The 72089-nt window shown below is 46.2% G+C and overlaps 1 protein-coding gene and 1 long non-coding RNA gene across 3 annotated transcripts; one reads left to right on the top strand and one right to left on the bottom strand.

Moving 5' to 3' along the window:
- Window positions 1-37945: 37945 nt before the first annotated feature.
- LOC149356513 (uncharacterized) lies at window positions 37946-57691 on the top strand. Of its 2 annotated transcripts, none has more exons than XR_016291647.1 (3): window positions 37946-38504; window positions 38587-38887; window positions 51531-57691. It is a non-coding gene; the product is annotated as an uncharacterized LOC149356513 (long non-coding RNA). The 2 variants fall into 2 exon arrangements; XR_016291648.1 differs by adding an exon at window positions 40275-40383 and having other exon boundaries at window positions 37946-38887.
- Window positions 57692-58019: 328 nt separating this feature from the next.
- LOC149356512 (uncharacterized) lies at window positions 58020-63962 on the bottom strand. The gene is made up of 3 exons (XM_089576362.1): window positions 63828-63962; window positions 59492-59680; window positions 58020-58409 (listed from the first exon to the last, which is right to left on the bottom strand). Exons 1-3 carry the CDS (start codon window positions 63960-63962, stop codon window positions 58020-58022), a joined length of 714 nt encoding a protein of 237 aa, XP_089432488.1.
- Window positions 63963-72089: the final 8127 nt, after the last annotated feature.

The raw sequence follows: 72089 nt of genomic DNA, 5'->3' as shown, positions 1-72089 counted from the left end.
ATACCTAAAACGACTGGACCCCGTGCATAACCTCGGTTTACGTCTCTCAACTGGCGCTTACAGAACATCCCCCATAAACAGTCTCTATGTCGAAACAAATGAACCCTCCCTTACAAATAGAAGAGCCATACTGACATCTGCATATGTACTAAAAACACGTTCATTGCCAAAGCATCTCTGCTACCCCATAGTTACAAAATGCCAATCCAGACAACTCTTTAACAACAAACCACAAGCAATCAGGCCACTACTCCTCCGTTTTGAAGAAATATGTGAAGAATTAGGTGTACTGGACACACTGCCCAATATTGCCCCGAGACCCCGCCCACTGCCACCTTGGTTCATCTTTCCCTCAGTATGTGATCTTACGTTGACCCTGTGGGTTTCTAAGTGGACACAGGCCACCACCCACCGCGGGTTCGAGCTTCGCGCGAGCCAAGGGCCCCGATCAGCCGTCACCACACACCACTGGGACACCGATGCGGCGCACTCAACCTCCGCTGGGAGGAGAGAGATTCGCCGCAAAGAAATAGGCCTCCAAGTTCACAAAGGAGACGTTTATTCACGTCGTCCTTCAGCAGGTACACACGCACTCAATAGTCACCCCGTCCCGGGGGCGCGCGAGGAGCAAGGCTCCGCTGCGCGCACGAAGCGACTCGAGTAAAGCACGCCGCTAGCACGCCGCTGCAGGAGAATGTCCCCGCGGCAGTGCTGTGATCTCTCTCTCGTGTCGACCGTTGGGCCGGTTGCGAGAGAGAGTGGGCATTCAATGCAAGGTACGCCTGTCAGAGGTCGCTGGACCCCGCTGGACAGGCTCGAGCCGCTGCAGGTCAGAGGACACGTGCGGGCGAGCTCGAGTAAGCACTGGTCCGAACGGCAAAGGCCGGCACGGACAAACAGTAGCGTACGCACCTTACGATGTCTCGGAGGGATCCCTCTCTCTGGGCCCCGCTCGGACGGTCGCGCGGTGCGCGGCCGCCCAGAGCGGGTCCCGGATTCCCGCCAAAGGGCGCCAATGGCAAAGGCCCTTGGGGAGCCGGGGCGGAGCTGTGGCCAAATGACAGTGATTAGTCACCCAGCCGCCTCTCCACCGCCTGAGGCGGGAGCAAGGGAAAGAGGAGAAACAACGCAGGAAGCCGGCACAGCCGCGCAAAGGCAACGGCGGAAAGCCAGGATTCCCACAACCCACATCCACAAAAATCGAACTCCACAAGAATATATATTGCAGGAGTTCTTGGCATTAAAAGAAAAGTACGACAATTTCATAGATTTTTACACAGATGGCTCTAAAACCACACACTATGTTGGGAGTGCAGTAATACATGAAAAAGAAGAAAAAATAGTTAGGCTACCTGAGTGCGCATCAGTTTTCACAGCAGAAAGTTAAGCCATTGCTCTTGCAGTTAATGAAATAATCACGAAAAATATCCCAAACAGCGTCATCTACACCGACTCCCTCAGTGTAATTACAGCACTAAACTCCAGAAATGCAGTTCAGCCTATAATAGGAGACATAATACATAAAATAATTAAAGCAGACACACAAAGACTTATAATAAAGTTTTGCTGGGTCCCTAGTCACGTGGGAATCAGGGGGAATGAGAGGGCTCATGCATGTGCCGCACGTGCTAGTAATGTACAAATAAAACAAGTAGATATACCTTATAACGACTGCATGAAATTAGTAAAAAATAAACTTAGAGGAAAATGGCAGGCCTCTTGGGAGAACGAACTTAACAACAAGCTACATTTAGTAAAGCCTGTCCTTGGTGAATGGAAGACCTGCGGGCACCAGGAGCGTTTTATCGAAGTGATTTTATGCCGTCTGCGCATCGGACACACACACATTACACACAGCTTCCTGCTTGCAAAACAAGAAAAACCAGTGTGAGAAAAATGTGGAGACGAACTTACAATTAATCACATTTTATTCTCATGTGTGAAATCTGAAAAAATAAGAAAAAAGTGCTTCACTCAATTTTACAATGAACGCATTCCTTTTCACCCTGCACTGATCTTAAGCGACAATGCAATTGTTAACGTATCGTGTGTTTTTAGCTTTTTAAGAGAAGCAGGTTTTCTCGACAGACTTTAAATTCTAACTCAGAGCTTTGCTCCACTTTTTATACACCTCAGTCGTCTTTTCATTCCCGAGAAGAATGCTGAGGTTTTTACTTGAATGGTTGGGAGCCTCGGGATCCTTGCCCAGCCAAGGAATGCCACTGAGGTTACTCCACCTTCTTTTAAAGGTTTTAATTCTCACATTTCCAAAATTTTTATTCCAGCAATACAGTGTAGAAGCAAATCAATTTTTAGGCTCCTTACACCATCGATTTTTTTCGCTTTTTAGTAAAATGCTACAGAAATCAATCTTAGCTTGGCGCATGATAGCATTAGATGCTTATGCGCCACTAAACCCAACACAACACAACACAACTCTAAAGCTGCGTTACTACTACCGCCGTTGCCCCCGTGTTTCCGTGCTCTGCTACTGTGCCGTGATTTTATTTGCTAGTTCTGAGCGCTAGCGAATGGTTGTGGACGAGTATTTTCACTTGTAGGACTGCTGGTTGTGGCTGCCACGTCAGTCCTAAAATAAGCCGCTACCAGACGACGGGCGTGTCTTGAAGTGCAGCGAATTCGTGGGTACCACTGCTGTTGCCTTCATCTTTAGCGCTGGTACCTTTTGTACTTCGCCTAAGATGTCAGAGAGTAATAGCTGCCTTGTCTGTAAAGCCGCCTTTTGGTGGCCAAGGCAGGAGTGGGGATACAATTGCACAGTGCTTTGTCAACAGCAGACAACGACAAAAAAAAAGGCCTGCAGGTAGGCAACAAAATCTCTGCCGAAAAAAATAATAGACGAGTAACAAACACTTTACTTTCAAACACAAAACAACACGCGACAAGGGCAACACTCCAGAATCGAACCAAACACCCTAACTTGGCCGGCTGGGGTTGATTGCAGATAAAAATATTTCGGCTGACGATAAGGTGACCAGTTCGCGAGGTAATGCATTCCAATCAGCTATCGTTCTCGGAAAGAACGTCAGCTTGTATGCAGTGGTTCTGCATTTGGGAACTACAATTGATTTATCGTGTTTGTGCCGAGTTTGTCGTGTTCTGTTATACTGCATATAAGTGTGAAAGCCTATTCTGGTGTGATTAAGTGCTATAGTGAGTCAAAACAACGTATCGGCGTTTGTATTAGTTTTCCCGTGCCTCAGGTCACCTTATGTTGAACTCACGTCACAGCCATCATTCGGTTGATGGAATCGAAACAGCATGGGAGAAAAAATTATTTTCTAAATTATTTAGTGGCAGTAGGTGAATACCATACGGTGTTCGATGTATTCTAATATCTATGGCGTCATTTGAAAGGAGAAAAAACGCAATAAAACTGGGTGTCTATAGTCATTTTAGCACCGATTGAGAATGCCTTCCTTTCTTTTGCGTCGTTTCCCACAAATGTATGAAATATTAGCCCGAGGACCCAAAAACGTTGCGGTGGTGGTATTTGAGGAAAGGAAATGGCGCAGTAACTGTCTCACTTCTCGGTGGACACCTGAACAGCGCCGTAATTAAGAGAGGGAGGAAGGTGGGAATGAAAGAAAAAGAGAAACAGGCGCAGTAGGGGAGGCTCCGGAATAATTTCTATCAGCTGGGGATCCTTAAAGGGCAACTGCATAAGTTTCAGAAATAGACGAACTTAAAAGGCTCGAATGTGTGAAATTTCCAGGTAAAGTATGCGAAGTCCTTTTGGCTTAGCATTTAAAACGGTGACATAATCACCAATTAAAATTGCGACGGCCTTCAAGCTTCTCCGCAGCGCACAACGCTAAGTGGGGGACGCATGATGACGTCATCGAAGGTATTGGTACATTTTCAACGCATAAGCGCCTGCTTTGAAGGAAAGAAACCGACGCCACCGAAGGCAAAGCCCGACCAACGTTGTTTGGCAGCGTCCAACGAGGCACGGCAGGGATTGGCTGACGGAAACAGTAATTTGAAATTATACCTTCCGTGACGTCACACTGAACTTCCCCGCAATCCTCCGTTGCTTTGAGGAGAAGTTCAAAATTAATCATTGATTACGTCGCTATTTTGAATGGTAGTGCAAAAAACTTACATGCTTTACCTACAGCCTATATAGATTTCAATCCTTGAGTATCGCGAAATTCTCAAAAGTGGCGCAGTTGCCCTTTAACGTGCAATGACATCGCGCAGCACATGGTGCCTTTTGCGTTTCGCCTCCATCGAAACGTGGCCACCGAGGGGCCGAGTTCGAACCCAGGTACACCGAATAAGTAACCGAGAGCCCTAACCACTGAGCCACCGCAGTGGGTAGTGCAACATTTACTTTTGTAGGCGCTCATTGTCTCAGACAGCAGGCTCTAAATAAAACCCCTCACGATGGGTCTGTAGGGCAATAACGAAAAAAAAAAATGGCTCAATGGCTCTGGAGCTCGGCTGCTGATTCCAAAAATACAAAAACCAGGGTGCTCTGTCGCACGTCGAAAATTCCCAGCTGGCCTCCGTTAATCTGGAGCCCTCCACTACACCGTCTATCCTATAGCCCCAATGCCGTTCAACCCGAGAGATTACCTCTAGTATTACCAAGAGAAGGATGTATAAATTGGTGCAGGTTCTTTTTTTTTAGAATCTGCATATTATTGTTTGCGCGCGATGGAAATAAGCAACGAAAGGCCGGTTCTTGGCAACGGTGGAGATGTACTAATAACAAAAAAATTAAATACCGATGACACTAAAGGGAAATGCGGGAATACATGCGCTCGCTTGCATGCGATAGTGATTGCGCCCAGGAAGATGCTGCTGCGATGAAATGTAACTGCGATGAAGTTATTTCGTTATGCCAATTCGCTGAAATCGTTCTGCTTGTAAGAAAAAATTGCTGCCAGTCGCCAGCGCGCGGCTCCATCCGCTGCTTTCGCACTGCTCGATCTTGAATTCTCAGTCTAGCGACTTATATCTACTTCTCGCAGTCACACCTCCGGTTCTTGATGTCTGACATGACAGGCTTATTTTTACAGGTTATTTTTAAGAGGTTATTTTTGAGAAACCAGGCTACACTGCTAACGCAGTAAAAAGAACAACTAAAAGAGTAGGCATACTCTAAACTCTGACTCCAAATGGGATTCGTACCAATAACGGCGTAACAGAAAACTCTGTTTACAGATGCTTTAGACTACTCGGCTATCTTGTAGGCTTCTTTTTATGGTTGTTGCATGGAATATTTGAAACCTCTCTGACCCTCCTCATGCCTTACTTGACCGCGCGTCGAATTCAGCGATCTCGGCACAAGGCCTCATGTCACCATAACTCCATTTCTCCGCCCGGACATGAAAATTCCAGATGGTGCACACGTCAAGAAAGGGGAACCAGTCAGGAGGTTGAACTTGCGCAGCATATTCCTCCTGCATTAAAGGGCACTGTTGACTGAACAGTGACCTCGTTGAACACGGCGGTTCTGCGTGTTCATCCATCATGCGGGTTTTCCGCACGCTAAACAGTCCTATGAACACGAAGAGTTCGCACAGAATTCCGGAGCTTTTCATCGTAGACATAAATGTTATAATGAAATGTGTGATGGCAGTGGTTTTTTTTTAAAGAGAGTGCTAAAGTATGTCCCAAAAGAACACAGCATCACGACAAAAATATCATTTTAATGCTGAAATTGTTTCTCGTTGCTCGCACAGGTAGAAATGCACTGACCACGGCACAAACGTCCCTTTGGCGCGAAGGTAGTCTTTGTCAAAAGCTTAGAGCCCAGGGGGTTCACTTCCAATCTTTATATTGGGATTCCAGGAGCATTCATGGAAGTTCTACCTATTGCAGGAGGCAGTACCAGAAATCTTCTCATGTCCAGGAAATTTGGAGCGCTAGAGATCCATTAAGAATGACACAGTGTGCTCAAAAGAAAACCCCCTGGACTCCAAACTTTTGACAAAGGCTGTACGTCCTAACATGTAAGGTCCATGTCTGGAGGGTGAAAAAGGTTTTTGTGGCTGATTGAAACTACAGTCAAGCTCGCTTATAATAAACCTGATGGTCACGCGGGTGCTGTTCGTTATATCTGGTGTTCGTAGCATGTGGATTCTTCTTAAAACAGCCAAAATTAGTAAGGGCGCTAAAAGTGGCGTTTATTTCTCATAAAAATGCGTCATGCGTACCTATTTGTGCAAAGCAGAGCCTGTCACGGCTCTTTCCAGGCTATCTAGGGCGGTCATTTAATCCTCGTCGAGACCTTGCTGCCAACTATCAAATTCAGGGACGGGGTATAACTAATCATGGATGAAGTGTGCATGGCAACTGGTAGCTAGTCGGCCACATAAATGAGATTCCTGGCAGTAGGGAGAGCTCGCACTTGGTATTCAACGTCTCCGTCAGAGCAGGCGCTTCTGCGATTTTGTGGTCCGCAGGAACGTAGTTATCCGACGAAACATCTGATCGGCTATGGATCAACGAAGAGTTGCCAGAAATCTGCATGCGTCTGGTCACGCGTGTTTTCGAGCTTCTTCTGTCGTTCCTGGGCTCATGCGGCGACGAAGTAGCGCAGCGCTTGTGGCGCAGAGTGCATCCGTTGCACTGTCCGCTGTATGACGCTGCCTGCACATGGTAGCGGATGGAGACGACTGGGCAGGCTATGCATACCACGTGACCGGCATGGCCAGCAAGGATTTCAGAATTATCAAATCGCTGCTGTTGACCAAAGACCACGGTCAGTAGCTTCGCTTTCGACGATGCCCCTTTCTCACGCGCGACGCGCTTCTTCCATTCGGGATGCTTTGCCGAGCCGGCGAACGCGTAGGCAATGATTGCCCTCGTAGGCCATCGACGCGGGTTTGGCCGGCGGTTACTTACTGTTTCAATAGAGAGTTATAGCATATCTTTACCGGCATATCTTTACAGCGCTCGTGTTGTACGTTTATTTCCGCCGTCCTTGTCTTACCTGTGCTGTTTTAGAACGAGAATCTTTACCGTGTTTACTTCTCCGTTTACAGTGTTACCGGACGCCGCCGGACTTTCCAGTTAGCCCTGCGCTCAGCAGGACCGCCTTTTAATTCCCTTTCTGGGTTGACACGTTCTTCCCGAGGTAGTGTCGTCAAGGTTGAGAGGCGTTATTTCATCTGCATGCTTAGCGGAAGAACGACCTACAGTCTCGGGGTAGTTCACCGCGCCACCTCGTTCGCTATAACCGAGCGGTGTGGCCAGAGTTGTTCGCTGTATCTGCGACAAATTTCCGTTGCCGTTATGCATATTTTCACGGTAGCACCACACCCGCTCTTAATAAGCGAGCGTTCGTTATATTGGCGGCCATTAAAGTGGGCTCCACTGTACATCCGCTGACTTCGCTTTAATACACTTGTATCAAGAAAGTCTAGGTAAGGCTCTAGATGTATGGGTAGAGGAAGTAATGACCGATCGCAACATTTGTCATCTGCCTTGTGGAGACGCCGTAGAGGTAAGTAAAAGCGAAGAGTGAGAAAACCGAATGAATCAGCACTCGCGAGCATGTCCAGAAAAGACAGGCAAGCACTTAGTTTCCTATTAAGCATAGCTGCCAGAAAGGGGTTGTTTGTAGCTTTGGAAATAAATGCCTGAAACAAGTTGGTGGACAAATGGCGGACGCCAGATTAACCCCTCTTTATCACTCTATCAAGGGCGTAAAAAATTCTGTTGACGCAAAGGTTGCCTTTGATAGCACCCCAGTAATAGTCACAAACATTCTATCACAAACAAATTTTCTACTTTACTATAGTGAGAAGCCACGATTAGCTGTGTTTTTAAAGATACTGAGCTATAGGGGCTCGGGCTATATAATGTGAGTCACAAAGGCAATGTCGAATAGGTGATTTAAATAAGATATGTTTGGTAAGTTCAGGATGTTAGAGAGAGCCAGTGCTCCCACGAGGCTCTCGTTGGGCAGCGGACGGGCGGTGGACTTGGAGGGATTCTCTCACATTTTCTTACTATGTATTAAAGGAGAGAGGGACTGGCAAGTCGGTTTTGGGGCGACGGAAAGGTGTCTGTCTGTATACAGGTGCCGATACATTACAGTTTCGTTTCTCAGTAGTGCGCGGGAACGTAGAGGGCGCGTGCGGCGGCAATTTTGGGGCGTAAGTACACTGCGTACGAGAAAGTCCCACCTGACTCAAGCTTCAAGGGAGACCTATTACTCTCGCGACACGGTCTCCCAAACTCCTCAAGCAGGAGGGTCTTGTAGATGCAAAATCCACCGGCTTTTCGCCTCACACATCATAAGGTGGATTATAGCGTATACATAGCCGATTTTCTTTAATTTCAAGGTCATTTCACTTTGTGGCTCTTGCCGTAAATTCGCCTTTTTGCTGCGGACAATGAATAAAATTGGTAAAGTGAAAACATCTCGCATGAAACAATTTTTTTCATGCAAGTAACGCAGTAAACACGACAAAAGGAAGACGGGGGACGACACAAGCGTTGACTAACAACTGGTTATTTTATTCTGGGAAAACTATATAAAGGCGCAGGACACAGGGAACGACACCAAAAAACCGAAGAACAAAAAGTTAAACTTAAAAATCATAGAGCGCATGCACATCACAGTCGAGTCATGACGTCTTTTTCAATGGAATTCGAAGAGTATCTTCCATAGTAGACGGCACTCCCCTATCTCCTGGACCTCGCACAATGCCAAGAAAGCCTGACTCCTTATCGACCAAACTGATAGATGGTGAAACAACACACTCATCTGCTTCCTTCCTGATCATATAGGCCTCGCCCAACTCCCTACATATGCAAACAGGGTTATTAAACAGGACACTTGTCTTATCTACTGTGGGAAGCAATCGTTGCACTCGCTGCAATGTAAGGCCAAGTTGTACGACACCGCTCCTTTTTTCACCCATCTGTGATGTTGGAACAAATGCTCATAGCTTCCCCACTTAGAAAGACAAGTCTCCCGTTTAATCACCCTGATCGAATTTGTAGGAAGATGGTGGAGGCCTTTACGATCAAGAAGGAAGCAGATGAGCGTGTTGCTTCACCATTCATCAGTTTTGTAGATAAGGGATCAGGCTTTCTTGGCAACTGTGTGAGGTCGAGTAGATAAGGAAGGGCCGTCTACTATGGATATAGTCTTCGAATTTCGTTGAAAAAGATGTCATGACTCGACTATGATGTGCATGCGCAGTAAGGTTTTGTAGTTTTAAATTTTATTTTTTTTTATTCTTCACTGCGTCCTGCGCCTTCATATACTTTTCCGAGAATGTAATAACCAGTTTTTATTCAGCCTCTGTGTCGTCTGCAGACTTCCTTTTGTCCTGTTGACTGCGCTGCTGAAGCATGACCCCCTGCCAACTAGCCCAGTTTTATGTTCTCGTAAACAAATCTTTGCATTTTTTATTTTGTATAGCGATGTGCAAGAAAAAAAACGCATAGAAAGGTTGACTGAAACCCATCTGCGACCTAAATTTTTTATGTCCTGAACCCGTTTGAACCGGTTCGAGACGGTCCGAACCGGTTCGAACCGGAACGGAAAGACCCTCTGGAGCCGAACCCGGAACTGAACCCGAAAGGCGTGAACCCGAACCCGAAAAAATGCCGGTTCGACACCCTGGCTGAAACCGGTCGTAATATTGCTTTCTCAATAAAATACAAAGGGCCGTACACCGTCCGAGATAGGCTTCCCAACGACCGCTACCGCATCGAGAACGTGCCTCAGACGCGGCAAAAGCGAAGAGCATACAGCGATATTTCACCGGTTGACAAGCTGGAGCTTTGGGACCGGGAATTCAACGAGACAAGTTCTGAAGAATCGGAACGCGAGGGAAATTCCGACCGCGACGGTCGGTGACACAGGATGGCCGAATGCGAACGCCAGCTCTTCCCCGCCGACGCAGATCCTTCGTCAGAGCGCGAGCAACCCGAACTTTGAGTCCGAGCAACCTGGGCCCCTCGCACGAGGTGAGAGCGATGTGAGTAGAGGATGAGGAGGAGAGCGCTCACGCGGCGCGTGAAGACAACAGACTCAGGTGTTGGACACAAAAGAAGCAACACGGCCTCTTGTTAACCAGTCGCCCCTTTGTAACGGAAAGACAAATAAACGTCTCGAAATTGCTCTTTTACCCTAACACCTTGCGCAGCGAAGGAAAGTCACGACCGCTTGGGGCCGCCGAGAAATTCGACCCGCAGGGGGTCACGTCATTACTTCATCAGGACAGTGCACAGCGCTAGTGACTGTCAAGGGTCGTGTGCCTATCCTGCGACCTTCGTTGTGCTATGGCAGTGTTCCCGCGAAGTGATCTTCGGCATTGATTTCCTTAATGAGCATCAGGCGATCACCGACCTGCGATCCAAGCTGAGCAGGCTTTCGACGGACACACCATCCTTTCGCTGCGAACTCTGGAACATCACGTTGCCTTGACTGTCCTCGAGGAACAAGTGAGCGTCCCACCCGGCTCAAGCGTCATCGCAACCGTAGGCGCCACGGAAGGCAATAACACTGAAGCCATCATCGAGGGGAACATGCAGTTGCTTCTAGACCGAGGAATCCGCATCGCAAGTGACATCGCACATTTCCGCAATGGCCAAGCCGGAGTACCGCCGACTACCTTTAGCGGAGAATACCGGCACATTAAGAGAGGAACGACAATTGCTTTCTTCGACGAAATATCTGACGTACAAGACTTCTTTGCCCTCTCCGGCCCATCCGCAGAAGATTCGCCTGAGCAAGGAACTCCCCACTCTGGATATCAACCTAGCCCTACCACCCAGCCCTGCTACAAGACCAGATCCACATTCGGTGTCGAAGCTACAGCGAGTGCTTCTCGTCATAGCCAAAGGTAGGACGAACGCCGATGGCCAAGCATCGCAATATAACCAAACAGCAGGCCCGAGCTCTCCGCCAAAGCCCCTACCGAGCGTCGCCGCGAGAATAAGAGGGAAAATGCAGAAATCAATACGAAAATGTGTATTCAACTGCATCCACAGCGACAACTATTATTCTGCACCTAAAATTAAAGAAGGGTATAGCTTTGATTTGAGAAAGAAGAAAAAGCAGGTAGATAAAAGGAAAATAAAAGAAAAAACTAAAGCCACAGATGATGCGCCGAGTTGAACCACAAAATATCCGAATGTGTCTGGTGGGACATGCCGCGTGGGCCGGGCTTTCAATGAGCAAGGCCGTTCAAAATAGATTTTTGATGTCTTCGTAAGTTCAGTATTCGCATGATTCATGGTGCTAACTGTTGAAATAAACGGGAAAATTTTCTGCGATTTTATAAGCTAATGAACAGTTATACGTTTTCATAATTACGCGTTTATGGTCCTGAAGGAGCAGAGCTTTTTACATGCCTTGATTTTTGCTGCTTCGCCATCTAAAGGACAAACTTCACTCGGCGGGGAAGTTTAGCGAAGCGGTAAACGACTTCCTTCGGTCCCGTTGATGTCAACGTGTCTGTGGGCGTATACAGGGTGTTTCACGTAACTTGAACCAAAGATTTAAAAAAAAAACTGTAAACCGCAGCCTGCTGAAACCAACGATACATTGTTCGCCATCATGTGGCGCTCCTCAGAATATTTTTTTTATGGCGCTTAATTAGTTCTCCTCAGAATATTTTTTTGTTGCGCTTAATTAGTTAACTAAGATAAATTATGCAAATTTTCAAATATTCATTTTAGTGCCAAGGTTGTAGAGAAGGTTTATAAACAACCGATCCCGTTTATTGCAGCATCGCATCTCCTACGGGGTCCTTTTTTCCGGCATCTAAAGAAAGCCCGCGAAACATGAAGAAATGCCGCGTGACTGCGCTCGTGCGCTACAGTGACTTTATGCGCTAGCAGATTGCAGCGCTATCAACGGCGTTTCCAGCAAACAGCAAACGGAGCGTGGAACGGAACGGCCGGCGCTCTTAGAAGCGGCTTGACAGTGCGCCAGCACCAAGCAGCGCGGCGGCCGTTCACTTCGCCAGGGTCAGCGGGCACGCTCCGTTTCCTCGAAACGCCGTTACGAGCGCTGCGATTTCGTCGCGCACGAGCGCAGTCACGTGGCATTTTTTCATGTTTCGCGGGCTTTCTTTAGACGCTGGAAAAAAGGACCCCGAAGGAGATACGATGCTACAATAAACTGGATCGGTTGTTTATAAACCTGCTCCAGAACCTAACGTAACGGTCTTGGCACTAGAATGAATATTTGAAAATTTGCATAATTCATCTTAGTTAATTAACTAATTAAGCGCAATAAAAAAATTTCTCAGGAGCGCCGCATGATGACGAAGAATGTATCATTGGTTTCAGTGGGCTGCGCTTTACCGCTTTTTTAAATCCTTGGTTCAAGTTACGTGAAACAGCCTGTAGAAGCGCCAGCCCAGCCTTACGTTCATCAGAGATTGTAGAGCGCAAGTAGCTCTTCAGTAATCTCATGCTTGAGAGCGTTCTCTCTGCGCTGGCAGTGGTCACTGGAAGCATCTGCAGCAGTTTGTACACATTTGGAAAGGACCTGCAGTCGCAGTGAGATGGGGCGTCTGTTCCTGCGCTGGGCCGCTGCTTTGCTGCTTTGTTCGCCCAATTCGTCCACCATAGTTGCAGTTCTCCCAAAGGAGCCCTCGAATCCACGTCCTGCACAAAAACTCCCCAGGAGGTTTTCTGATCATTACTCTCGGTCTTCTGGCATTTGTGGTGTTGCGGATGGTGCATTTACAGAAGAGTCCTTTAATATTCTCCTCTGCTTTTCGCACCGTTTATGTAACTGTGCTAATACGCGGATGGATTGAACACAGGTGCCCGGAAATATTCCTCAGAATCTTCTGATGCAACGCTCCCACGATCCTGCTGTCGGACACCGACTCGTCGGCTGGTGATTTCTACATCCATTTTTTTTTGCCAATTTCGTTTTGTCAGTTTTTTTTAGCCAGTTTGGGTTATGGGACTCCAGGTGCACGGGCGTTGTCATGGAATCCAGCCCGAGTTCGCAATGTTTGCGCCGTAATGTCTTTTCCGAGAGTGAAAAATAGATTGCATACAAAATCCAGAATGATTTCTGGCGCCGGTGGTTGTTTTGGTCGGCGGTGCATTGACAGTACGAAAAAAAGTCGGGGGGAGGGGGGGGGGGGGGCAGGCTGATGCTTCATATGCCCCCCCTCCTGGCTACGACCCCGCGCGACCGCCGAAACATCACGTCTGTATCCAGTTCTCCGTCGACGCCTCGAGCCAGGCTCCACGGAACAGGTAGGTATTTAATTTTTTTTAAAGACGCGCCTTGGTTGAATGACGGAGTAAACAAAAAACGATGCCGCCGACTTCTACACAGACATAAAAACAATTAATGCGCCTCTGTCAGCGTACTACAGTCGCAGTTTGTTAAGTGTTTCTCAAGGCACAATATAGAAAACAGAAAATGTCTTCTGGGTGGCAAAATTTATACACTGAATCTTCTCGCTATGCATGATATAGATATAAAATCAAAATATATTGATGATATGCGTGTGCGTAGCCCTTTATTATTGTGTATACCTCCCCCTTCCCCAATTTCTATTCGATGGAGTAGAATGTCCTTGTTTGCTGATTTCCGGTTCGTGCATGGATGAGAGAGGAGTCCAGTACGAACAAATATACGCGAAGCAGGCTGATGAGCTTACAAATAGTTAAAGTGAAGCAAATATAATTAAAGAAGCATCCTCCGACGCGCTGGTGGTCGCCGTACAAGGGACACCCAGGCCCGCAAATCCGTTAAGGCAGCGGGTGCTGCAAGAGTGCCCAAAGTACACACGAGGCCCTTAACCGGCCGCGGAAGACACTGGTCCTATCGACGTCAAATTCATAAATAAGCTCTCCGAGGGATCATCCCAGGAAATCAGGTTTTCCTATTGTGTGCAAATCAATAGTGTCTGTACTCCCAATGTGAAATTTTTAAGCTTGTTTAAACTTCAGTGAACAAATTTTGAGGAAAGGAAATGCTCAGTATCTGGCTTCCACATCTCGGTGGACACCTGAGACAGAGGGAAGGCGCATAACTGCCCTCTTGGAATAGTGGACGCCTCAGTCGTGCTTTAAAGGGGCTGCGAAACACTGCTTGGGGGGATACCGGTTATACTTCAGGTGGGTTATTTATGTCACACAGATGCTGACTTAAAAAGAATTGCAGGAATCGATGCACAGGAACGGGAGTTATTCAGTGGAGAAATTTCAAAATACAAGCAAACAAAACGCTGCCCTCAACTCGATTTTGGCGGGGCTTCCCACTCCTATTTCGCTCTCCCAATGACGGCACCTGGCGCAACCAATCAAAACAGCCAGCCAGAGCACGTCGCGGAAGTTTGTACTCCATGGTTGCCCGCTCCCTGTAACTCGTTTTTGCTGAGGCTGGCAGCGTCGTTAGCGTCGTTTCCATGCCAGAGCGCCCCTGGTGGTGTATTTTTATTTTACTTGCTTTGCAGGGCATTTATCTAAGAAAAACAAGTTGTTTTTGTTGATCTAATATAAAACGCAGACAGGTGCAAAATGTGGCTATTTATTCACACAATTTGCAGTATATTTACTGTTTGTCCGATCATCAAGCTCGCGCCAGGTGATGTCATATCCGCTGCTAAAAACCCGCCACTGTGTGGCGACACCATCAGCGCCATGAAGTTGTTTTTGGGAGAACATTAAAATATTAAAAAACGGAATATACGCGGTATTACCGACGCTAATAGCACCATTATAACTCACTGTATGCAATCAACAGGCAAAACAGTTATCTAAGATGTGTTTCTGGGCCCCTTTAAGCTATGTGGCGGTAATGACAGATGTGCGCTGCATGCTTTGGCATTGAGAACTTTGAGCCAGAAACGCTGCCACCTGCCAGATTGGCAGGGTGGGGGGGGGGGGGGGGGACAAACAGGAATTTCTTACCACTTATGTGGGAAAACATCCCGTTCCTTTCGCTCGTAACGCCTCGCCCGGTTGTAACAACCTCGCGAAACACTTGCGCAGACCTTGTCTTTGAGAACCAGGCATGGGTGCAGCAAGCCGAGCATATATCCATCTATTTACTCGACCACAAAGTTTCCTTCGTGACAATCAAGAACTGTTAGTGGAGTGCATTTTGAAGAAGGAATATGTGTGAAAAAGAAGTTTTCTGTAATTCTACATACATGTCTTGTTCGAATTCTTTGCCTCAATCTATCGAAAAGCTGGAACAGCTGATGAGCTGCGCTCAAATTTCGCATTAAGAAGTAACGTAATCGTCGGCAATTTTTTTTCTGGTGCTGGTGTTAGACCGGCTTGTTAAAGGTAATCGTTCACTATGTTTATGCGTGACCAACGTACTTCCTCCACTGCCGCCGCGGTGGCTCAATGGTTGTGGTGCTCGGCTGCTAAATCGAAAGACGCGGGTTCGATCCCGGACGCAGCGGTTGAATTTCGATGGAGGCGAAATTCTAAAGGCCCGTGTACTGTGCGAACAGTGCACGTTAAAGAACCACAGGTGGTCGAAATTTCCGGAGCCCTCCACTACGGCGCCTCTCATAGCCTGAGTCTCTTTGGGACGTTAAACCCCATAAACCAAACTTCCTCCACTTCTCCGGCTCCCCGTGAGTGCACCACAGGGTAAGATCATCTGCATACAGGGTATGCTGCAGGTGCGGTATTTTTGAGTTGGTGGGAAAGAGCAGCCATTCCCATTCTAAACAGGCTAGGAGAAATCAGTTGAAAGAGATGTGAGAGGAAAAATTGAAAGTATGAGATGCGCAACGCAACAGCCACGTCCGCCGAAGCGACGACGACGGCTTTAGCAACAGATGCCACCCTGTGGCAAGGTGCTCCAGGTTCAATATATGCGTTAGCCTTTAGATCGCAGCCCCGAAGGGCCAGGAAGCCACTCCCTTCACAGCTTGCCTATTGCGAGCTGCCTCCAGCGGATAATCTGAAACGCACATTGCTGCATAGCTTCATAAATTGTGAACTTCGTTTTGAGGAAAGGAAATGACGCAGTAACTCTCTCCCATTTCTCGGTCGACACCCGAACCGCGCCGCAAGAGAAGGGATAAAGGAGGGAGTGAAAGAAGAAAGGAAGAAAGAGGTGCCGTCGTGGAGGTCTCCGGAATGATTTCGACCACCTGGGGATCTTTAACCTGCAATGACTTCGCACAGCCTACGCGGGAGCGTTTTGCGTTGCGCCTCCATCAAAAAGCGGCCGGCGCGGTCGGGTTCGAATCCAGCTTCATAAGTAGCTTTATTAGAGAGTTTTGGAATAGGGGGCCCCAAGGATTGGCGTCCCCAAAAGTCTAGTGCACCCGAACAATACGGATGCGTACATCGTTGACTTTTAGAGGGTTTTCTCTATGCAATGAGACCGCCTCGGTGGCTCAGTGGCTATGGTGCTCGGCTGCTGTCCCGAAAGACGCGGGTTCGATCCCGGGCGCGGCGGTTGAATTTCTTTGGAGGAGAAATTCGAGGCCCGTATACTGTGCGATGTCAGTGCACGTTAAAGAACCCCAGGTGGTCGAAATTACCGGAGCCCTCCACTACGGCGTCTCTCATAGCCTTAGTCGCTTTGGGACGTTAAACCTCTTAAACCAACCAATCTATGCAGTGAGGCTAGGCTTGGGTTCGTTGACCGCAGCCGCACCATTGCGACCAAGAAGAGAAATTCTAAAAGAAAATAAACAAATGAGAATGATTTGGTTTCATATACCTAGTTACTTTTCTGCAGCACTAAATTCGCATAAAATTGACGGAAATGCTAGAAAGAAGAAATATTATTGACATTTTTTTTGGATTGTTTGCCACGTGCAGTGCCATCTCGGGTGGAACCGGCAGCGGTAACTTTCGCGGATGTAGTTTTTTAAGGCGAAAGCCTTTTGATGGCTCATCCTCGCGGCCAAGGTAACGTCGAGTGTAACGCTGTCTTCCACGAATAACGTCGCGACTAATCAGGATAGGAGAAAATGAATGGAGTATCAGATATAGAGTTCAAAATGTAACCCCGACGCAAAGTTTGATGAATGTAGAGTGATTAGTTAATTAATTTTAGTCAATTATATCGAAAAAGACAAACAAAACAACGAAATGCGTCGATATAGCGCAGACATCGATATATCGACGGGAACAGTGTGACGTCACATCTACCGGGTGTCGTCAAATAATGGTGAGAGCTATCACAGGATGGGCGAGAAACGCTTGATTTGTGTCAAATAAAATTGAAAATGTGTAATTCAGCATAATTAATACTCAAGATCACCGAAAGATCTATAATTTTAGTAAAAATTGCTCAAAAACGAGGAAAACAGTATGATGATGTCACTGTGCGATGTCAGTGCACGTTAAAGAACCCCAGGTGGTCAAAATTTCCGGAGCCCTCCACTACGGCGTCTCTCACAGCCTTAGTCGCTTTGGGACGTTAAACCCCATAAACCAAACCAAACCACATCACACGAAAGGACGTCGAAGCAGTGTGATCCGCCGCCGAGCAACACCTGCCGACGCGCTGCGCATGCGCAGCGTGACGTCACCGCTTCCCTTCGCCACGCTGTCCTCCTCTGTCGTGGAATGAATTCAAACGTGGCAAATTTCTGTGACCACGGGAGCAATTTTAAAATTGTGCCGAGTTTTATCGCTACATCTTGTGGTTCAGGCAAGTTAGAGAAAGCGAAAGATTCGTGCACCTTTAGTTTGCCGCGAACGTGGGACACTGCGTAGTGGCGACGACTCCCCTGTGGTGAAGCGAGAGGCCCCGCTTGGACGGGCGCCGCCATGTTGACCGAACGTGCGTTTGAGCGCACGCCGCTAACGTTAACCCAAGACGCAAGGCGGGCTTATACGTTCTTAGCGTGCGCACATTGACGTCCCATACGTGACATCATTCGTTCGGAAGGTAAAGTCAAGGCCGTGTTTCGATGGAGGGGAAACGCAAAAGGCGCCCGTATCCTTTCTGAAGTCAGTGCACGTTAAAGATCCCCAGGTGGTCGAAATTATTCCGGAGACCTCCACTACGGCACATATTTCTTCCTTTCTTCTTTCTCTCCCTCTATCATTTCCCTTATGGCGCGGTTCGGGTGTCCACCGAGATATGGGAGAGAGTTACTGTCTAATTTCATTTCCACAAAACCAGTTTTTTTTAATTCAAGCATTTTTGCCAGCGTTTTATTTTTTTACGTGACAGCTGGATTAGCAGTGAAACGTGGTGCGCTTTCCTTTTAGTGCGCAGCTTTTTGGCGCCCGTTCCTGCGTGTCGCGGCGTCGCCGTTGTCCCTCGCAACCAGCAGTGAACACCCCTCAGTCGTGCTTTAAGCTACGTGGCGCTGTGACGGGTGTGCGCTGCATGCGTTGGTATTGGCAACGTTGCGCCAGAAACGCGGCGCTGAAGCCACAGGCCGTCGGCGTTCATTGTTTATTGGCGTTGGCGCTAAACGCTTTACACTCCGATCATTTTAACGAAAGGAAGTGCGCTTAACTGGCTCCCTGGGTCAGTGAACGCCTGAATCGCGCTTATAGGTACGTGGGGGGACGAGAGAGAGATGTGGGCTTCATGCGTTAGCGCTGACAACGTTGAGCGAGCTCTCGCGATCAACCAGGTGGCAGGGAGGGCGGGGACTTTAATGGAGATATAAAGACAAAAAGGAATTTCTTACCACCTATGCGGGAGAACATGCCGCTCCTTTCGCTCATAACGCCTCCCACGGCTGTGAGAAGCCTTGCGAAATACTTGCATACACCTCGTCTTTGAGAAACAGGTATTGATGCAGCAAGTCGAGCATATATCAATCTATTAAGGCGAAAGCCTTTAATATCTCATGCCCGCAGGGGCACCTTGTGTAACGAGGTGTTGGTGCTTGGCGCCACCACGGACCCTTAGCCCCCATACCGAAGCTGTCATCCGTACCGTGGCGATAGGTTGAAAGGTGGAGGGAAGAAACCTTGGAACGGTGGCGGTCGAGGAAGTGGTCAATCCTCGGCCGATGGGCTCCTCGTCTGTCTACCAGGCGGGGAGTCCCGGGACCTTCCTCTGTGTATAAGGGTGAATCAGAGGAGACAAAGTATTGGGAACCCTTAGTCAGTACATGCCGTATGAAAAAATCTGCAAAAAAATCTGATCGGCCCCCGAAAAGGGGTCGCACCGATGTCAAGAAATTGAATCCACAGAAGCCAGACATGTTTGCGAAGTTTTTTATGGTTCACTCAAACACAGATGAACCGGTAGCCAACCTGTCTGCATTTGTCATCGCCAACACCCTAAAAAGTTATGTAGGCAAAGACTACAAAGCAAAAAAGCAACGAACCGGAGATCTCCTTGTAGAAATAAACACAAAAGAACAGAGCACCAAACAGATGTCATTACAGAATCTTGGAGAAATGAGCCTACAGGTAACCCCGCACCGCACCCTGAACCACTCAAAGGGCGTCATATCTAAATATGAACTCCTACAGAGTACGGATGCGGAAATGGAAGAACTAGCCGAACAGGGAGTAATAGCAGCCCGACGAATAACCATCCGGAGAAACAATGCTGAAATCAAGACCAAACATATTGTCCTAACTTTCAATAGCACAACTCTGCCTGACTCCATCCACGCCGCATACCATTCATTGTAAAGTCCGCCCATACATACCGAATCCGAGACGATGTTTCAAGTGCCAGCGCTTTGGACACAGCATGTTGCCTTGCCGGGGTAAACCCACTTGTGTCACATGCGCAGAAGACGCACATACAGAAGAAAGATGCGAACGCACACCAAAATGCATCAACTGCAATGGCGCACATGGCGCGTACTCCAGGTCGTGCCCAGTCTGGAAAACAGAAAAACAAATTATAACTTTGAAGACCACAGAAAACCTGTCCTACCTTGAGGCAAAAAAACGCGTCTCTTTCCAACAGAAAGGGACATACTCTGAAGCGGTGACGCGGGGACCGCCGCCGCCTTCAGTTTCTGTCGGCACACAGGTCTATCCGGTGGACCTGGTGTCGACACCCAAGTCCCCACCACAGAAGTCGGTGGTACAGTTCACAGGGCTGAAACTTACGCGAGAAGACCACGCGATCCTCGCCGGAGGCCCTCAGGCCCCACTTTCAGCAGCGGCATCCTCGGCGACAGACACCCAGAACAGCTCTGCTGAACTGGACCTGTCGCCCCACCCCTCTAAGAAGGCAACTGCTGGCCCAAGAGACTCTGCCCCTGGAGCAGAGCCTGGTTCAGTGGTGCCAACAAAAAAGACGAATGCGAAGGCCACGGGCCATCGCAAACAAGAAGCATCCTCCACGTCCACCGTGGAGGAGATGGATGTAAGCGAAAGTCCGCTGACATCTAAAACACACGCATCCGCGGATTCTCCGCGGAAATCCGGCGCCACGAAAGTGGCGATGGATACAACTCCTGGTTCGCCAGCGCTGCAGCGGCGGCGAGACTCCCTAGAGAAAAAAGGGAAACCACGAATCACTGCTCCTGAGAATCACTGCTCCTTTCCCCAATCCCCAACTTATCACAATGGCGTATCTAATACAATGGAACTGTCGAGGTGTACACAGAAACTACACAGACATAACCGATATGCTCAAAACAATGGCACCTACAGCTGTGTGCCTGCAAGAAACGAACCTTGGGCCACAGCACACAAACATCTTAAAAAAATTTATGTTCCTGAAAGACCGAGTACAAGCTAGCCGACTCTCAGGAGGCGTCGCTATCATTACGCAAAGCGATGTCCCTGCAAGAGAGGTACCATTAAAGACGAACAAGCGGTCGCAGTAAACATCATTAGCCATAAAGCAATAACGATATGCTCTGTGTACATACCACCACAGAACACAATAGCCATGCATGACCTAGAAGAACTTCTGGAACAGTTGCCAGAGCCATATGTAATAATAGGGGATTTTAACGCACACTCCTCATTCTGGGGAAGTGAGCATACTGATTCCAGGGGTCAGCTCACCGAGGATTTTATTCTTTCGAATAACATATGTTTAATGAATACGGGAAAAGCTACGTACTGCTGCCCCAGCTCTGGAAAAATGACCAGCCTCGATTTAGCATTTGCATCACCATCTGTTTTTAATGATTTTATTTGGGATGTTTTAGATGACCCCCGGGGAAGTGATCACTTACCTACGGTTTTAAAACTAACATCAGCTACATTCAACCTCCCTACGAAGCCACGGCGATGGAAAATTCACCTCGCCGATTGGGCACTTTTCAGAAGGAAGGCCACACTAGAAAAAGAATATGCCGAAACCCTTACTATAGAAGAACTAAATGAAAAATTTGTCACATGCTTAATATCTGCAGCAATAGAAGCCATCCCACAAACGTCTGAAATTGCACGAAAAACACATAAAGTTTGGTGGTCAAATGAATGCTCATTGGCTAAAAAGCAGCAAAACAAGGCTTGGGACAACCTTCGCAGATATCCCACTGCAGGAAACTTGCTCATCTTCAAAAGGGCTAGAGCCAAAGCACGATACATTAGACGCAACGCAGAAAGGGCATCATGGCAACAGTACATATCCTCCGTAAACAGCTCAATATCATCAAAGAAAATGTGGGAGCAGGTGCGGAAATTCACAGGAAATTTTACTCCATTCACATTTCCAATGCTAACAACACCCGGTACTCAAACAACATTAGAAGAGCAGGCCAACATATTGGGTGAGCATTTTTCCACAGTTTCAAGCTCATCCAACTACACACACACATTTCAAAAGCACAAAACAAAAGTAGAAAACAAAAACTGCCCTTTGGAACATGCATACATGAAGACTACAATCAGCTTATTACCATGCAGGAGCTAAACACAGTACTAACATCCAGTAAAATGGCAGCGCCAGGCCAGACAATATACATTATGACATGCTCGCCCACCTCTCTGAGGCTGCCATAGAGGCTCTCCTAAAATTTTTCAATAAAATATGGATGAGTGGAGAAATCCCCCAAGCATGGAAAGAAGCAATCATAGTACCCTTCCTAAAACCAGGGACACACAACAAACCACAAACTAGTCCCACCAGTTACAGGCCAATAGCACTCACTAGCTCTATAGCAAAATCATTCGAAAGCATTCTAAACATCAGACTAACCTTTATACTTCAGTCCCAGCAACTTTTAGATATACACCAGTGCGGTTTTAAAAAGACATGTTCCACAACCGATCACCTTGTACGCTTTGAGAACACAGTCCGGGAAGCGTTCATCCACAACCAACACTGTATCGGGGTCTTCTTCGACCTGGAGAAGGCTTACGATACCACGTGGAGGTTCGGCATCCTCCGTGACCTAGCGGACCTAGGTATCCGCGGCAGGATGCTGAGCTGTTTGAGCGACTTCCTGACCAATCGAACGTTCAGAGTCCGCCTAGGCGCAACCTTCTCCAAGACTTTTATGCGAAGCATATTAACGTAGGTTTCGGGCCTTCGCGCGACGCCCGGCGGTGGCCACCATTGACCTTCAAGTGACCTTCAAGTAGGTCACGTGACATGACGTCACGTGATGACGTCACACCGGCTGCAGATGGGGTCTCATATCGCGCCGTCGGTCGCCTCCCGGCGGTGGCCACCATTGACCTTGAAGTGAGATCACATGATGTGACGTCACGTGATGACGTCACACCGGCTGCAGATGGGGCCTCATCGCGCCGTCGGACGTCGCCCAGCGGAGGCCTCCACGCTTCGGTTCGCGCCGTCGCGCGCGACGCGGCGGCGGCGCCACCATCGCTGCATCACGTGATATGTGACGTCACGCCCGGGTTGAAGCGGCGCGCGCCCGCCGTCGCGTCAGTCTCTGTGCCCGCAACCGCGCCAGCGTCTTTGCGCCGGGCGTGTATGCGGTCAAGATGCCTCCAAACGCTAAGGACATGCTTCGCATCCACTGGGCTTAACCTTGATAAGCCTCCAATTTTTTTTTATCCAAGAAACTGGTGTGCCCCAAGGGTGCATCCTCATTGTAGTTCAGAATGGCGCAAAAGACACACACACAGGAAAAAAGGGGATGACACAAAGAGCACCTACTACCAACTGAATTTATTTCAGAAACACCCTCTTTTATAAGGCAAGACATATCAACCACGAACCGGAAGCAGAAAAAACACATATTCATGGTTTGAATTCATATTTCGAAACACCATCGGCAGAAAAGAAAACCACAAGAACAAAAGACAGAAACTAGAACTACACGTGCCCGTCCAAGAAACCCAGCTCCTGGCGGCATAGTTTAATCGATGAAGTGCTAATGCACGTGGACCCAGCTTTTTGTATATGGTATGCTTCTATAATCTCTCTTTCAACTCGCTCCTTGCCTCTGCCGATAAACGTTGCCTGTTCCAGCATCGGTCCGCAATCTCTGCACTCCCTACAGTGATCCGGCAGGTTGCCCCTGTCATTGTTTTTAATTGTTCTTCTGTGCTCGCTAGCTCTCTCGTTGAAACACCGGCCAGTCTGGCCAATGTAGGCGGATCCACAGCTGAGCGGTATGCGATACACGACTTCGGACTTGCATTCGGTGAACCGTATCTGATGTTTGATAGCGCATCTTCGGGGTCGTCTGTTCATCATGGAGCAAACTTTTGCAAGCTTGCATGGTGCTGAAAACAACACATTTACACCATATCGACCCCCTACCTTCTTGATATTGTGCGCTATCTTATGCATGTACGGAATTACCACCACAGGCCTCTTGTCTTCCTGCTTGCTTTGCGTATCACCGCTAGAAGTGACCTTGATTTTTTGTAGCAGAGATTCACATATCGCTGTTATCATCATACACGGGTAGCCAGCGCTACCCAGTCTCACTAGCTGCTTGTCAAAGCCGGCCTGCACACAATGATCGCAGGATTTCGAGAGAGCTGCGTGTAGGCACGTGATGGCAATGCTGCGTTTGACCAGTTTGGAGTGGGCACTGCTGAACGGCATGAGGCTTTTCTTAGAACGGGGGTTGTACACCCAACACACATGGTCTTTTTTAGAGAAATCAAACAGAATGTCCAGGAACTGGATTTTGCCCTCTTGAGGCAGTTCCCAAGTAAACGTAAGGCCTTGAGAACTGTCTCTAAAAATGTTAAGAACATCAGCAACAGCATCGTCAAAGATAAAAGGAGAGGTCCCGTCAAAAAGAATAAAATAGTCATCAACAAAGCGGAAAACCCGTCTAACAGGTGTCCCATTCAACTGCGCACTAATGCGCTTGTCAATAAATGATAAAAAGATGTCGGTTAAAATAGGGGCAATAGACGAGCCAATGCATATTCCATCTCTTTGCAAATAAAACTTCTGGTTAAAATCAATGACAGTAGAGTGAAGATAAAATTCTAGCAATGACATAAAGTGGTCACTGGTTATGCCACAGGCGTTTTGAAATTCTACTTCATCAGACTCATTTAACTTCTCACGAATAGCTGTAAAGAGGCCATCGTGAGGAACAGAGTAATAAAGGTTTTCTACATCTATTGAAAAGGCACACGATGCCTTGTCCAACCCTGCTTTCATTTCAGTCAAAACGGAGTCAGAATTCCGGATAAGGAAAGGGTCATCCACACAAAGATGCTTCAAAGAGCGTTGTAGGAAATGGGAGATATGGGATTGCCACGTTCCTCTTTCCGATACAATCACTCGCAAGGGACATTCAGGTTTATGGGTTTTCCCAGTGAAGAACACTTCTAAAACACCTTTTTTTGCTAAGTTTACGAGCCTATGCAATGATTCTAGGTGCATATCATTTAGTAATTTTAAAGCAGCTGTCTTCTGCTTATTAGAACGAAACTTGATAGGTTCGAAATTCTTTGCAATGGCTTGTTCCGATTTCCTTGGCATTATGTCGTTATGGATAACTACAAATCCTCCTTCCTTATCTGCTTCAATAACAGAAAGACTGGCCTCTTGCAACGATTGTACATGTTTCAACGGCGGTTGTCTACAATGGTCTGCACTCACGGATCGGATGACAGCGTCCACTCCATCGCCTATAACTCTCTCACGTTGTTGGAGGCTTGCACGTCCGGCGACTTGCCGAACCAAACCAAGGAGAGGCGGTCTGGAAGCAGATGGCTGGAAAGAATATTTAGGGCCTAGCTGCAGAGTGTCCATAACATCACGGGGAAGCCTAGCATTGCCGAGCACGGTGACTTGGCAGGGAGCACTAGGTGTTTTTGGTTTCTTAGGAAGGTGAAGTCTAGCCTGTTGCCAGATGAACTCCGTTATGTTGGATGCCTGCTTCTTGAAAGCCTGTAGCTTACGCTCAGTGCCTTGAGGGTTCCGGGCATCATGCACCAGGATTAACATCCAGTCCTGTAGCAGACGGATCTGTCTCCACTTCTCTGACTTAAAGATCTTGCAGATCCGTCTCGTGTGACCCCATGATGGTTCCACTCCACCAAAAATGGCTTGTACTTCTGGTAGAACGATGTGATGCTTGAGGCAGTAGGAAAAGATCCTGGCATGACATGTGGAAACAACGATGAGGTTCGTGCAGGATATGACAGGCGAATGTCCGAGTGGTGAACACAGAAAAGAGCCCAGAGTAGAAGAAATGCGTTGCAGAAGAACTTGCTTTGGGGCTAGTTGGTTCATGATTGTAGTTCAGAATGGCGCAAAAGACACACACACAGGAAAAAAGGGGATGACACAAAGAGCACCTACTACCAACTGAATTTATTTCAGAAACACCCTCTTTTATAAGGCAAGACATATCAATCACGAACCGGAAGCAGAAAAAAACTTTTCTGCCGATGGTGTTTCGAAATATGAATTCAAACCATGAATATGTGTTTTTTCTGCTTCCGGTTCGTGGTTGATATGTCTTGCCTTATAAAAGAGGGTGTTTCTGAAATAAATTCAGTTGGTAGTAGGTGCTCTTTGTGTCATCCCCTTTTTTCCTGTGTGTGTGTCTTTTGCGCCATTCTGAACTACAATCATGAACCAACTAGCCCCAAAGCAAGTTCTTGTGCATCCTCAGCACGACCTTATTTGTCATCAAAATGAACTCCACAGGAAAAATAATCCCGAAATCCATAATGTACTCAGTTTACGTAGACGACCTCCAAATAGCATGCACGTCTTCCAGCATACCTACCTGTGAGCGGCAAATAAAAATAACAATAAATAAACTGGCTACCTAGGCAGATAGAAACAGATTTAGATTTTCCCCTCAGAAAACAGTAGCGGTTCTGTTCTCTTTGAGACGAGGCCTGCAGGCCGACCCCATACTATATTTAAACCAAACCCCACTACCTGTCAAACAAGAGCATAAATTGCTAGGGATAACTTTCGATAAAAAGCTCACTTTCTTGCCACATATAAACAGCTTAAAGAAAAAAGCTTCCGAGGCCCTCAATGTGCTGAAAATACTATCAAGAAAACGCTGGGGGTCTGATAGAGCTTCCCTGTTACATATATATCGTTCTCTGGTTCGCTCTAAGTTAGACTATGGGTCCATAGTATATGACTCAGCAAGACCGTCCTACATAAAACGACTGGATCCTGTCCACAATCTTGGTTTAAGGTTGTCTTCCGGTGCTTACAGAACTTCACCAATAGCAAGTCTGTATGTGGAAACTAATGAACCTTCCTTAGAAGATCGAAGAACTGCACTAACTTGTACATACATCCTCAAAACCCTTTCTCAGCCCAAACATCTCTGTTACCCAATTGTCACGAAATGCCCATCCCGAATACTCTTCAACAACAAGCCCCATGCGATTAAGCCGTTGCTCTTGCGCTTCGAAGAAAAATGTCAAACTCTGAACATACTAAACGAAATCAAAAATATTGCCCCAAGACACGAAGCGCTACCACCGTGGTACACTCTCCCCACAGTGTGTGACGTCACACTAACACGCCTCAGGAAAACCTGCACACCACACGACCATATAATACAAGAATATCTAGCACTACAACAAAAATACAGAAATTATACTGCCTTTTATACTGATGGGTCAAAAACTCATGCTCATGTAGGAAGCGCAGTAATACAAGGAAAAAATGAAAATGCAGTACGACTGCCCTCATGTGCTACAGTTTTCACCGCGGAGTGTTATGCTATTATTGTTGCGGTACAGAAAATAACAAATGAAAACATCAAAAACAGCATCATTTATACAGATTCACTGAGCGTCCTTACAGCATTAAACTCCAAAAATGCCACGGAGCCACTGACTGGAAGCATCATACACAATGTAGTAAAGGTCACAACACAAAAACATGTTATAAAATTCTGCTGGGTTCCCAGTCACATTGGCATTAGGAACAATGAGAGAGCCGACATGTGTGCTGCACAAACCAGAACCATGGAAATAAAACATGTGAATTTGCCTCCTAGAGATTACATGAAGTTAGTGCATAGCAGACTAAGAGCCAAGTGGCAAGCTTCTTGGGAAAATGAGGGACACAACAAGCTGCATACCATAAAGCCCATTTTAAAAGAATGGAAATCATGCCGCCATAAAGAGTGTTTTATCGAAGTAATTTTATGTCGTTTACGCATAGGTCACACACGCATCAGCCATAACTTCTTATTAACAAAAAAAGACAAACCTCTGTGTGAAATGTGTGGTGAGGAGCTCACAGTAAATCATATTTTAATTTCTTTTTCGCGTCTCGAAGAACTTAGAAAAAAAATTTTACGGTATTTTACAATGAACACATTCCATTTCATCCCGCATTGCTTTTAGGCGAGCAAACACTTGTCGAGTTTTCACTTGTTTGTAAGTTTCTAAAGAAAGCCAATGTTTTAAATCTATTATAATGTAACCTCTGTACACTTGACATAACATCATCTAACCTTGTGTTTGGCGCATGATAGCCATAGTTGCTTATGCGCCATAAAACCCCATATAACTAATTCAAGTATTTTTGCCAGCGTTTTTATCCTCAGTCGTGCTTTAAGCTACGTGGCGCTGTGACGGGTGTGCCCTGCATGCGTTGGTATCGGCAATGCTGCGCCAGAAACGCGGCGCTGAAGCCATAGGCCGTCGGCGTTCATTGTTCATTGGCGTTGGCGCTAAACGCTTTCCACTCCGATCATTTTAAGGAAAGGAAGTGCGTTTAACTGGCTCCCTGGGTCAGTGGACGCCTGAATCGCACTTACAGGTACGTGGGGTGATGGGAGAGAGATGTGGGCTGCATGCGTTTCCGCTGACAACGGTGAGCGAGCTCTCGCGATCAACCATTAACTGCCACCTGCCAGGGTGGCAGGGTGGGTGGGGACTTTAATGTAGTTATAAAGACAAACAGGAATTTCTTACCACCCATGCGGGAGAACATGCCGTTCCTCTCGCTCGTAATGCCTCCCACAGCTGTGAGAAGCCTTGCGAAATACTTGCGTACACCTCGTCTTTGAGAAACAGGCATTGATGCAGCAAGTCGAGCATATATCCATCTATTTCTCCGACCACAAAGCTTCCTTCATGACAATCAAGAACGGTTAGTGTGTTTCTTCGAGAAGGAAAATGTGTGGAAACGAACAAGTTGTCTGTATTTGTACATACTTGTCTTGCTCGAATTCATTGCCTCAATCTATCGAAAAGCTGAACCAGCTGATGAGCTGCGTTCAAATTTCTCCTGGGGAAGTAACCTAACCGCGCCGTAAGGGGAGAATGTTGGAATTAAAGAAAAATAGAGAAATGGGTGCTGTAGCGGAGGGCTCCGGAATAACTCTGAGCACCTGTGATCTTTAATGTGCGCTGACATCGAGCACACGGGCGCGTTTTTGCGTTTCGGGTTTACGTTTCGAACCCGGGTATTCCGGCTCACCGGATTCAGTTCGCGTGACACGCATGCTGGACTCGGAAAGGAGAGAGATCAGTAGGCGTTAGATCGGCGATAGCTAGAATGCGATGCCTTGAGAGGATGCATAACAACTGCCCCATAGATTAAGGGCAGGAAGAGATAGGAAATAGGGGCTTTCTAAAGGTAGCGTAAAAAAAGAGCTATGAAGAAATGAAGGGCACGTAACTCTCTCTCACGGTGGACACCTCATGCGCGCTCTCACTGCCGCTGTGGCTTATTGTAGAACACTGAAAATTGGCTGTGAAATAAAGGAGAGACACAGTAACTATACCGTTCTCAGCGCATACCTGAACGGCATCGTGAGGGAAGGGTAGAAGACAATAAACGGTAGTAAAAAGAATGAGGCGCAATAACACAGGGCTCTAGAAATTTGGACTGCCTAGGTCTTTTAACATGGTTTCGCATCACAGAGAACATGTAGGCGTCTGTTTTACTCCGACACTACATAAACGCGGCAGCCGCGACCGGGACTTCTTCAGTGCATGCGGTGTTCTGCCGAGAAGTGCGAGGACCAAGGTTCATGCCCCGGCCAAAGAGGACACGCTTCGGTGGAGCGAAATGCAAAACCCAACCCTATGGTATGCGATGACCGGGCATGTTGAAGCATCCCAAGTGGGTGCGCCCCTCGCTTTCTTCCTTCTCAAAGTCGCTCCTGCATTCCTTCCTTCACTTTATTTACTGTGGTGTCCACCGTGAAGTTAAGCGTACAGCGCCTGTTTCCTTGTAACCAATTTAAATATAACTGATTCATGAGCGAATGAAAAAATTGCCGACGATTCCGTTACTTCCTAATGAGAAATTTGAGCGCAGCTCATCAGCTGTTTTAGCTTTTCGATAGATTGAGCCAAAGAATTCGAGCAAGACATGTATGTACAATTACAGACAACTTGTTCTTTTTCACACATATTCCTTCTCAAAACAACACTCCACTAACAGTTCTTGATGGTCATGAAGGAAGCTTTGTGGTCGGAGAAATACATGGATATATGCTCGACTTACTGCACCAATGCCTGGTTCTCAAAGACGAGGTCTGTGCAAGTATTTCGCGAGGTTGTTACACCCGGGGTAGGGGTTACGAGCGAAAGGAAAGGGTTGTTCTTCCGCATAAGTGGTAAGAAACTCCTGTTTGTCTTTATATCTACATTAAAGTCACCACCCACCCGGCCACCCTGGCAGGTGGCAGTTCATGGTTGATCGCGAGAGCTCGCTCACCGTTGTCAGCGCTAACGCATGCAGCCCACATCTCTTACCAATACACACGTCCACCGAGCCAGTTAAGCGCACTTCCTTTCCTTATTAAAATGATCGGAGTGTAAAGCGTTTAGCGCCAAAGCCAATGAACACAATGAACGCCGACAGCCTATGGCTTCAGCGCCGTGTTTCTGGCGCAGCATTGCCAACGCTTGCAGGCACATGTCTCTCTCATCACCCCACGTACCTATAAGCGCGATTCAGGCCTCCACTGACCCAGGGAGTCAGTTAAGCGCACTTCCTTTCCTTATTAAAATGATCGGAGTGTAAAGCGTTTAGCGCCAACGCCAATGAACACAATGAACGCCGACGGCCTATGGCTTCAGCGCCATGTTTCTGGCACAATGTTGTGAATGCCTGCAGCCCACATCTCTCTCTCATCACCCCACGTACCTATAAGCGCGATTCAGGCCACCACTGACCCAGGGAGCCAGTTATGCACGCTTCCTTTCCATAAAATGATCGGAATTTGAAACGTCAATGGCAACGCTAGTGAACGCCGACGACCTATGGCTTCAGCGCCGCGTTTCTGGCAAAGCGTTGTGAATGCCTGCAGTCCACATGTCTCTCTCATCATCCCCCCCCCCCCCCCCCACTGTACCTATAAGCGCGATTAAGGCGTCCACTGACCCATGGAGCCAGTTATGTGCACTATGGCTTCAATGCCTATGGCTTCAGCACCGCGTTTCTGACATAATGTTGTCAACGCCAATGCATGCAGCGCACATCTGTCACTACCGCCACCCGCCGCGGTGGCTCAGTGGTTAAGGCGCTCGTCTACTGAGCCGGAGTACCCCCCGACCGCGGCGGCCGCGTTTCGATGGAGGCGGAACGCAAACGGGGCCCGTGTGCTTTGCGATGTCAGCGCGCGTTAACGGCCCCAGGTGGTCGAATTCCCGAGACCTTCATTAAGAAACCCCTTTCTTTCACTCCCACCTTCCTGAGGACCCTTCTCTTGCAGCGCGGTTCGGGTGTCCAGTGAGATATGTGAGACAGATACTGCTCCATTTCCTTTCCTCAAAAACCATTTTACGAAAGCATTGACACCTCCTTGGCAATCGTCACCCCTCTGATTCGCTTTGCATCTGAGGCCACGGTGGCCATGAAGGCAAAATAAACTGTGACAAGGTAACCATGTGGGCTAGTTTGTGTATTTCAGACATAACTTCACCAGAGAAAGTACGAGACACCAGGAGAAGATCATGGCAACTACCTTGGCGCGGCCGGTCCTCTGGCGTTAGTGATGTCACGGTAACCGCGGTGATGAATTGTCGGTTTTTGAACCATATACTTCGACGATTGATCACCCACTTCGTTGTTGAAATTTGATGCCTTATTTGATTTTCCGACCTCCTACTACATACCCCTCCATTGCTTTTGCATGTAATTAATTACTAACATAAAATAAGTGCTTTTCATCGATTACTTTGGATTTCATTCACCAAACGTGTTCGAATCAATTTCGAACTTTAAATTTTCACACATTCCGCACAATTCCAGGCTATTCGGTCGTTCCAGCGACGGTGGCGGCGCCACGCGGCCTCTTCGGGAAGCAGAAAGCCGGTGATCGCTCCTCGCGGCGCATGCGATCGCAGTGGTTTGGAGCGTGAAGATGCGCGTCAAAAACGAGAATGATCTGCTATTCTACGGTGTGCGAACATTCGAAAAATCAGACATATTGTTTCTGCCAACACGTAAAGAGTGCAAAAAGCAGTGAATAAGTGCGTTCGGCAGGCTGACAAGGCGTTTCAGCCGCATGACCAGTGTGTTCCTCAGCGACGTACTTTGTTGACGCCACGACACCGCCTCGCCATTGCATTCCTGTTTAGAGATGCATGAAAACAGTGCAGTGCTTAAACGCCGAGCTGATGGAAAGTATATTGGTTATAATTTCAGGTGGACGTTTGCAGCAAACGAAGATTTTTTCATCAATTTGAGACAGAAATGGTGATAGCACTACAGCAAGACTTACACAAGAAAGACTGCCACAGGACATGCGCTACTTTTGTCTCAAATAATGCACCATCTAGCCCAAATTGACGTTCTTCTAAATTTTTCGTCAAACTTCTGTCCATTCAGTTCTGGATTAAACACGGCTTTCTGGCTGCAACGTGACTGCGAAATGGCGATATAAATGGCAAGAATTTCACAATGGTTTCTTCGTTTTTCGGATATCATGCAGAAAGTGGCTGAATAATCGGAAACGTTTCTTCACAACTGTCGTCTGCTCACTCGAACACAGCGCTTTTTATTCCTCTTGTCGAAAACAGATTCGAGAGCAAGAACCGGCCGTTCCATTAAGCTTAAACGGCCGTCTGGCTGCAGCTTCGAACAACAGTATACACTTCATTTTCTATTACCGTATATGTGAAAAAGGACGCTGCAGATAAACTATAGTCGGATACAACTCAATCTGAAGGGAAGCTCCGCCCACATTCAGGACCGCTGAACGGACGAAAGTGTCGGCCCAAGGATGTTGATGCATCTGGCTTGTTTGATATAGCCAAGCAATGAAAAGCTGATTTTATTCACAGCTGTAATTGGTAAGTGAAATAGTACAGGACGCCGCGGACTGTGGCCCCAGTGCTACTAACTGTGTCCTTAAAGATCAGCGCGAAATAAACACACATACCGCATTTATGCGTGTAAGGGCCGCACTCATGTAGGCACCAAATATAGCGTCAGACGGTCTGGGCCATTACAGTAGCTACTTCAGACAATAGCTTAAAAACTGAACTGTAGAATTTCGCTTTCGGATCAGCGCCGAAAACAACCAAAATTGCGAATAACAGTCGGGTCCTTACTCGCGTATAGATGGTAATCGCAGCACAGAAACGTGCCGAAAGAAGAAAAAAAAGTGAAAGCGGGAAAAAATTAGTTCAAAGTGTTTGTCCCACTTTACTGTGCAGAGTTTGGTTCATGTGTCAACGCCGACGAAGTTTTTGCGGTACTTGCGAACTAGCAATTCCATGCTCATATGAAAATTTATTTCTAGCCTGTAATGCTCCCAAACACAAGCAGGAGCTTTTATTATTGTCTGAAAATGTCTTACGGCTGCTTACCTAGGCGCTAAACCTCGCATGAAAACGCCACAACGTCAAGAAGGCGCTTTGCTTCTACTATGCGCACGCCATGGCAGCGGCGCGATCACCGCCTCGTCCGCCATGTCGTACTGCCGCCGCGCCACCTATAAGAGCTGGAATGGTCGAATTGCTTTCCGTACGCGCGATTTCGATATTTTGACTCATTATCGGGTATAATTAGTTGCTCGACATTTCAGTGCATTTCCATCTCGTACACGGTCCCCACACCGCCCTCCTCTAGCGACACGCAACCATTCGTTAATGCCACTTTCACAGAGATCAGTACAACCATTCGTTAATGCCACTTTCACAGAGAACATTACATCTCCGGTACAACAGTGATTTCGGCATTCATATATATGCCGGCAGTTGTGCCATATATCGATTAACAGAACCAGACACCTAGAGTGAGCGGTCCGGACCTCCTAGTCTCAGACCTGATGAGTTGCACGACGTAGATGAAAAATTCTTGTGCAAGCAGAGGAGTTCAGTTTCATTTAAGATTAATATATATGCATAAGCCTCATTCAATAGGATCGTTTGTGAAGACCTTTTATTAGAATTATGAACATGTGTGCACATATTTTACCTTAAACGTCTTTTTACAAAAGAGCCATAGTGGTTTTTGAAGGACGGAAAAGACGCAGAACTTTCCGGCCGTTTGGTGCCGCTAGTGCCGCTGTAGCCAAACTCAGTGTTGCCCATGCCCGTTCCCCGACAAATCCAATGTTGCCCAACTGTTATGAAAACGCGCGATCCAGTGGACATCTTGCCTCAGCCTTCTTGAACACTGACTGTACTACCTCACACCTGTATCAGCCGCGCCGTAGGAAAGGGATGAAGGTGGGAGTGGTATAAGATAGAAATATATGTAGTGGAGGCCCCCAGGATAATTCGGACTAGAGTCAGCGGATAATTTCGACCATCTGGAATCGTCAACGTGCACTGACGGCGCACAGCCGAGCTTTTCCCACCTGCAGGAGGTAAGCTTCGAAGTGACCGCAACGGCGGACTCTTTCCAACGCTGAAATGAGTTGAAATGAGTTGAAAGCCGTTTACGGGCAACGAGGAGTAGATAGAATCTGGAATTTACTGTCGTCAGTTGCTTCACTTTGCTCTGATTGGGCCATGTCGTCGCACGTTTTTGCTGGTGCACGCAAGGTGGTGTGATTCGTTGGTGCTGCAGTCTCTTTCACGGAGGACCGAACCACGACCTACTGTATAATTATACAGTAGGTCGTGGACCGAACATCTGAGGATCGGTGAGTGGAGTCTGCACTGGGGGCTGAGTACGGGTGCATAAATGCGGAATTACTTTGTTTGAGCGTGACAGAGGATCCTGACAGCTCCGCCAAGTCACTTGCCTGGTTGTGTTCCTTTCCACCTTGGAGGACATGTCATAATTTGTGAGGTTAGTAACCTAAGGAGAGGGCTGGTGAAGACAAATTTGCATCGCTGTAAAGATTTAACTGTTCAGTTTTATTTGTCCTGTGCTATACATTATTGTTTTTTTCATTCTTACAGCGTGTTTCTGCACATCCAACAATATTGATAATTGCTGTAAGTGTGCTGTAGTATCTTAGCTGGGCATCTTTTTATCTGGATTTTCGCACTCTTTTTTTTCTTTACTCATCCAGTGGGATATCCTCCCAGTGGCAGTAAAAATTTTAGAGTGGGCTACAGGCATATTCTCCGCATGATTTGTTCCTAGTGGAAGAAGTATTTCTTGCCACCGGAATGTCCCGCATTATCAGTTAACTGCCAAATGTGGCATGTTAACAAAGGATGCCTACATTCATGGAAGCAATGCCAGCATAGGGCTTTTATGGTAGGTGGTTTCAATATGTAAACCTAATGTTGCGAGACTATGCAAGTCTTTTACAAGTTAACGTGTAATGAATATATTACAAGGGAATTTCTCATATGGTTTCTACAAAGTGCCCATTGAGAATTCATCCTTGTTTTTTTTTACTTTGTTGCAAAGACTGACGTCAGCATCGCTTGATAAGACCTACATCATTTTACATCTTGAAAGAAAACTGTGCACAACGAATGAACTGCCCTGTGATTCTCCTCATGTCATTCATCAGTTTTTGAACACATTTTCAAGATGCACCCATGCAGACTAGGCTGAGCAGCTGTGTTACAGCAGTTTTTTTTTTGCGTGTGGGAGGATCTTTGGTTCAGTGTATGTGTACGACTTCATTGTGTGAGTAGGCAGCAGGAGGCTAAAAGGTGCTTATCTTGGGAAGTCTTTCTCAATCAATCTTCCCTTGCTTTGGCACCCTTGTACAATTCTCGATACTGCAGTACGTTTTGTCAGTGTATGTTGCAGACTGGGCTGCATGGCCTCTAGTGTGTGCTTTATATGAAGTTTTTTGTTGCTGCATGCGATGCCACTCATTGTCATCCTTTTATGCCTTATTGCTCTTATTGACCACACACAGCCTCACTGTGGCCGTATTTTAATGCGTTCCAGTTTTCAAAACTATTTGGGAAATTTTTTTAGTATTTCATCTCAAAAATATTCTCTGATTACATGCATGGGAACACTTTTATTTTTCATAGTTTCATTTATTTCTTTAGAACTAATTTGTCTCTCTAGTGTACTGAATCTTGCAGGTGTGATAAACTCAGTATTGAGAATGCCTTACCCCCAGGATGTGATTGGCTGCAGAAACCGTTGCAGAGTAACTGATGGTAGCAGTGGCCCTGGATTTTTGTGCACTTTAGTGAATTTCTGCTTTCATGCAGTCACACTGACCAGCCCTTTGAAGCTCCATCGTCACCATGGTGTCTTGCATTTAGTATGGATGTAAGCCCCCATTGACATTTCATAAATATGCACTGTTAGGAAACCATATTTTGATCTATTAATGGTAATTTCGGCTTTTTTGGAGTTTTGGTGTTTTTTTTATTTTCTAAGCTGCTTGCATGGCCAAAAGCAACTGGTGTGAGATAGCGGCACATTACCGTACATAGGAGTCATGGTGCAAATTAAGGCTGCAGTGATAACAACTTGCAACCACGTGGGCTTGAACCTGCAAAAGCAAGGAGCCCAGTAGCAGCAAAAATGATAGGCTTGTTTCGCAGTCATTGAATTTAGTACCCTAATTTGAAGCCAAACACTATAATGTGCGTCGTCATACTCTTTGCTACAGTGGATGGATATGACAACAGCTTAAACAACCTTCCACAAGTATCTTGGCAGCTAAATAATGTGATGCTCTAGCAAGTCATGCTCTGAAACGAAGTGGTAATTTTCACCCTGCCAAAAAAAGACTGGGCAAGGACAACCATGAGAGATTTGTAAATCTCTGGTCTTACTATAGTCGGATACAACTTTCCTCGTGAAAGGACCCCCTTCCAACCGATGGCGTCGGCTGATTCTCCTGACCCTGCTAGGGAGACAATGCAGGGAGCGGCGCCACAATCCTGGAGGATAGAGGGAAGGGATTATCGCCTTTTATCTGCCATTCCCTGCTTTGTCACACTAGCAGGGCCGTGAGAATCGGCAGGTGCCATTAGCTGGAAGGTTGTCCTTTGAGGGGGAAAAACTTTCCCTGCATTCGTAAGTTCTATCCGACTATAGTACTGTCCTCTTTTGTACTGCAAAGTTTCCCACACAATGCATATACTCGGCCAGGTTTAAATCTTACCAGAGCAGAAGCTTGAAAACATTGCATGCCTACAATAGAGCCCTTGCGAGACAAACATGTCTTGCGTATGCCCTTCTTATGTCCAGATGACATCCGGTGGCACGGAGAGCATCGTTCTGGCCTGCAAAGCTCATAGAGGCTATGGCTGCTCTGATAAGGGCATCCTCAACCGTTTCGTGTGAGTGAATGGACCGTAGGTCGCCTTCCTACCGGTAGAGGCTGATAGCCTCACTGGGCGATAGTCGCAGCGAGCTGGCATTTACCGTCTGTCCTGGATGTTGTGTATGCATGCCAGTTGCAACGACAGAAAGAACGCGAAGGAAGCCCTCATTTGCTCTCAGACTTGCATAGAGGAAAAGCTAGGGCTATAGTTTAGGGTGGCACTACTCTTGCTTGGTCAGATAATATACTTTACAATGCATGATGGTGCTTGATTGAAGGAAATGCACCAACTACAGCCATCCCACACTATGCAGATGGGTTTGGTTGGGAACCGCAAATCTCGTTTCATGCCACGTGCAGCATTATCACGGGACGTGTATGTGATGCCCGTTCTTTTTACTTAATGATAGTTTACTCTAGTTTGTCTCAGATGAAGCTCCAAGTGTGTAGTAGCTTTCAGCGGAGTAAATAGGTGAGAAAGCATAAAATGCACCACCAAATGCCGACATTGCTGAAAATGCCATGAAACTTCAGTGTTCCTCATCAAATGCTCCTCTAGCAATCTGTCTTGCATCGTGAATTCAGCACAAGCAACTGGGCCTGAGGAATGCCATAGTAGCAGTTGTCGTAACTTTTATGTAAGCCTGCTCAGGAGCAAGTGCAAGTGTAGTCCTTCAGCCATAGTGCCATCGCTTTTACTTTTCTTATGTGATGGCATTTCATCTGGGGCAGTTTGCAGTCGCTTGTATATGTTTCATGTAATTAAACAAAAATGCTGCATTGCAGCTTGTATTTATTAGTGGAAAAATATTTCTAGTCCCTTTGCTTTGCCATGTTTTTGAGGAATACCGCGATGGTTGGCTTGTCCCCTCATCTTGACCTATCGTGTACAAAGGGACTTTGTAGTTTTTTCAGGAAGTGTGCTGCACCTAGTGGTGATGTCTTTGTTTCAGGTGAATTTAGTGGCCTTCATGCAAATCGTACCATAAGATGCAGTTAATGATGTTTCACAGAACAGTTAGCTTGGAAGCACCTTTTCGGCCATTTTCATGCATTGAGATTTTGCCACCTGTAGTAGAGAATGTTTTTCTTTTTCTGAATTTCGAATGTCAAGTGTATCCTCAAGGCAGAAAGTTATTCTGCCATCTCTCATCTGTTTGCCTGAGAATTTCTGTTGTCTAGATGTTAGATTTTTAACTATAGCTGCACTTTGTAGATGCTTGTAAAGAAATACTTGTTTTGCATTCGAAATCTGAAGAGGTATCTTTCTTGAGGCCTGGATGTATTATTTAGGGAGGAACATTTTCTTTTCTAAATAACGATCAACACCTGAAAGCGTTCGTTGGGAGGCATCATTGGGGTGTGCCTTCAGCTTGCCAAGCCATCTTTGTCAAGTGGCTACAAGCTTGCTTAAGCCTGAGTCTCTTGGAACTTAGCCAAGTGGCACCCACACTTCATAAGCTCAGGAAGCTTGGCGTTCCTCACAGGTGAGAGTTCTGTGCCAGTGCCACAGATTCACTGGAGGCTCAAGTACCGTGCTTCTCCTAGCCACCACTGCTTTTCGTACCACTCGCTGTGCCAGTGGTGCCAAGCAACCAAATGTGTGTAAGTTTCGGGAGTCAATCTCAGCACTGCCTGGTTGCATGGGCAAAAATTAAAACGTATCTTTCTCTCTCTCTTGATCCAGGATCGTAGTGCAGGCAGAGCACTCCTTGTGACTGGATCTCATCATCTGTCACAAACATTCAATGTACATGGAAGGCGAAAGCTGCGAGCGCCTTCTCTATGATGATCTGTGCTGTTCCTCTTTCCAGTGTCTTCCCTGTAAATCGCGCAAACTCCTTGCTGTAGCTGTCACTGTGATAAACAGGTGGAGTCCACTGATGGTTCCTCTAGCCAGTGGTACCAGCACTTGTATGGGGGAGCGTGGTTCGGCCGACACAGCAGCTGATTGCCTGCTGTTGCTTCCCACTGTCTGCACAGAAAAGGTGAGAACAGCGTGGCCAAGTGTCGCAACACGAAAGCATAGCTTCTTCCTGTTTTCAAAAATATTTGTTTCAGTATATCTCAATTAGTTCCCATGCCACAGGAAAATGAATGATGCCTAATTAGTTGAATTCTTAGAGGTCGTTAAGACAATTTCTGCATTTTGTCGTTTCGATTGAAATGGGGCTGTAGACAAAGGTTTGCCATCTGGAGCTATGCTAATTGTATTTTTGTTGAAGTACATCATCATTTAAAAATGTTAAATTTTGTCCAAGCTCGTTAATTGTAAAGTATAATTAGGTGACATTATGTTGGACAAAATTTGAAATGCTTGCCTCAGCCAAATAAAAACAGCATCGCTCCACAGTTTAGTGCTGTGTGAATTCAACGGTATGAGAATAATTGAGATTGCACCAGAGAACACAATAGAAATTCTCAGTAAGCCTAGTTAAGTTGAGAAAAAAACAAGAAGCTGAGAATATTGCACCTGAGATGCGTGCGCCAGCCATTCAGAGGTCGTTGTAGAGGCCTAAAAAACAGCGGAATGTGAGCATTTAAAAAATACTTCACAGCAGTGAGCAATTACGGGTATTGGTGAAGGGGGACAGCTTTGAAACAAAACCAGAATGGAGGCCATCGGGGACACAGTCGTATGAACGGATGGGAAGTCCTGCCGCATTTCGCTTTAAAATTGCAATTTACGGCCTTTGTAGGCACAAAATATATAGATATATTAGTAGTTAAATGCCAAATTTAGACATTGAAACTTTTTAGACTGCAACTTTAGTGTGTGTTGATCCCAAAAATGCCATTTTTGTGAAATCAAAATTTTAGGATTTTTTTAATCATTTAAAGACCTCTGTATCCCCTTAAGTGCAGCTGTCTAAGTGAGGACCTAAATGTCATAAAAAAAGGTTTAACACACTTTCAGTACAGACCACACATTTTTGTATACAACTGAAATCCACAACCAACATCGACAAGAGTAAATATCAGAGTATAATACATTTTTAAAGCAGCCTGAAAGTTCCCGCTGTCAAATATTTCATTAGGCAATATAGATTCCAATCATTAATTGTATTGGGAAAAAAGTGAGTATTTAAATGCATTAATCCTATAGTTTTCAAATTTTCATGACATTTTCACTTGTACTTGAAACATAGTCAGGCTTCTTTATTATTGTTAATATTGTGCAAGAATTATTTCCATTGGTGGGATTAGAGTTTCCACCGAAGTGCGTTTTGAATTGTTGAGTTGCACTGAGTTGGTCATAGCAGATTCTGTCGGTTCCTGCAACCTCACACGCTGGCTTTGACAAGGTGAGGCACATTCAAATTGTTTTTGAAAGTAGTGCACATCATTCAGTGTGTGATCGTGGCTCTCATGCAGCACCCTTTATTTGCTGGAAAAGCATGTATTCAGGGTATTATTGGTGGCCATCAAAACCCCTGTGGCAATGCAATAGGATCCCCCGTTGGGAAAATTTGTAATTGTCTGTGTAAGTATTGTGTTTGTCTAATAAAATGCCTATCAGTTTTATTCGATTTGCTATTAGAAAAAAAGATCTGTACCTACCAATTGGTTGTATGCAATGATATCAATTGGTCTGTTAATTATTCTTCAGACTCTTATGTGATCTGTATTGTGTGAAATATACCTGCACATTTAGAGCTCTTGGTTTTATAGATATTTAAAAAAAAGCTCATACGTCCACTCTAACTCACAGCATGTTTCATGTAACAAAGGCCACTAGACCGAATGTCCTATATGTCTGTCTCATATAGAGCTTGTCCTGTTTTCTTGTCAATGTATTCCTCCTGTGATTCACGTTGTGGGCCAAGATGTAATCATATCAGCATGCGCATTTATCTGTTTTTCTTCAAATAGTGGAGCAGCACACTCTCACACAGGAGCTACTGCAGCTGCTTTGTTGTTTAGGTGCTTATGGCAGTCTTGCATTAACAGAAAATATCGGGTAAATGTGTCCATTTGTAGTGAGTTTAAAACTTATGCATAGCTTCAAGGTTAATTTGGATAACTTTGCTCATGGACACTTTGCCTCTGGGGCCTGTGGGGAAGCCATTCTGAGGTGGTATGTAAGCATAAGTGAAGGTTATCAGTTTTGAGGAAGACTATCGTAATGTTCAAGCAACGAATGATAATCTCATAGCTATCATGATGGAGTGCGCATTAAAAGTAGGCGGTAGGATGGCAAGCTGCTTCGGGAGATGAACAATCTGATTAAGAAACGCCAAAGCATGAAAGCGTATAACCTTACTGACAGAATGGGACTGGCAGAGCTATCAAAGGTAATAAGTAAGCACAATGTAGCCGACATAAGGAAGTTTAACAAGGCGTAAAATTGAGCATACTTTAAAGAACGAAGGTAGCTTAAAAGCAATGAAGAGAAAACTAGGCATAGGTAAAAGCCAGATGTAGGCACTAAGAGACTAAGAGGGAAATATCATTAGCTGTATGGATTAGACATTTAAGGTAGCTGAAGAGTTCAATACAGATCTGTACAATAGCCAAAGTAATTGGAACGTTAATGAGAGAGGCAGTAGAGGACAGCAATTGAGCAAGCATCCCTCGAGTAATGAAAGAGGAAGTAAAGGAAGCCTTGGGAGCAATGCAGAAGGAGAAAGCAGCTGGTCAGGGTCAGGTAGGAGCATATCTCTTGAAGGATGGAGGGGAGATTTAAGGTATTTACTAAGGTGATCACAAATAGAATCAGTACAGCCTTCGACTTCAATCAACCCAGTGATGAGGCAGGCTTTCGTAAAGGGTATTTGACAATTGACTGCATTCACACTATTATATAATAGAGAAATGTGCAGAATATAACCGACTCCTATATATAGCGTTCATTGATTACGAGAAAGCATTTGAGTCAGTGGAAACCTCAGCAGTCATGCCTGCGAAGCATTGCTGAATCAGGGTGTGGAAGGGTCCTACGTGAGAATACTGGAAGATATCTATAACGACTGCATAGCTACCATAGTCCTCCATAAGGACAGCGATAAACCTCTAGTAGGAAGGGTGTCGGGGAGGGAAGCACGATCTCGCCAATGCTATTCACCGCCTGCTTATAGGAACTGTTCTGAGGCCTGGATTACGAACAATTCAGGATAATAGTCAATGGAGAATACCTAAGTAATTTGCGATTCGCTGATGACATTACCTTGCTAAGTTACTCAGGAGATGAGCTGGAAAGCATGATAATGTGTTAGACAAGCAGAGCAGAGTCGTAGGTCTTGAAATTAACATACAAAGTTATGTTCGGTACCTGCAAGGAATCAGCACTGCACAGTTGGTAGCGATGTGCTGGAAGTGGTAAGGGAATACGTCTGCATAGCGAAGGTAGTTGTCACTGATTCGGACCATGAGTGGGAAAAAAAAACTGCCTCTCCCGTAAACGACAGTAGAGAAAGCATGAAATATTTACGGGCATAACACATCGATTGTAGATGGTACTAGTCAAAATCTTGAAATGGGTCTAGTGTTCAACATACCACACCACACCACACATACTGTGCACTGGTCCATGTGGACACAAACGTTTCCTGTGAGTGTCTGGGGAATCTCTTCCGCCCTGCCTCGTCAGCTGTATCCGGTTTCTGTCAGGCACCATTGCTCGGCTTAAGCAGCTGTGACGGTGACGGCATTGAAATGCAGGATGATGCAGAAGCGTATGCGGACACGACGAGACGCAGGCCTGAGAAGAATGTATATGCAGCGCATTCGAATACTCCGGGAGCGTGTATACATCTGCCTGCCAAAAGGGGAGCCGTCATGATCTGAAGGCCGTGCGGCTGGTCTTTTACATGCGTGAGTGTAGGACCGCAGCGCCATCCTTGGGGACGGCGCGGAAGCAGTTTTTCTGCCGAAAGCCCTTCTCGCCCTGGAGCTCCCCTCTTGCTCTAAGTGGCCCTCTCTCTTAGAGAGTCTTGTTAAATCTCGTACGGTGCCCGGATGCTCTCGTTTCAGTGCCAGGTTGAGTGGAATTCAGTGCCCGGATGTTGGCTCTCGGTCTTGGCGTGACGTCACCACACTGCCGACAACGGGAGCTAAAAGCATTTCATGCTTAATAACTAGAACAACAAGAACGAAGTAGAGTGCATTTGGCATGTTCTCTCAGATCATGAATGGCCGTTTACCAATATCCCTTAAGAGAAAAGTATAGAACAGCTATGTTTTACCGGTACTGACCTACAGGACAGAAATGTGGAGGCTAACAAAAAAGGTTCGATTAACATAAGGACAACGCAGCGAGCAATGGAAAAGAAAATGATAGGTGTAACGTTAAGGTGGCGGTTCCACTGCCGCCATCTTGCGAGTAGTTCAGATTCTGCCACCAGGCTACGACACTGATCCATGACTGGGAAAGTGTCTACCCGTTTTGCCCCTGAGCGACCCGAGACTGGTTCTGGTTGAGATGTTGAGATGTGTTTCCGGTCCTTTCTTGACCCGCGCGCTGCGTGAAGACTTTTCTTTTGTTGCTGCGCCTGCCTTCAGAGGGTTACAGATGAACCATGGCAAACCCGGCTGCTTGTCCCCGTCGTGCGTGGGGGGAGGTGTTGGCTGGGGGGATTCGGCATGCTTCTTTCTCTGCCTGCCCCTTGCTGGTTTTTCCACAACCACACGCGGTAGCCTTCTGCGGCTATGTAGCCAAGGCTAAGCATAGAGGGAAGAAGGGCCTTGCCGTCGCGAGTGGGGCTTCCTTTGTTCGGGTTATGGTTGTGGAAGGGTGAAGGGAAAAGTTGGAGAGCTGGGACAAAGAGGGTACCGTCTTTGCCCAAACGGCATCGGAGGGAGGATTATCTTTGTTCGGGACAAGGATGCGCGGCAGGGGAACAAAGGACCGCTTCCCTCCCTCTCTTGTTTAGACTTGCCTGCATAGCCACAGAGAGCTGTGCGGTCGACGTTACTGTCTGGAGGGCCTCATTTGAGGGTATGTGCCGCTACGTCCTTGCGTTGTACCCGACTATAGACTTTTCTATTTTCAATGTCGATACATATATTAGTGGTGGCAAAGGAAAAGAAAGAAAGAAAAATAATGCTGCCCAGCACGCAGTAAGCGAAAAGGGAAAGCGGACGACAAGAATAGAAAGGTGTGACATCATGCAAATTATATATGCTTTTTTATGTCCCAGGTATATACTTCTGGCGTTTTTTTTTTTGCAATGAACCTTGTAGTTGAAGTCGGTGCCTTTCTTGTGTTCTTCTTTCTGCCCTCGTCTTTTGCGCGTACAATCACTTCGTCCCTGTTGATGCGTAGTAATATTACTAGTAGTCGGAACACTCCTTGTCTAGAGTGTAACCTGCCAACTCGAGCGCTGAAAAAAAAATATTTTTTATCAAATAATGTTACATCTATGATAACACAACTGTAACAAAGACAGCTAGACAACTTCAGACAACGCTCGACGGATGCCTGTCCAACCATAGAATCTAGGGTTGGTGAAGAACAAGGTTTAGAGAAGTGGGCAAATGTCAATTTCTGTTTACCGCTGAGATTAATCGATATTGCACAAGAGACGTGAAATTGCTACCGAGAGGGCTACCACCGCAGCGTGTCGGAATAAAAAATATTCGTCGTACATGCGGCGGCATCTTGCAAGCAATTCGGGACGGTCAATTTGAACAGAATTTTGCCAAGGTTTACAAAAATGCAGTATAGATGCATATCATTCACGAAGCGGACTAAGTCTAAACACTGTACGAGGAAGGGGGGGAGGGGGAGAAACGTTGTCAAAAAAGGGGCCGGCTATAAAGGGATAGTTCTGTAGGCACTTAGGGCGTCCCCCTCTCCCGTTTGGATCCTGAACTGTGTGCTCTTATTTATGTTAGATGTACACCACCCGTCAAAAGTATACGGCCCAAGGGGTTTGCTTTTGAGGCCTGCTGCGTGCCTCGTTATGCATGCTCAGCGACCGTGACCTCTCGAGAGAGGAATAGCATCGCTTCCTCAACCCTCCCAATCTTTGGAGTGCTAGATGTGCTAACTGATGCTTGCATTACGTGACTCCAGGAGCATGGGCGTTGCCACGAAATACGACGTGTGTTAGCAATGTTCGCTCCAAAATGTCTTTTCTAGTCTGCAAAAGATTGTATGTGACAAAATCCAGAATGGCTTCCGGCGCCGGTGGTTGTTTTGGTCAGCGGTGCTGGCAGTTCGAAAAAACTTCGGGGGGGGGGGGGGGGGGGTTCTGAAGCCCCATAAGCACCCCCCCCCCTTGCTGCGCCCCTGGTAAGTACGTTACCCGTTGCAGTTCCGAAATGGTAACGAGTACGTTACAAAGTTACCGAAAAAAAGTAACGCGTTGCCGGTAACGTCGTTACTTGTGACGCGTTGCCGACAACACTGTTGAGTTGTACCCAGTGTTGTCAGTAACGCGTTACTTTTTTTCGGTAACTTTGTAACCTACTGGTTACCATTTCGGAACTGTAATGGGTAACGTACTTACGTTAACATTTTTCGGTAACTGGAGGTGTCACGTTACTAGCTATTTCTTATTTCAATTGCCCAGTTCCGCCTATTTTTCAGAAAAAAAAACGCCGAAAATGATGTTGCAAATAAACAACATCTACAGGTGCTCTCGACGACCCTTGTTGGGGCTCGCATGCATGCCAGAAAACACCTGCCCTTGACGACGCACTCAAGAAAAAAAAAAGCACGAACACGCATTCACACACTTGCCCCCAAACCACTCACGCACGGAACTCTCTAAAGAGTGGACGCATGACGAGCCACCAATAGACCATTTGCAGAAATCGGTAAGTCAGTTTCTCTGTAAGCTTGTTTTCCAACCAAAAGGTCTTGTTCCCAGGCGACACTCTCGCATTCTTGGTGGAAGCAGTTCCCCCTTCTGAGTAAACTCAGGAATGTCGCCAGTTTACTTCAAGATGGCCCCAAGAGAGCCGTCGAAAGAGTACAATGGTACAGCACAGAAAAGGGGACTGCAGTCAACCGGCTTTAGCACTGAAGTATCAGAAAAAAATAAGGAAATGGGCCTTTGTTCCTGTGCCGGCAGTAGTGAGCTACCTCATACTAAACTTTCTAAAAACTTTCTGCTCAACAACACTGTCACTCCAACTTTCTCCCTTCATAGTCATACAACCCCCCCCCCCCTTTCTCCCCTATCCAGAACAAGGAACAACCCACTCCCCCACTAACAACCCCACTAGGAAGCGAGGCAAGCTGTCCGATAACAGCTTTGCAGTGCAGCTGCAGTAACAGCTAGTTGTAACTATTAGAAAGTTGTCGTTATTTATCAACATTGTTTTCAAAATAAATTTTGCTTATTTCTATCTGCAACTGCGGCTACGTTTCTGTTTATTGAGTTCCTCAGCGAGCGAGGCTGACCTTGAACACCTTGACATAAACACTCACATTTTTGTGATAATTATGCAGGTTCAAGTGACAAAAAATGTTCATGTGCGCAAATACATTTTTTTTCCGGAACTAAGCATTCCTTTATTGCTACACAATTTCCGCGTAATTTCGCAAGCCGGAGCACACCAGAATTACTGTAAATTTGTTGAGTTCAGCTATGTTTTCTTTGTGAGGTCGGAATTATGTGAAAAATGAGCTTGATAAAATTGTTATTTTCAGTTCTTACAGCGAAGCCGCAGTGTAATTATGGCCATGGAGTAGCGGCAAAGTAACGTGCGGTCCTTTCTTTCGGCAATGGTAACGGTAACGCGTCATCTTTTTTTGTAGGTAAAGTAGGCGGTAACGCGCTTTTTTTTAGCGTAACGAGTAACGTATTTAGTTACTTTTTTTCGATAACGCCTACAATACTGGTTGTACCCGACTTATAGATCCGTTCGATTCGCCTGCACCACATGAACTGGTTCCCGTGGCACTCCAGCTCACATGGCTTCATTTCAGCGGTGAAACACGGTGCGCTCTGAACCACGGCATTCGTTTGAAAGTAGTGCGAGTGTAGTTCAGGAAAACTGCAACCCTTCTCGGTGGTTAGTGACGAAATAGTACAGCTGCAGCCGCCATGAGCGCAGATGATGGTTTGCGCGTAGTGATAAACGGCGGAGGCTCAACTAATTCCACTCGTCGACAAGCTAGAACACTGCTCGAGTTCTCCAAAAAAACGGCTACACGTAACTGACACCACTGTAAAATACAAAGACGTGCATGCAGCATGATGCACGTCGACACAGTTCAGCCGCGGCGTTTCGCGCCAGCTGTCACGAGGTGCATATGCACGCATCGAGGCTTGTTCATGGCAACATTTTATTGTGATGTGTTCTTTGAACATTTCTTCACGAGATACGAGATGTTGGCAGCCGCTGATGTGGGGTGTAAACAGAAACAGCTGGCTGCGATTCACTGGCGTCACCAGGGCTAGCAGACGACTAAGCCTGCACTCGACCATCCGTTTTGGAAGCAGACAGTGCCAAACTGCGCTCAAACCACGGTGAAAGACATAGCATACTCTTACATCGTGGCTCAAACTGCCGGAACTAGCGCTACTAGCGCTACACACTCAGGGGCACCGCCGCACAGCTTTGCCGAAATGGTACAGCGAGTGCAGGCGAATCGAGCGCTCTCCAACTTCCCCTCCAGAGCGCTAGCCGCAACAACGAACAAAGCTGTCCTCGAAAAATAAAACGACGCCTAGAATGCTTTTCGTAGCGTCAGGGAGAGGCGATGGAGAGCGCGCGGCAGCGGCGGCGGCCCCGGCACGCTAGCTATGCGCCGCTACTGCGCATGCGCAACTGGCGAGCGCGGCGGCGGCACCTCTGAGTCATCGCCGCAGCGACGACGGCGGCGCGCCAGCTGTGCGCCGTGTGACGTCACTGCTCCTCGTGCATGCGCAGTACCTCCTTTCCTCAGCTCTGCGAAATGGCTAGGCGACTCGCGTAGTGTTGCTTTCGCAAAAAGCAATCCAGCAAAGCAATATGGTGTAAATCTGCTCGGAAGCTACAGAGGGCAAAATGGAAGGGAACCTGCAAATATCGTAGAGAAATGATTCCCTCTCGTGAACACCTCCTGGTTTTAGGTGTTTGGCAGCGCCACACTTGTAATTTTTCTGAACTGTGACCATTTAGTACATGTGCGCTAATGTAGATGGCGCTACTTACTACATTTATCGCATGTGGTTGCGTTATTGCTATTATTGTTTGTAATTTGTGGACTTTGTAGTCGATAATTTTTACAAGTTGAATAAAAGAATAAGAGCCCGATATTTTAAGAGTATATTTACCTGAAAAAACGAAGCTGCGGAACGTTCCGAGAGCTTGTGCCCTTCATAAGCACAACGAAAAAGGTAGCTAAAATCAACATTTTTTTAACTAGACAGTGCACGTTCCCTAAAAGTCGTAGAGTAAAGGCGATGCTTAGCCGCGTAGAGCGCAGTACTAAGTTTCTTCACGCAAAATCTCAGAATTGTAAAGTGCTGGTTAACTGAACAGTTTTGCATTCCGTTTTTAACTATTTCGAAAAAACGCTAACTTTGATCAGGAATAACTTTTAAACTAAACAAGGCAGATAAATGAAATTTTCAGAATGGATGAGCGATTGGACATTCTCAAACTGTACAAAAAGTCGCCACAATGCAATGCATATCCCAAAAGTTATTGCAGATTACATTGTTCTGTTTTCTATGCTTTTCAAACAAGCGTGGCTAATAAACTAATCTATACACGTACTTCTACATGCTTAAATATGCGCACTAGCATTACATCTCAAAGTATCTCGAAAGATATTTCTCTAGGTGCAAGAGGTTTTTCACAATTTTGCATTTCCTGAGACAAGTTGAGCTCAACTGCCAGTTTTCACCTTTGCGTTTTCTTTTACAGTTGAAACAAATTTGCAGCTATCGTTAAACCAAATGCATCTTTTGAAAGCAGAGAAAACTAGCTTTTCGGAGATATCTGAACCATATTTATGAAGCGAACGAGCGAGGTACAGTCGACGTACAAACATCACCAAAAATGGTTCCCGCTCACCGTCAGAGTGGGACCGCCACCTTAAGAAACCGGAAGCAAGCAGAGTGGGTGAGGGAACAAAAGCGTGTAAAGACACCATAGTTGAAATCAAGAGGAAGAAATGGGCTTGGGTAAGGTATGTAATGCGAAGGATAACTGCTGGTCTTTAAGGGTAATGGAGCGGATTGCAAGAGAAGGCAAGTGTAGGAGGGGGCGGCAGAAGGTTAGTTGGGCAGATGAGATTAAGAAGTTTGCGGGGTTACGGTGGCCGCAGTTTATTGGAGAGACATTTGAGAGGCCTTTGCCCTGCAGTGGGCGCAGTCAGGCTGATGATGATCATCATCATTTTGAATGTGCTGACTGCAGAGTTTTGCATGCACTGGATTTCCTTGTGATGTGTTTGTGAAAGTGGTAGCATTGTGTGCACTGCAAATGGAAACATGGGCCCCGGTGCTGGTCCTGAAACTTACTTCAGTTCCAGACTGTCTAGTGGCCTCTAAGACTGTCTGTTAGAGTATTTTTGTTTTAGAAATTGTGCAGCAGCTTATTTGTTACCCATGAGGAAATAAGCTAGTTGATTTTGCATCAACATTTTCTCTGGGGGTGCCTGGAAAATATGTTTTAATTGCAAAGGGGCACTTAGTGAAGACGAGGCTTGTAGTTGTTATTGTCAATTTGTGTACTGTGGTAGTCAGAACCCCTAGCACCCAGTGACAATACTAAAATGTTAGGGGTTTGGTCTATGGTTTATGAGGGTGTAATGTCCCAAAGTGACTTGGTGTAAGAGACACCATAGTGGAAGGCTCCGGATAATTTCTACCACCTGGGGCCGAATTATGGAATGATCAAATCACAAGGCCGATGTGCCCATCATTTTGTGCCGACCAATAGGGAGAGGGCTTTGTGACCGTTTTGTGATTGTTTTTGGACTCTGATCATTTCATAATTCAGCCCCTGGTCTTCTTTAATGTCCATTGGCATCGCACAGCTCACGGCTCTCTAGCATTTTGCTTCCATAAAAATATGACCACCGTGGCCGAGGTTGAACTTATGCCTTTTGGGTCAGCATCTGATCACCATAACCACTGACCCCTCTCCATGGCAACCAATAAAATGCCAGTAGTGATGTAGTATTTCACTCTTTCAGTAAATTTATAAATCTGCGCTCATTGTGTCAAAGTGTCACACTTGTGTCAGCACATACGAGGTAACAAACATAATGGCCTTGGTGGTTGCTTGGCTGTGCAGCTTGCATTCCATTCCTTTACACTTGGTAGATGGAAGCAAGGAGCAGTGCCCCCGAGTTTCATTCCTTGAACTGAAAAGGGAGATGAGAACTTAATGGGAAGGGCACAAATAATACCAGGATTGCCATTTCCCACTTTTGCTTCAAGCTTTCCTGTAGAGATGGGTTGTGCAGTGGGAGAGACAGCTAATGAGGATATAGCAAAAAAAAGGGAACACAGTGGACCAGTGGGAAGGGGATGAAATTGGGAGGGACAAAGCTTTAGAAATGAAGAGGGAAGAAACCGCTTTTCAACTGTACTCACAACGAATAGTTCAGTAGCAAGAAACGGGGCCCTCTGTGTTCTTCTAAGGTACACTGCTTGCAGTGTCTGTGCGCTGAGGGTCGCTGTGATGACATCATTGAGCGCATGCATGGCTGTGGCATAGCCTGGAGGCTTCTCTGGCCACAGAGCCATGGCATGCAAGCTTCCGCTGCGTGTGTGCTCGAGGTGAGGTACTGACTGCTGGAAATCTATCTTCTCATCAGCAAGTGAAATAGTTTCTTCTGATATATGCGCCTTTTTTTGTTTTTAATTTTAATACCGTAGTGGCTTTTGTTTGCACGTACTGACTGCTGTAGGCCTTTTTTGCACTGGTCTTTGCAGTGATTGAGGAGCCCTCTGAGCCACTTTAATTGGCATTGGAAAAATGTCACAGGGCCCCTTTTCAGTGATACACCTTTAAAGGGTTGATTGTATGTGACATGACTTAGTACCCCTAACATTGAACCATTGAACAACACAGGAAATACATTAGGTCTTACTTCAAATGGCTGCGTGTTTTTCTTTTTATGTGGTGCCTTCTGTTTGAGAGAAGTGTAATTGGGAAGTTTCCTTTGCCCAGGAAGGTGCCGTGTTTGCCAGTGATAGCACCCACAGTGTGTCCATCCACCCTTTTGTTGCAGGGAAATATGACCACTGTTTCTTCGCAATTGCTAAAGCCCCAGAGGGGGTTTCTGTGAAACAAGCATGTCTAAACTGAACTGTAGTTTGCTGATTCGATGCCTTGAATGGGGCCTTTATGCACATTGCATGCTTCACATATGAGGAGCCTGTCAGGTGACACCTGCTGTCTAGTAACAGCGAAAGTTGTGTGGCGTTAGGTTAGCCCTACACATGACTGATTGGGCTTGAGGTGTGAACAAAGCTATTCTTAGACAGGCAGGTAGTTGCCATGTGTAGTAACCAAGTTGTAGGCAAACTTAGAAGATGCATTTTTTAACCGGCGCTGTGTTCCTGAATGCTTTAATAGGGGGCTATCGAGAACTCAGAGGTAAGCATGCTGTGTAGTTCCCATGTCTGACATGTGCATGAAGGAAGTAGCACACATGCTGTCAGTTTGCTGAGATAATTTGCATAATCGAACAGGGTGGTGAGTGAGAAGGGCGTGCTATGTGTCTCCTCGCAGGTGGGTGAACTCCTGAGAGTCAAGGTGATCCGTGTTCTGGTTGACCTGAGACGATGAAGGCTGATCTGCAGAAAATGAAAGTGGCCATCACCATCAACACCAACATGGTGAGTGGCTTCGTTGAACGGGGCAAGTTTGGCTCGCATAGGAGGCATTCACATGACGTCGCAGGCGCCATTTTGTGGTGCAGTACGCAGTTTCAGCATTGCAAGCCTGAGCACGTGTGGCGAGAAGGCAGTTAGATATGCCTGCACTGTTTTGCAACGCTGCATGCACCAAAAAATGGTGGCCACCGTGACATTCAGGCATACTCCCTGTAACATATGCCAGTTCCATTCCATTTCTACCTATATTTCCCAGCTTTCATCGCTGGCTGAATCTGCCTCATGCGCCCTCCATCTTTCTCATCACTGTGCTTGAGCCAATAACAAATTGTGCAAATTTTGTACATGGCATCACTTCTGCCAGTGACAAAGGGTGGAAAATAGAGAAATGGAACAGAATCAGTTTCAAGACCGTCAAATTTTACCAGCCTTGCTGTGGTCCCACTTTTACAAGGCATCGAAAATGGTGTACACAAAGATGAGATAGTGCAGCATCGCACTACATCTTCTCTCCTCTCATTTTGTTGTTTTCACTGTGTTCTGCTGTAAGGTCTTGTCTGGTTGTTGATAGTCTTGACTTTTGGGTGCAAAAGTTTCCAGGACGCATGAGCAACAATAAAAGGCTGTGGCTGCGTTATAGCCAGGTCAGTGGAGACCACACTTCTGGAGGTGAATGCTGAAAAATGAGCATAGCACCAGGTGCGGAGCTTTTAGGGGCATAAGCAGATGCGTAACATGTGCTTTTGAAAATGCTTACAGAGAGCATGGTGGTAGTGCCTGCGTGCCCAATGAAAAAACAAATACATGCGGAGGATAAAGTGAATTGAACGCCCACCTGTGGAATAATGCGAAGCAGATGGAGTCATTGGGAACAAGTGATCACTTTAAAGCATTCTCAGCTGTAGCAAGACACGAGTGTGAGGCTGAGCCAAGTGAACCATGATGTCTTCCTCTTTTCCTTCTAGGCCGCCTGCTTTGTTGTGCACACTTCCTTGTTTTCCTTACTTTGTGCCATTGCACAAAAAGAAAGGAGTGTTGGTCTTTCTTGCAGCTTGTGGGATCTGCACGTGAATTTGCACATGGAAGCATCGATCACATTCCACAAATTGCAGAGATGGGTTTGCTTTGACATTTTGAGTGCAGGGCCTCATTTCACTTAACTTGGAGCTACCTTAGAGAGCCATTTGCAAGTAGTGGCTTGGGCTTCTTTCACGTTGCTCTCAATCCACATTAATACGGCCCCTGTTAACATGGACAACTCTAATTATGTATAGTTTTTCTTGGGACCAAACTTTTTCAATGTATTTATGCCTCATTATTATCGGCACTCGTTGTCTGGACAGTGGACAGTGAAATGTACGGAGCCTGTTGGGACCCATGTATTTTAAATTCTTTACCGTTACTTGCCCCATTGAGTTAAAAACCATCTCTGTCTCTATCTCTCTCTGTGTTTGTGTGTGTGTGGGGGAAGGGGGGGTGTTAAATGCTTTACAGTGGCCTGGTTGATGTGCCTTATCATTGCCACATTTCATGAATGGCTGTGAAAATAATAATCCTTTCTGTGCACTGCATTGCTTACCACATTCAGCAACTGTCAGCCGTGTGAATCCAGAGTTCTTGAGGTGTGAGCAGTCATAGTACGAGATACTTCATCACACCAAGAGGCATCATTACTCGTCTCATAGACCACTATGCACTCCAAATGGGCTCAAACCAGCACTGCATGGTTTTAAAGGTAATGGATACCTGAATAATGCACCTCAAGCTCCACGATTACCCGATTTCCACCTCACTGCCCGCCACTATGCAGAAAGCGGTCTGCAATAATAAAGCATTTTTTTTTTTGCAAAATATTTTTGTGTTTTTTCGTGATTTATTGTTACAGATGACTCTCTTTAGGGAAGCTTTTGCTCGGGAACCAAAATGTCCTTTAACAGGGCACGACTATAAACGTTTTTAGAAAATTCTGTTGTGTATGCTTAGGTATGTCAACCGTTATTCATGCTTAAGAACTATGATAAGAGGCTTTGACTTACTTCATTTTCTCTCTTCGTGCATTTTTATTATTACATACCTGAGAAGGTACCAGTGCCACACTGTTTTCAAGGCACGTGGTGTGTTGCATATGGTATTTAGTTGTGAGATGCTTCATGTCTGCTTCATGAGCTGTACCTCATGCCTGATGTACCTTGATTCGTGTGCTACAGTGAAAACCGGTCTTTGTGTATGCATGTGCATGTGTGTTTGACACTCGATGGTACCCACAAAAGACGGGTCCTCATGCAACCAGGCCGGTGGCAGCTAATTTAATTATTGGTCACCCGAGGTTGCTCAGGAAGAGCAACTTGATTTGCACAACTCCCACCGGTGGCAGCACCTGCCATCGCTGGGCAGTGGCACACCGCTCGCCCATCGAACCACTGCCACAGGAGTGGTACGAGGACTCCCAGGGATCTGTGAATGCGAAGCTGAGGATGGCCTAATGCAGATAAGGTCGGCCCATCTGAATGCCACGTGATGCAACAGCTGGGGCAGCATGCGATGACTGCGTTCACAAAGTGAGATGAAGTGCTTACGCCTTCTCAGACGGAAGCATTCTTAAGTGTCTCTGCTGACCTTTTTTTTCTTCATGTATATTAGTCATGTATTCTATTCTAAACCTGCTTTTTCTTTCACCTTTCATTTTGTGACCCCCTGCTAATGACTAAACAGTGCTAAAGGGATCTAATAAAACAGTTGGTAAATAGGTGTGCAAGTCAGTTTGTACCTGCAGTGATGACTTTATTTTCAATGTTGGAGCTGTGAAACTGAAGTGCTGAGCCTGTATTGTTTTGGTAACTTTGTGCGTGTATCACAGATGCTTCAGTCAGGGGAAATTTTATCATCCTACACATCACTGTATGTGATGATAGCATCATACCCATTATTATATGCTAAGCTAGTGTCACTAAGCCTAAATTTATAGCATTTTACAGCAGTAGCATTTTATTTATGTTTCCATTTTTTTTTATTTTAGAAAACTGTTTTGTAAAACTTAACGCAGCCGTGCCAGTGCAGCTTAGTGTCTCGAGAGAGCCATTTGCAGGGCTAATTGCTTTGTCAGCCATAGCTACCCCAAATGATTTTGATGATGTACGCAGGTGAGGGTAATCTAGTGATTCACTCAGCTGGACCTTCAGCCAATTCCTGACTGGTGACAGTTGGTTTCCACGGGTTTTAACTGGTTATAAATGAGAACGAATGAGTCAGCTGAGCCAGGTTTAACTTCAGCTGCTTCACAAAAAACTTCAGAAAAGGTCTGTGCCTGCCAGTGTCCAGAGTGGTGACAGCCAGAATTCTCACCACCCCTCCTTCAAGCAACAAGGTGACCACACACACCCTCCTCCAGGGAACTTCGGCCTGCAGTCCGAAAGTCCCCATCCAGAACCCGCACAGAGGCCCAAGAGGACTATTCGTAAGCCCTTGTGGCTCGAGCACTTTGTGCCAAAGTGACTTGTGGTGTGCTTCTGCGTACATTTCTTTGTGTGTACAGGGAGAGAGTTCCTTGTTTGTGTTAAATCCTTACATATTTTGTGTCAATTTTCAATGTATCTCTGAATCTTTATTTGCAAGGAAGAGAGTATGTTGTATTGTGGTTTGTGTTTTCCATGCTTGTTTCAGTTCTTGTTTTGGCTTCGTGGATTGTCTTGTACTCTCATCTTATGACGTCATCTCGTGTATTATATATATTTTTTCTCCACAGAATAAGAGGGTTCTTGGCCGTGGGACAGCATCAGGGACTCGACTCTCCTTACTAAGACCGCCACGGCCAACATTACAGGGTCAAAATGCAAGGACGAGAATTCAGCGTGTTCACATTACTCAGATTTAGGATGGCAGCTTCGCTGCGTGGCTAAGAAACAAACCATCGTAGCCCAATTACTTTTGGCAAGGATGCTATGTCTGCACATTAGTAAGAGCTACCACTATGCCATGTTGTGCAAAAGGGCGTTGTAGGGCACAGGAACCTTCCAGTTTGCTACACATTGTATAAATGTGAAAGCTTGGCATGTGGCATGCATGTTGTGATAATGTCTTAAGCAAATATTTGTTGTATTATGCTTGCAGGGTAAAGGTAGATTGATGGGCATTCTTAACTATAAAATAGTTTAGTTAGTGCGGCATCAGTATTCATGTGGGCAGTATACACCAAAATATTTGAAAAATGTTCAGGCGTAACAATTTTTGCACGCTGTACTGTGTCATAGCTGGTACAGCATCACTTATTCCATAGCAGACAATATTTCATCCCTGACTTTTATTGGGGCATGAAGTGTGACCTAATGAAATCAGTGGTTCTCTGAATCTTGTGGCCCTCTGGGTGCAAAATATGCCTTCATTGTGTCAAGCACGCCTCTTTGGACATTATTACTCTCCTTTTGGAGCTCTAAAAGCTGCTTTCTCAGCTCACTGCTCTCGTTGGCAGTCTTGGCTGCGCGGTTGTCAGCCTCCTTATGCATAGCCATCAGTTCCTGCAAAAGTGAGGTGGCAGGTCTCTTGTGGCGCCTAGCGGTGCTCGCATTGCTGCTCTCTACATATTGTGGACTGGCCACAGTGTTGTTGACTGGCCACAGTGTCATTGGGTCACAGCCCGTCTGCGCAAGCAGTCAAGCGGAACCTTCACGGGTGGCCGTAAGAAATGCCCTGGCGAAGCACCTTGCTTCAAAGTCTTCAAAGCCTTGCATTTACTGCCATGTTGGTGCGTGAGTTTATTGCAGTGCTTTTTGTGGCAATCAGTGTGGAGATTATGCGTTAACGTGGTATTGTAGAGGTATGGCCAGCCGTAGAAGAATCCATTCCATTTAATTGTATGCCTTCTCATACGCACGGGCTCTGCTCGAGTACTACTCCTGCGTGGATTAAGACGGGCCTGGCATCTTCTGCATCATGTTCAACGCGTGGCATGTGCGGTGATAGAGGACATTGCTTAATGTGCTGTACTCCTTACAGCACGGAAAGGTGCATGTTATTCAGTTCTCTCCAGAAGGCAGGACTCCCTCACAGCTCCCTTCAGGACATTGTTTTCCCGCGCGGGAACCAATTTTGTCGAAAAGAGGCTTCACGTCTTCTTTTAAAGTACTTGCTAGGCACGGACCTAGTCTCCACATGGTGACAGCAGGAGTGATTATTAGTGTTTGTGAGTTCAGTGTCGGATTATGCGATTTAGTTATTGTAGGCGTCGCTACGGTGGAGCAATTGTCGGCAGAAATCGCCAGGCTAACCCCACCTGTAGCTTACAGCATCTCAACTTAACTCTCATTGGACCATGTAGCAAAACCGAAATGTGGCCTCACTATTTTCGCCTGTTGCATATATGTGTGCATCTTATTGAGAGCTACTAGTATGTCAGATTGTGTAACAGGGCATTGAGACGTTCAGGGAGCTTCGTACTTGCTCCACACCTGTATACACACAACTCATGCAGGACATTTCTTTTTATTTGAGGACTTGCCATACTGTACGTATATTATAAATGTCTGCTGCAATAACAAAAGGCAATGAAGAATGTTTATTTTCTATGCTTGCGGTATGACAGGGGATCCTAGTACTGGTGACTGCAAAACTTTTCGGAACACAAAAATCGCAACAAAGCTTAATCGCTCAGCTGCGCAAGCATGTAGCCACAAACTGCAGTGTATGTATAGTCCACTGCTCAGTTCATGGCTTATGTTCAATAGGCAGTGAGGAAATTTAGGTGCCTTATGATTTCGGTGTTCCAGAAAAATTTGTTACCACTTGTACATTAGTAACCGTACTCAAGTTCGTGCGTTGTCCATGTCAACATTGAGATGATTAGTTACTCCTTCGAGCACAAACAGTACACAGAAGGCAGAATCAATCGTCCTTTATTCTCCTTCGAACAGAAGACAAGTACAAGCGCAAAAAAACACGGACAGAGAAAGAGACTTGGGCAACACGAGCGCTTAGTTCCAACTGAAGATTTATTGACACACAAGCCCAATTATATACACCTTGCTGCATGACGGCGAACTGATAGACCTGCCGACATCCCGTGGCCGCTCCCAAAAACGTTATTTCCTTTTTGGTCAATGTGACAGATGGTGCGCTGACGGATCCTGCGTCAGCGCACCATCTGTCACACTGACCAAAAAGGAAATAATGTTTTTGGGAGCAGCCACGTGATGTCGGCAGGGCTATCAGTTTGCCGTCATGCAGCAAGGTGTATATAATTGGGCTTGTGTGTCAAGAAATCTTCAGTTGGAACTAAGCGCTCGTGTTGTCCAAGTCTCTTTCTCTGTCCGTGTTTTTTTGCGCTTGTGCATGTCTGCTATGAACCAACTAGCCCAAAGGTCTCTGCTCCTGAATACACAGAAGACGGAACAAATTATTCTGTACATTCCTTTGAGGCGAAATACTGCTTCATCACTTGTAGCATCCCTTTCTGAACTTCACTGCTCTCTTTCTGAAGCTCGATGAGCTGCCTTCGTAGCTCGCTGCTTTCCTTCGCAGCCTTGGCTGCGCGTTCCTCGGCCTTCTCATGCACAGCCATGAGTTCACGAAGCAGTGCGCTGGAAGGCCGCTTTCTGCGAATGTTAGAATGGCTTCTTCCACTCGGCCCTTGCTCAATGCCTGCTTGCTCGGTGCCTGCCCTACTCTCAGTAGTCTCTTCTGGGGCGCAGGGAATTGGAGACTGCTCGGATGTAAGGTGAGAGTTTGGCTGGCTGACTTCAAGGAATAAAACCTCGTCTCCATTTTCTGGTGGATCGTCTGGCATCTGTGAATGGAGCAAAACAAGATAGAAAATGGCACAGATATGTCAGCCACTAAACTAAATATGATGGCTAGTAGGCAAGTAAAGCCTCGATCACAGACTAGAAAACCACGGGAATAGAAATCGCAGGAGGATACAAGAGCTTCCTACTCATTTGTGAAAACAAACTGTCTTACGGCGTACAATTTTTGCATTGCCTCTTGTCTTTTTGTAGGACACCTCTATTAATATTTGAATGTGAGCAAATTCTTGTGCTGGAATACCATGTCAGGTTTACACTGAACACAACACGGCTGCCACATGTTATGCAAAAATGAATTGTCGTGACCCAGATTGCTTCATTGTGACCTGCTGCTGCATATGCTGCTCACATGTCGGTAGTGCGCTGTCCCATCCCCGCAATGAATTTCTTGTACTTGGACTGTTCTCCTCAAAGAGCATATAGGGAAGCCTCACTGAAAGGGTCTGGGCCGTCACATTTCGAGGTGCATTGCACATTGTGCCTATGGGCTCAGTTCTCTATTCTGTGTGATGATGTTCTAGCACAAAAACCGTTTCGTAAGGAGGTATTCAAAACACTTTACAGAACTATGCTCAAGGTCCTCCTTATCAACTGTTGATTTGTCACTTTGGTTTTCAATGTTTTTGTTCGGTTTTAGACAAGTACGATTTCTTCCATGTATTCTTGCTGATATATATTTTGCTGTTATGTTCATATACTTATCCCTTTCGAGCGTGCTCATCTCTTTAATAAAAACACATCAAGTTCTGAATGACGTAGATCTTCGCATTGTTTGTGTTGTTTGCTTTTGGTGTCATGTAGTGCTCCGATGCAAACTAGATCAATTAGCCCTTCTTGTATCCTTGCAAGCCCCGACACCGTACAACACATATGGAAAAACAAAGGCATGTTTACATGCATGATATTGCTTTCGACTCTGTTTATTCCTTTTTCCATGCTATTTCTGAAAGACTATGTAGTAGTTTCTAAAAGGCATTTCCACATTGGAATGGAAAGCAGGCACAGAGCATTCACTGCACTTCTATCAGGCTAGCCTGTGCTAGAGATAACAATAAAAGATTACCTGCACACTCTCCTGCACTAGATCACTGTCGTTTACTGGCAGTGTGCCACGAAAGGAGTGGAGCTGCCAGTAAAATTGCCACTCCACTCCTTTAGATCCTGTTGTGGACCCAGATTGCCTCAGCTTCCTAGAAAGAAAGGGTGTTTTAGTCCACGAAACTGCATTACAAAAATACACAAGGTGCAAATACTTTTAAGAGAGAAACATGGAGGAAAGGTGATGCTCGTGCTATTGAACACATTCAGCAAATGAAGCTGTATGGCTCCGGTAGCACCTGTATTAGCACGTGTAAATGAAGCACGTTAACTTCAGCTATCAGAAAGGTATGTTGTTGAGCACCTACTATAGGTGAGAATACTTGTACTTCTTGATGTCACCTGCTATAGGTGACATCAAGAAGAAAACGCGCGTGCTGCTGGCGCAAGTCATTTGTGCCAGTGCAGAAGTCTGTCCTTCGCACGCTGACGATGAAACGTTAAAATACACACGGTTTACTTTGATTTGGTTTACGGTGTTTCACGTCGAAAAGCACCCAGGCTATCAGAGACGCAGTAGTGGACGGCTCCGGAAATTTCGACACCACACAGCATTTCGCCCCCATCAAAATGCGACTGCCGCGGCCGGGTTCGAACCCGCGTCTTCGGCGTCAGCACCAGAGTATCATTACCACTGAGCCATCACGGCGGCTCAAAAATACACACGGTGCAAAGGAAATGTACTACGGCCGCCGCGGTGGCTCAGTGGCTATGGTGCTCGGCTGCTGGCTCGAAAGACGCGGGTTCGATCCCGGCCGCGGCGGTTGAATTTCTTTGGAGGAGAAATTCGAGGCCCGTGTACTGTGCGATGTCAGTGCACGTTAAAGAACCCCAGGTGGTCGAAATTTCCGGAGCCCTCCACTACGGCGTCTCTCATAGCCTCAGTCGCTTTGGGACGTTAAACCCCATAAACCAACCAACCAAATGTACTACGCGGTTAGTGCAGCCAAGCTTAGTTCAGGTCGACACAGCATCAAGTGTACCAAAGGACACGCAACTCGTACTAATTTGTGCGTTCTGCCGAACGCGACGAGGTTGACATTCACCCGGACAAGCTAGGCATCACTACGATAGCGGTCGCCGCGCATCACGCACAAACTAGTGTTTATACGCGAAACCAAAATAGCTTGTAAACATCATTACTTGAGAAGGAAAAACAAAATTTCGTGCTTACCGATATTGCTTGTTTCAGTTTTCAAGCTTCTACCGCACTTGCTTTGCCGAGTACGGTCCTTCGCCAGCTGGCAAGCGCGCGTTCAACAAGTCCGCCATCGCGCTATATATGCGCGCATTGTGCGTGTTTGAGCACAGTGCGCTAAGGTTGTCCTCCCAGATTCGTATCAACGCCTCTGTAGTCGCAATAGGCCAGTTGACACGCTTCTGGGAGGACGCTTCGCTCGCCGTGGCACTACACTCGACCGACATGGAGGCAGCCATTTTTTTCAGTTAGCAAGGCTTGACTGAGGTGGCCGGCCTCAGTTTACAGTAACCATGGTTAGCGACATAACAGCGATTAGGCTCTCCGTCTGACAGCGCACTACTGTGGTTAGTATTAACTGAGGCAAACTGAACTATGGTTAAGTCAGCCGTGTAACTAGGGTATAAGCCGGAGTACCCGGGTTAGAACCCGGCTGCGGCAGCTGAGTTTCGATGGAGGCAAGAGGTGCCCACATGCTGCACAGCGTCAGTGCCCAAAGACCCCCCAGGCGGTCAAAATTATTACGGAGCCCTCCACTACAGCACCTCTTTCTCTCTTGCTTCTTTCACTCCTTCTTTCCTTCATGGCATGGTTGAGGTGTCCATGGAGAAAGCGAGGCAGTTACTGCACCATTTCCTTTCCTCAAAAACCTCTAATATAAAACACAAGCCAGCACAAGAGTTGAAATCGCAAAAAAACGAACAAGCAGCATTTATATTTCAGTTTATGTATGATTGTCATGCACTCCAATTGTCTCTGACTTAGCAGCAGTCATTCAGGTGTTGAAACTGAAACAGCTTGAGAAAAATATTCACTTAGAAATTATTCACCTGGCGTAAGTGAATTCTACATTGTGACTCGTGCACACTATTGTCTTGTGCACAAGTCCAAAGAAACAAAGATCGCGTTTAAAAATTTGGTGTCTCTACTCCTTTAAAGGTTGCTGTCAGGCGAATCGGAGCATTTTTTTAGTATGCAGAATGAAACGGGACAGGATGAGAAGCACATGTCCTTATTATTTTCTTGTCCACATTTTCAGTGCTGTTATATTCTGCATTTATAACATGCTGTATATAACTTCCCTGTTTTGCATTGCAGTATGCAAGTTTTGAACACTCAGGCTCATAAGAATAAAGTCCATCTGGCTTTGAAGCAACTATTTTGTCGTGTGCTTTGCAGTGCCACAAAAGTGAAATGAAAGTAGATGAACTGTGTGTCACCTGTGAAAAGGAACAAAGTTGAAGACGAAGGAATCCGACCAGAAGTAACAGTTTTTTTCTGTACAATTTTCAGGCCGGTTAGCAGAAGGAGTACCAGCAAAAACCATTGTGCACAACAACCGAGCAGGTACAAGTGGATCAGGCCCACGGATGCAACTTGTGACCACTAAAGACCTCCGTAACATTGCAGACAAGTTTAGGATTGGCAAAACAGAGCAGAGAGATCCAGACGATTTTAAGAGTGTTGAATTATGGGTCGAAGAAATGAGGGCAGGAAATGAGTTGCCACTATTGTAGTACAGGAAGAAGGGTGACCCCAACAGTCATGATGGTGACTTTGAGCTAGCATTAATGACATTCCCACAACGAGAGCTCCTTTATGAATTGGGGCAGCGAAACTGTGCATTGACTCCACCCATGGCACAAATAAGTACTAAATCCAACTGACAACCCTGCTCGCAATTTCTCAAGATGGCTCTGGTATCCCGTGTGCCTACTTGATTTCAAAAAGGGTGACAATGGGCACTGTGGTGAGGTGGCCATCAAAGAAAAAACACAATACAGTGTCAGGCATTTATGCCTGATGATGCCCCTGTTTATGGCAATGCATGGGAGCAGGTGATGGGTCTCTTGAGTCAACTGTTTTGCAGCTGGCATGTGCTACTCAACTGGAGCACGCACCTGAATAGTCACACACAAGGACTGCAAGAGTACAATAAGGGACATGCTGCACACTCTGATGAAGCGGACAGATGAGGCTGAGTCTCAACAGCTGCTCCCTGCACTTCTTGGTATCCACTCCAAAGAGCGGCAGGTTAATCGCCTTTGGCTTCGTCAGAAATTTTGAGAAAACATACGCAAAGGGGGCATGTCAGTGGGCTTACTGCTATCGGCAGTACATTGGATTAACAAATAATCACTTGGAGTCAATGCACAAGGCACTGAAGTGCTCTCACTTTGGTGGCAAGGTAAATGGGTGATTGGATACATTAATCAAAGTACTCTTCAATTTCACATCCGAAAAACTTTACAACAGGTGTCAAAGGAGGAGCAGACCACTGCAAATCTGCCCTATTTAGGAAGCATAAAGTGGGGATTGAGCTTTCTAAGTCCAGTACTAAAAGAGTGGGAGATGGCCAGTGGTATGTAAAGCCACAAAGTTTGGTGAACTTCAAGCACACAGTGCAAAGGACTAGCAAATCGTGCAGTGGCTGCGAGCTTCATTGTGAGCAGTGCGAGGCTTGCCACAACATGTACACATGCACGTGTTGACCATGCAGCGCATGTGCACATGTGCAAGCACATGCATGCTGTTGCTATAATGGAGCTACACTCGTGCCAGAAGGAGAGCAGCCAGGCCAGCTGCTCCAACTGTCCTTCCAAAGATGGCAGCCAAGACTATGCTATAATTGATGATGAAGGCTTCTGAATAGGCCAGTGCTCAACGTATTATGCAGAGCATTCAGCAAGGCTCCCCACCAAAAATATCAGCAGAAAGAACTGAAATGCTGAAAGTGAAAGCTGGGTCTACTTTCCAAATGCTGATTAACCAGCAGATTAACCCGAGAACCATGGTGCACTGAATTGTAGTGAGCCTACCTTCTTGTGCAAGTAGTGGCAACATCAATGAACCTGAGTACAACTCCAATTAATGCTACGGGCTTGCAGGCTGCTGTCTTAGAGCCATGGTAACATCTGGGTTGAGGAAACCCAGCACCTCCACTAACCATAAGGAGGCATTCTAATCCTAGAAACAGCGGGCTACTTCTACATGCTGGCTGCCTAGTAGAGACAGGATCCCTCCTTGCCTACCTCCAGGGCAGACCAATGCACTACTGTATTTTTGGCCTCTTAGCATGACCAGTCTTCAGAGGCAGGCGTACCTTGAGATGGTGCAGGGACAGTTGCGGTGGCAACTCTAGCGTCGGGCCATGACTCACCATGCTGGCGTGGAGAGTCACATCGCAGCCACTGTTTCTGTTGCCACTGTCATTGCCTCGTGTCGGTGCAGAACACATATCTGCATGTGTGTGAGCAACTGTGTGATGTGGTTGTGCCCTTGCCCACAGCCAGCCTCGTGGTCTGAATGGATTGCCAAATACAAGCCTTTATAACTGTGTTTAAACAAGTGCCCCACCAGCTGCCACTTTATTGGCAGTGTTTGCCAGTATACTTCCCAGTCCCTCAGCAGCTGCTTGCAGTCTCTCTCTGAAAGCAGAACAGGTGTTGAAACAGCTCGCCCTGTGTGTTAAACGCATCAGTGTGCACTCTCTTTTGCCAATGCTTACATCGACCCACCTGCCCCTTCCCTGCTGCCACTTTCCCTCTTGGTACAGTGCTTGTGGTCATTACCCGTGCGATGGACATGCATAAAACCAAGAGTGCAGTGCTGAGTTAAGGCAATAAATGTTTGTGATGGTTGTTGGAATCAGAAAGCACCACCAATGCTTTATTTTAGTGCAACATACATTCAGTAAGAGCATTTATTGTTTTAGCCACAGCATTTCACATGACCGTTCTTATTGCAGAAGAAGCAGTGTATACACAAGCATACTTTACCTTCATGTACAATGATCATATGGCATTTTCAAGTGCAATGAAGAAAAAAAATTTGAGTTCAAAGTGCCTGTTTTCTTTCACACAGAGGGTGCCTGTTCACTAAGTACTGCATGGTACAGTGTACATAATGCATATTCAGGACTTGAAAACATTTTGGCATGTATAAAATGCGTAAGTACCAAAGATAAGCTTTTAGCTTGATGGTAGGTGACTAGGGGTTTTGCTCTTTGGTAAAAGCTAACTGCAGCAAGGAGAATGCTGTAAAAAAATTCATAATAAATATTGTAAGGTGCAGTGGCCACAGTGAGTGCTGAATGACTAGAAAATCCTCACTGATAAACAAAGGCGTGTCAACATCAGAGATACATCACTGAGAAGATGGTGTGTGAGTAGAGGTTGTTTTACAATAACACAACATGCAATACCATTACTGGGAATGCAATGCTCTACAGCTCGAAGAATACACAGGCAGCTCCATTATAGGAAAGTTTCAGCACTCATTGACTGCCCCCATAACTGACACCTAGCTTGACAACACTATGAAGCCTTGCCCTTGATGACTGACACTGCCGAATGGCCTGACAAGTTCCTTATGCTGTCGCATAATGTGTGCAACAGGTACACCTTGAACTGCTTTCAGGCTACTTTTTCTCTTGGTATTTAATATCCTTTTTCAACTTTAATGCTCTGTCTTTTATACAAACTGGTTGTTCCTTTCTCTATTGGAGGGGCCGATATACAATGTGCCTCAGCTACGAGGGACCAAGATTTAAAAAACCCAAGTGTTCTTCTGAGCTGAAAGAAAGTGCATATTAGAAGCTATGATAAGGATGTAAAGCCCTTCAGAGATTTCTCTCACCAAACCCAGCGATACCAACACAATCACTCCACCTGCTTTGCAAAATGCAATAACGTATTGCACACCACTGCACTGTCCTGCCTGTATCGCCTCCGCATTACTTCAATGTCCTGCATCATATATGCGAACTTGAACATTGCCTCTACACAGTCATTGTGGAAAATTCAGGTTGCTGTGTACTAGCCAACGCTCAATTGGCTCAACTTTCTGCCCCGTTGCAATTAGCCTTTACACAAGACATACAACCACCTTACTTATTCCCTGGTTGACTCCTGACCAGTTAGAAGATCAGCAAATGACCTTGGTGGAACAAGCTCGTTTTACCCTCGGTGACAATAACAAATTTACCAAATCAAGTGCTGCCTCTCTCTTTGAAGAAACTAAATGGAGCATAAACATCACAATTTCTGCATCTCGCACAAGCACACACACACACACACAAAAAAAAATACCGCAGCAACTGAACATCAACCGAACGGAACATCAAGTGCTTAGCCCGATGTGAGCGGCATCACTTGGTTACGAGGCAGATGAGTGATTGCTGCCACAGTAATCGGGCGTGTCGGCTCTCATTTCCCGCACTGAGATTGCAAGCTCCCAGCAGCTGCACCTGCCTGCTCCCGTCTATCGGCAGTTGCTGCAGTGTGATGATACATGGTCGTCCGGAATTTTCTAAACAAAAATAAACAGAACCACTCGTCACCCCTAGAGTACATTTGTCATCGATAGTAGGCGCCGACCTAGAACAGGGGCTAAAGTTGTCCTCGTCGATTTTCCAGACGAGCGCTCCTTGCAAGTCGATCTTTGCAGACCCGCGGTAATCACTGCCTTCAAATAGATTTTTCCGCGCACTTAAGACATCCGGTCACTACCTTGATACTAGACGATGTGTAAAAAAAGCTGCAGAGCCATGCGCGGAATCAGCTGTTTTTCTTTCGGGCTTCCATGTTCACGATGGATGCATATGTGGGTGGATGCATGGAGGGTGGGTGAATAAACAAGGCTGAATCCTTTGAATCGGGGGGGCAGTATACGACAACGACAGGAAAGATTTGTTAAGCTGAACTCATGGCTGAACTCAACTTTCAAAGATGATTAAGGCATTTTTTTTCCTACACTGGCTACACTGGTGTAGCAAGTGTAACAAAATCATGATACATTGTCTACACCAACGTTAATGGAACTAAACGTTGGTCTACACTAGTGTAGCCCGTGTAGAAAAAAAAATGGCTCTGATATATGTTGATATCTTATGAATAGCATGAATGAATTAATCTAGTGGCTTGGTTTTGTAGCGATTCTAGTAGGGCCATTTCTTTAACCTACACCAGCTACACCAGTGTAGCAAACGTCCAATACCTCCAATGAAGCTTTGCTACACTGGTGTAGCTGGTGTAGGTTAAAGAAATGACCTACTAGATGTTAACGAATAGAGTTGGTTAGGGCTCCAAATGGGGGATGCGTAATCTAGTTTTGTTCGAAACAGGGACTTGTAGGCAAGAAGCATAACTGCATTATAAACGCTGATAGGTAGTTTTAACTCATCACAGCTCTTAAACCAGCTTGTTTCAAAAAATAAAATTACAATAAATGACGTATTAGCAATTATATTGCCGGTTTTGCGTGCCTCATGTGAAGTCCACGCCACAATCACCAATCGCTTAATGAAACCAAAACCGAAACAGCGTTAAGACAAAAAATTACTTAATGGTAGTAGCGAGTATCACGAGATGCTTCATGCCATGCTCCATGTAACAATGTCTAAAGCATCGTTTGAAAAAAGAAAACTTGCAAGCAAAAAATTTGTTATATCTGCTATTTCCGCGAGTAAGCTCCCAGTGGACTGCGATGCTGAAATCCAATCCCAGAGGGCTGATTTCGCGCCAGAGTTTGAAACACGTGATAAGTGGTTGACGCCGTGGGCACAGAGCGCCGGCAAGCGAATCTAATATCGAGAATCAGGCCTAAAAATTCAGGAATTTTCCCCGCCTGCCAGCAGAATAAAAATTGCCTTTAAAATTTGATCTAACGAGCCCAAGAAAGAGCAGTTGCAGTACTGACAGAATGCACTGCGAAGCGTTCTGTTTTGCACAGATGAGTTCTCGTTCCAGTGTGAACCGGGAGAAAAAAGTAGGTAAGTGTTTGTATAGTTAGTTCACTGTGGTGGAATTTTAGCGTCCCGGTTTGTATGTGTGCTGCCGTTTGTCTGTTTGGACGAGGCAAGCAAGTGGCTGTGGCTGGCATTTGTAGCTGCTGTATCATGCAGGTTTATAATTGGTGGCGAGACTTGTCAAGAAAACTTGACGTAGCGGTGCTTTGTGCTTTCTGTTAAAATGAGAAATTAAGTTCATGGTGTTTCGTTACTTCTTAGAATGGGTCTTGTGGTTTACAGGTCAAGGTCGTTGCTGGTGTTTGCTCTCTAGGTGCTGTGTTTCAGCTGCTCCTGTTGAGGCAGGGAAGAGAATGAGCCATTTTGGCTGCTGTCTTTTGTAGTCCCTTTAAAAATACATGGTCCTCAGCATGTGTGGCTGGTAGCGGCTGTGCAACCGCATAGCAGTGCTGCTATCATCAGTACTCGCTTGCTGCCAGAATGTATATCAAGTGATGACAAACTCTGCACTTGATCCCTTGTGATGTGCGACTTTTCGCTGCTCGCGTTGAATGGGGTCACCCTGCAATTAAAATATTTCTTGGTAAATTGGCCTTTTGCTGTGCAGACAAGCGGAATGCTGCGTAGTGTCAGCACGGCTGTGGCGTCGGGTGGCTTTCGTGGTTTTCTCTTCGGGAAGAAGCGTGTGCTCGGCTTTTAATGTGTCTTTTGAGTTGCAAGCTTGCCTTGAAGCAGTTTTCGCGGTAATATGTTGGCTAATAACTTCCAAGCAACACATTTAGGTGGCTGCTTTACTTCTCGGTGCATTTAACGTCGAGAAATTCCTTTGGACCCTGTGCACGGCTGCACCTACAGTGAGTGCCGTCGTTACTCAGTGCTTAGTGTCTCATTGTAGTGGCTGTTATCCTCCTTGTTTGCTGACTGAGTTATGTTTCGCGCCGCAGTTATGCCCCAAGAATGGGACCAAAACCTGGTGGAGGCATCGCAGCACCAAATGACAAGCAATCTGACACTGTGCTCAGAGGGGCCACCAAGGTTCGACACCACCTCAGCTGCTGCCGACGCTGACCGAATGGGTGCAGCAGTCAGACTCTGGGCACCAGACTGCAGAAAGGCTATGCTGGGTGAGCTGGAGTTGTGTATTCTTGGAGGTTGGCTTAGTTGCTAGTGGGTTAGGTATGGTGTATTATGGTGTAGATGTGGAACAGGTAGCCACCATGGTGACTTTCAATTTGAGAGGACTGGTCAAGTGCAAGGCCTGGGCATGGATGAAAAATTGCTCTGGCTTATCCACTGATGCAGCAAAGGGCAGCACTAGCTGATGCCACTGCAGTGATTATGCGTACTTGACATTTTCACTGTGTGCAAGCATGGTGATGCCTACTTTGCTATTGGAGAAATGAGTGGTGATGTTTGTGGTGGTCTTGGCAGTGCATTGGCAACAGAAAACAAGGTCGGTGCACAGGTGTTATGGTGCATTGTTGGTTGCATGGTGTGCTTTTCTAGAACAAGGCCTTTGAATGGGATGCTGGTGACATGTTGTCTGTTTTATGACATCCAGGGTCAAGCCGCTGACGAGCAGTATTGGCAGAGTGCGGTTCAGCAACAGTGGTTGTGCTGAATTTGAGTATGTGTTTCTGCAGAAGCATTGTTGGTCCCTGATCTCGGAAGTCTTGCGGCCTCAGTCTCCCGACTAGCACTTCAGAGTCTTAACGAGTAGTGCATTTGTGGGTGGTGTTGCATTCTTGCTGGGAAAGCCTTGAAACAGCTGGTGGTGAAAACCCATCCCCTGCAGCTTCAGATGTGGTGTGACATGTCCTGTTCCGCATTTGTCCTGGCCTGTATAGGACAAACCAAAGAAGGCACTGTGTCATTGAGCGAAGCTGAAAGTACTAGCTGCCAATAGTGAAATTGCACCTGCTGAAATAGAAATCTGTCGCGAAAGGCAGCGGTAGATGCTGAAGAATTGAATGGCACAGAGGAGCAAGGAGGTCAGTATGGGAAATTGCTGAAGTTTGGAGTTTATTGTGACATATGCTACAATATGCTCACAAGGTACGTGAAAAGGAGCCTTTAATGCTTCGTGACTAAGCCTACACCTTGTTTACATTTCAGTGGCAATCAACAGCATAACAGAAGCAATAGAAGAGGCAGTTCAGTTGAGACAGGCCTTGGTGCAGCCAACACACTGCTAACAAGCTGTGTCATGCGCTGCAACTGCATTTTGGCTAGAATAACACAGGTTTAATTGCGAAAAATAAGCAGATTCAGCCTGCACTCACTCTATCCACTGCACCTAGCATTCCTCCTACATGCAAGAATTGCAGCTTTCCCTCATAACTTGGGGGCTTGGGAGAGCGTATGGTGGACCTATGTGCAGCCCTGGCTCCCGTCTAAGGATCCTATACAGTAACATGAGTACACACGTATGTGACACGCATATGTGTAGCAGATGGTGATGTAGAAATGTTAGGGGTCAGGAATGTAGCAAAGCAACAGTTGCGGTGTGGTCTTCTAAAGCCGAGATGTGCTCTTCAGCATGAAAGAAATTAATCTCTTCATTACTGAAAAACTTGATAAGGCTGCGGGTGAACTTTGATTCCTGAGCCGCCAGAGCAATCGATGTGCGTTAGCACAGCAGCGTGAGTCTCTTTGGCCTGGCTCTGCGATAGATTGAATAGCGATGTAACCAGGCCAGCCTTGGCGGGCTTGAATGTTTCTATTCACCGCACATGCAATCTGCATGGAACTAATGCTGCCAGATGTGTGTATAAACTTTCACATGCCATACCTTGCTCAGCTTGTGTTGATATTTTTTTGGATACTGCACTGATAAAATACTGTTGTATGTGGCGTATGCAGATTTGAGAGTTATCGTAGTCATTCAGTTCATTTTTCTTGTCTGTTATGTGTGAACAAAGTTGGATGATATGCCATTGTGCCATAAGCAGACTTTCATGTTGCATGGGCATTTTTTATGCATGACTTATCTGACTGCCACTAATTTATGCACATCCTGTGGTGTTTAGAAAAAATTTGTGTTTGTTGCCGGTGTTTTGCTAGATATACTGTAAGTTACTGGCTGGGGCTATTTAAATGGATGAACAGTTATTGCTCATAAATGCGGTGGCGAAAGTGGATTTAAGCTCGGTTATATTCTTAAGGGCTGATGTTGAAATTGTTACTAGGAGAGCTGCAGAATGCTACCCATACTTGTTAGCCTTCTTAGCAGCAGTTGCTAGGCTCCATCCAGTCTTGCTGTTTCGCTTCGAATGTGTTGTCGAAGAAGGGGTCCTGTGGGATCTCCCCTACCAAGTCACGATGAATTGGTGAATAACCATTGAGTTATGTGCCTTTCCAAGGCAGTTCTTGTCCTAATACAGGCCCCCTCTACTGTCACAGTACTATTGCCCTATTGCAACTTCTTGCTCATTGTCCGACTCATTTCTTGAGGATCCTAGGCAAAACATGGCCTTTGTGCTAGTGCAGTTCATCCGGTGTCATCTGTGCATTCTTTCATGCCATGCAGTTGTGCCACCATGCTTTGCAGCTGTCTGTGTCAGTGCGCACATGAAACCTGACCGTGCTTTGCCTAACGTTCGGGCCGCAGTATCAGCATGTCCTGGACTCTATCTGAGAAGACTGCTGCCTTTCGACCACCAGACAGTGACCTTGACATTGCACCTGTAGTGACGCATGCTGTGACAGCGTCTGGCAGTCTCTAAGAATCGAGGACTGGAGCTCTGCTTGATGTGATGCTTGCAAGCAAAGTGTTCAGAATTTTGTTCCCTTACAGGGTTTCCCCTTGCTCAATGTGATGCTTACAAGCAAAGTGCTCAGAATTTAAGCCGTTGTGGCATTTTCCCTTGGTCATTGGGACTTTGTTATTTTCAGTGGTCAAGAGGTTGATCCTGGCACTTAACAATGGGCTTCAGTGGAACCTAATCTTTTGATGCCATTCTGGAGGGTCTTGTCGAATGGCAAAGTCCTCCTGCGACAGTGCTTACCCATGACTGCGTCATATACCAGGGGAAGATTAATACCTTGAGCTCATAATTTCAGTGTCATTTTTAACGAGGTGTGCTACTGTTTTTGAAAGTCACTTTAGCCCGACAGTGCTGCATGGGTAGGTGGGTGTTATATAAAAAATGTGGGAATGTCTGGAAGGTCAAATGCACCTATCCAGAAGAGAATATCTCACTATGGCTGTGGGCAGCCAAACAGTGTGACATTTTGAAGGATTAATTCTTTACATTACTCTAACGTGAAGAAAAGGAATTCGGGGAGAAATACTTAACTTCTGCACTAAGTCTGAATGAGAATGTACTGTCGTTGTTTGCACTGAGAGTGCTGTGTAAGAGTTCGGTAAGTGCATAGTTGCCAGCAGGCAGAATGCAGCCCGCTGAAGTTAACTCCATGCTAGGAGATCTCCATGTTAATCTCCATGAAGTTAATCTCCATGCACCCGCCGCGGTGGCTCAGTGGTTAAGGCGCTCGGCTGCTGACCCGAAAGACGCGGGTTCGACCCCGGCTGCGGCGGTTGAATTTCGGTGAAGGCGAAATTCTAGAGGCCCGTGTACTGTGCGATGTCAGCGCACGTTAAAGAACCCCAGGTGG

The sequence above is a fragment of the Amblyomma mixtum genome, chromosome 3, assembly GCF_055824585.1.
Source record: "Amblyomma mixtum isolate Tamu chromosome 3, ASM5582458v1, whole genome shotgun sequence".
Classification (NCBI taxonomy): domain Eukaryota; kingdom Metazoa; phylum Arthropoda; class Arachnida; order Ixodida; family Ixodidae; genus Amblyomma; species Amblyomma mixtum.
Note: the sequence above shows the minus strand (reverse complement) of the source record. Positions and strands in the feature narration are given on the sequence as shown.

Bases quoted from the DNA above. Each gene is read 5' to 3' on its own strand.
- LOC149356512 (XM_089576362.1), bottom strand. From the start codon at position 63,962: ATGTGTTCTGCACCGACACGAGGCAATGACAGTGGCAACAGAAACAGT. The intron at 59,681-63,827 runs GTACGCCTGCCT...CTCTCTTAAAAG, and splicing joins TGTCCCTGCACCATCTCAAG to TATTTGCACCTTGTGTATTT. The intron at 58,410-59,491 runs GTAATCTTTTAT...CTCCATTCACAG, and splicing joins TAGTGCAGGAGAGTGTGCAG to ATGCCAGACGATCCACCAGA.